Source organism: Microtus pennsylvanicus, chromosome 12 (genome assembly GCF_037038515.1).
Source record: "Microtus pennsylvanicus isolate mMicPen1 chromosome 12, mMicPen1.hap1, whole genome shotgun sequence".
Taxonomy (NCBI): domain Eukaryota; kingdom Metazoa; phylum Chordata; class Mammalia; order Rodentia; family Cricetidae; genus Microtus; species Microtus pennsylvanicus.
The window spans coordinates 14,819,694-14,891,782 of NC_134590.1; the positions used below are offsets into that span (position 1 = coordinate 14,819,694).

Sequence of the window (72,089 nt, forward strand, 5' to 3'; positions counted from 1 at the left end):
GCTGGCAATTTCCTCAGTAATCAGTGTTTGCTGCTGGGTTTTCTGAGGCTGGGCCACTGTAAGAACAGGCAGGGCCACTGGCTGAGCCCCACTGTCTAGCAAGACCATCAGTAGGCTCTGAAACCTAGCAGATCTGTTGCTGTCTGCCAGTTACAATCATCTCTGATCCAGCAGAATACAGGCTATATTCTCTCTTGTTACTGTGCTGGTGTGAAATGTCTCCACAGGCTCTCAAGTTGGAACACTTGGTCTCTAACTTGTAGCATTCATTTTGTGTCTGTGATGGGGTAGGGTTGTGAAACCTCTGGAAAATGGGCTATAAAGAATGTAGGCCGCCAGAGAATATCATGAGGATTGTATTTGGCCATCTATCTGGGCTCCTATTTCTGGTTTCTGGTCACAAGTAGCTGCTAATCCATAGAGAGAACCCTTGGCCATACCGTCCCTGCCCTGATAGATTCTGAGTCCTTGTACTGTGAGCCAAAACAACCCTCCCTCACAGTTACTTCTTCAGATATTACGCCACGCGATGCAACTCCTATGCCAAACCCAGTAGGATGGCTGTTTTTGTATCTGCATTTCAGAAGGGTTGAAGTCTGACATTCCATCAGGCTGATTAAAAGAGACCAGAGCAGGAACTGTTGTCCATAGATGTCACAACTGTAGCTCACTTGTGTGACTTGGGGAAGCATCTGAAGCTGGGCTGGGTTAGTGTTAGTGTTTGTGTTTCTAGGTGGGCATGCTAATACCCCATGCTCTGTGAAATGAACATTGAGGAGGTAGGTTCTGGTGCTGGATGGTGGAGCTCATTCAGCCAGGTTGAGGTTCTCTCTCTTAGGAATACAAAGTCCAGTCTAGAAGAGATAATAAAAATTCAGTGTAAACTCTGCAACATTTTAGGTGAACTTAGCGAGTCAGCATCACTGAAGTATGATTGATACTTAGTTAACTGCAAATATTTAAAGGGACAAATGCTTGTGTGAAGCCATCATCGCAATCAAGATGGTGGACATACAGCCATCACCTCCAAAATGGCCTCAGGGCCCTTGGTAATCCCTCCCTCCGACTTCTTGTTATTCTGTCCTCAAACAAGCCGTGATCTCTCCATCCTGTCATTATACAGTGATTTACATTCTCTCTATTTTTATATGAAAGCAATAATAAAATGTGCATTCTGTTATCTTACTTTTCATTAATTGTTCCTGGGAGTGGTAGTTGTGCTCTTTGATATGTCAATTGTCATAGTTTTCCATGCATCACAAATGCAAATATCCCATGCTCATCTCAGCAGCCCACGTATTGTACAATTTTGTTGCTTTCAATTATTTAAGACATTCCAGATGTGCGATCCAGATGTTCATTCCAGATGTTCATTCCAGATGTTCTTTCCAGATGTGCGATCCAGATGTTCAATCCAGATGTTCGATCCAGATGTGCGATCCAGATGTTCATTCCAGATGTGCGATCCAGATGTGCGATCCAGATGTTCATTCCAGATGTTGATTCCAGATGTTCATTCCAGATGTTCTTTCCAGATGTGCGATCCAGATGTTCATTCCAGATGTGCGATCCAGATGTGCGATCCAGATGTTCATTCCAGATGTGCGATCCAGATGTGCGATCCAGATGTTCATTCCAGATGTGCGATCCAGATGTGCGATCCAGATGTTCATTCCAGATGTTGATTCCAGATGTTCATTCCAGATGTTCTTTCCAGATGTGCAACCCAGATGTTCATTCCAGATGTGCGATCCAGATGTGCGATCCAGATGTTCATTCCAGATGTGCGATCCAGATGTGCGATCCAGATGTGCGATCCAGATGTTCATTCCAGATGTGCGATCCAGATGTGCGATCCAGATGTTCATTCCAGATGTGAAATCCAGATGTTCATTCCAGATGTTCATTCCAGATGTTCATTCCAGATGTGCGATCCAGATGTGCGATCCAGATGTTCGTTTTAGATGTTCGTTCCAGATGTGCGATCCAGATGTGAAATCCAGATGTTCATTCCAGATGTGAAATCCAGATGTGCATTCCAGATGTGCGATCCAGATGTGCAATCCAGATGTTCGTTCCAGATGTGTGATCCAGATGTGAAATCCAGATGTTCATTCCAGATGTGTGATCCAGATGTGAAATCCAGATGTGTGATCCAGATGTGAGATCCAGATGTGCAATCCAGATGTGAGATCCAGATATGCAATCCAGATGTGAGATCCAGATGTGCAATCCAGATGTGAGATCCAGATATGCAATCCAGATGTGAGATCCAGATATGCAATCCAGATGTGCGATCCAGGTGTGCGATCTAGATGTTCATTCCAGATGTGCAATCCATATGTTAGAACCAGATGTTCATTCCAGGTGTGCGATCCATATGTTCATTCCAGATATTCAATCCATATGTTAGAACCAGATCTTCATTCCAAATGTGCGATCCAGATGCTCATTCCAGATGTGCGCTCCGGATGTGTGATCCAAATGTATGATCCAGATGTGCGATCCAGATGTTCAGAGAGTCCAGTTTTATCCCATGCTTTTTCAGTCATAGTCCAGCTGGCCTTGGAGAGCTCCCAGTAGATCAGTTCCACTGTCTCAGTGGGTGGGTGCACCCCTCGTGGTCCCGACTTCCTTGCTCATCTTCTCCCTCCTTCTGCTCTTCATTGGGACCTTGGGAGCTCAGTCCGGAGCTCCAGTGTGGGTTAGAACTTTACCTGGTAAGCCACAGCCTCATAGCAATACACGGATTAATGGAGGTGGGTTCATTTAAGATATGACTTATCCAGAAATATGCTTAAGCTATTGGCCAAACAGTATTGCAAATAATATGGTTTCTGGGTGATTATTTTGGGGCTGAGCAGCTGGGAAATGAACAAGCGGCCTCCTACAACAAAAGGAAAAATTGAAATCTCCTTCCATTGTTGTATTGAGCCCATCCCTCCCCTTAGGCCTATTTATTTGCTATTAAATATGCACAATTTGCTTATTTTCCTGTTATATATAATATGCCCTTTCTTCTGGGCATACATGATAATCACGGGGTCATTTTGGAGTATAGATTAACTTGGTCAGGAAAACTTGGCAAAGAAATAAGAACTAGAAAGATAGATAGACCTATGATAATGACAGTTAGTGTAACTGTCAATACAGAAGGAGGAGGGGAGGCTCTAGTCAGTTCTCCTCTCTGATTTCTCCCAGATGTGAGTGCTCTCTGGAGGGACTCTACTCTGGAGGAGTGGAAACTGCACAGAGGACTCCGTGATGTGAGCTTCCACCCAGAGCAGGTGGCCCGTGATGAGGCAGCTGTTTGGGATCTGCCATTTCCAGTAAGTAATCTTTCACCCATGCAGTCGCTAAACAGTATACTCATTGGGTTCCCCGGGCTCCTGACGGAATCCCTGCTTTGGTTTGTCACTGGCTCCCTTTCTGGGGTGAGGTCTCCCCAGAAAAGTTAACAAACCTCTCTTGGTGGTTTGTTCTTATTTCACTACATGACTGCCTTCTTGTCTCTGACCACTTTTGCCTTGAGTTCATTTGTCTAAGCACCGTGGTCCCTGCACTCCCTTGGTCCCGTTTGTATGGAGCATCTGCTCTCGCCTCTTTGTTCCCAGTCTCTCCTAAGTGAAGTAAGTCCCACAAACAGCATGTAGCTGGCTCCCTTTGAGATCCAGCCATTCAGCCTGTACTTTTTAGGCTGACTGTAATCTATTGACGTTGAAGGTAATTATTGTAAGGTAAGAACACTCTATTGCTGTTTCATTCACTGTTTTCTGGCGGGTTTGTGAATACTTCGTTTCTTGTTTGTCTTCATTTGTGATCTGGTGGCTTTCTGAAATACTACATTTTCAATCATTCTTAGCTTTTGTGACTACAGTAAAGGTTCTGGTTTTGTGATCTTCTTTTATTTAAGGAAATTCAATAGTGACTGAATCCCTGTTTGTGTCTTTGGTGATGTAATCATTCCTTAATTCTCCCGAATCCTTGTGTTCCTCATCGTTACTGTGCAATCAAAGAAGATGCCACTACCTTAGACTGTCAAGTATCCTTGGATACGAATAGGCCTTCACTTTTTGTGCTAGCCTGGGAGCATGGATTGGGGGGCGGGGAGTGAGGCAGCTGGCAATTTCCTCAGTAATCAGTGTTTGCTGCTGGGTTTTCTGAGGCTGGGCCACTGTAAGAACAGGCAGGGCCACTGGCTGAGCCCCACTGTCTAGCGAGACCATCAGTAGGCTCTGAAACCTAGCAGATCTGTTGCTGTCTGCCAGTTACAATCATCTCTGATCCAGCAGAATACAGGCTATATTCTCTCTTGTTACTGTGCTGGTGTGAAATGTCTCCACAGGCTCTCAAGTTGGAACACTTGGTCTCTAACTTGTAGCATTCATTTTGTGTCTGTGATGGGGTAGGGTTGTGAAACCTCTGGAAAATGGGCTATAAAGAATGTAGGCCGCCAGAGAATATCATGAGGATTGTATTTGGCCATCTATCTGGGCTCCTATTTCTGGTTTCTGGTCACAAGTAGCTGCTAATCCATAGAGAGAACCCTTGGCCATACCGTCCCTGCCCTGATAGATTCTGAGTCCTTGTACTGTGAGCCAAAACAACCCTCCCTCACAGTTACTTCTTCAGATATTACACCAAGCGATGCAACTTCTATGCCAAACCCAGTAGGATGGCTGTTTTTGTACTCTGCATTTCAGAAGGGTTGAAGTCTGACTTTCCATCAGGCTGATTAAAAGAGACCAGAGCAGGAACTGTTGTTCATAGATGTCACAACTGTAGCTCACTTGTGTGACTTGGGGAAGCATCTGAAGCTGGGCTGGGTTAGTGTTAGTGTTTGTGTTTCTAGGTGGGCATGCTAATACCCCATGCTCTGTGAAATGAACATTGAGGAGGTAGGTTCTGGTGCTGGATGGTGGAGCTCATTCAGCCAGGTTGAGGTTCTCTCTCTTAGGAATACAAAGTCCAGTCTAGAAGAGATAATAAAAATTCAGTGTAAACTCTGCAACATTTTAAGTGAACTTAGCGAATCAGCATCACTGAAGTATGATTGATACTTAGTTAACTGCAAATATTTAAAGGGACAAATGTTTGTGTGAAGCCATCATCGCAATCAAGATGGTGGACATACAACCATCACCTCCAAAATGGCCTCAGGGCCCTTGGTAATCCCTCCCTCCAACTTCTTGTTCTTCTGTCCTCAAACAAGCCGTGATCTCTCCATCCTGTCATTATACAGTGATTTACATTCTCTCTATTTTTATATGAAAGCAATAATAAAAAGTGCATTCTGTTATCTTACTTTTCATTAATTGTTCCTGGGAGTGGTAGTTGTGCTCTTTGATATGTCAATTGTCATAGTTTCCCATGCATCACAAATGCAAATATCCCATGCTCATCTCACCAGCCCACCTACTGTACAATTTTAAGACATTTCAGATAAAGCTGAAAGATTTAAGTGCATTTTGTGTGTGTGTGTGTGTGTGTGTGTGTGTGTGAACATAAACATCTTTGCAGTAGATAACAAGGAGCAGAATGTCTGTACCATAATGTGTGTGTGTCTAAATTCAGATTCACAAACAGTTGAACCATTTGACATTCCCATAAGCAAAGTGTGAGACCTAAGCTTTCAGAAACCTGCAGATAGTTGATATAGTCAATATTTTAATTACAACCATTCTAGTAGGTGTGTGATCATGCTCCATTTTACTTTTAAGTGATGATTTATATTTGGTGTGTTTTCTTGGTTTGTTTGGTTGGTTGGTTAACCAACTAGTTGGTTGGTTTTGCCCTCATGCCCACTTGGTACAGCATGGGTAAAGACATCAGTTAGTTACTTTTTCCTTTTTATTGTGTTGTGTTACTTATTTGCTGCTTGCTTAGTGGTGTGGGAGGTCCTTCTATCTATGTGTTGTTCATGGTTAATGAATAAAGATGGGCCCTCCTTCTACACTTTAGTTTTGAGGGTTGGTTAATATCATCTGGATACAAGTAAGCTCTTTGTCACATATGATTTGCTTGTCTTTGCCTTGAAAAAACCTTTCTCCCAATCTCGGATTCATCTGTTTCCATTCTGTTGATGATGTCTTCTAGAGTTGAATGAAATTTTCAATTTATTTCTTCATGGATTGTGCATTTGGTGGCATATTTAATAAGAATGAGTCTGCCTCTCAAACCAAAATATTTTCTAAGTTTTGTAATTTTGCATTTTGCATGATGATCCACTTTAATTCATTGTGTGTGGTATAAAGCATAGCTCTTAGTTCCCCAAGAATGTAGGGCAGATTTCCAGTTGTTTCAGAGCCATGTGTTAGAAAACCTTCCCCTTGCCTGTGGTTTACTTGTCACACTACAAATATCAATTATCCATATTTGTGTGAGTTCATATCTGGCCACTTAGTTCTGTCACACTGGCCTGTTTATCTGCTTTTACATAAATGTTCTATTTTTGTTAATGTAGGTTTATAAAGTCCTTAAAATAAAGTAGTCTGGCCCTGATATTTCATCTTCCAACCTCCAAACAGTATACACCTTGTTTCTTCTAAAGGACTTCTTTAACCTTTCTCAACACTGTTTTGTAGTTTTCTGTATACAGCCTATTCATACCTTTTGTAATGTTTGCTTCTAAGTGTAATGGATATACTCCCAGAAGCCATCTGTGCTGCTTTGCCATGCCCAGTCCATTTGGTGTGTTCTCCTCTTTTGTGGAAAGCCCTGTGCCAGGGCTGGAACTAGAGAACCCACCCTCATCTGCCCAGAGTCTTCAATGACTGTGCCAATTTCCTCTGTCAAACTGATCTCGCCCACCCTGCAGTTCTCTCGGCAGCATGTTATCACCTCTTTACGGTCACAGCTTAGTGCCATTGCTTTTGTATTCTCTCTCTTACTCTCTACCAAAGCAACCAGTGACTAGGGAATCAGCGACCATAGAGTGACTATTCCTGAGACGGAGGTCTGCCAGCCAGCCAGCCAGCGCTCAACTACAGCACAGTGGACATGTTTTAAAATGCTTGTGAATAGAGAAGCAAACAAGATTAAGAAGAAATACATGTTGGATTTTCATGTATCCTATGAAAGCATAATAACTTCATTTCTCATGATCTGTTTCATTTTTCACTAGGACACATATAAGGAGCACTGGGGCCAGGCAGCATCTAACCATGGTTATCTTGAGAATGCTTTCTCAGATCACCAAGGCATCCAGCCTCTAGTGTGATAGACCCGTTGTGGGTGGCTTTTATCTTTTACGACCACACTACTTGTGACTTTTAATAGGACCCGTTTTAGGCCATGACATGTAGGTCTCTCTAAAGAAATTATGTTTTCATAAATGAGCAGACTCAGAGAAGAAAACCAGTTAGGAAGTCTTTATTTCTTAGGGAGGGAAGTCTCACATGAAGTCTTCACCATGTTTTTAAAGTAGTGTCAGTGACAAGGAGGCCAGAAAGCTCTCACCATCAACTCATTTGGTCCTCTCTTCCCTGTGAAATATAAAAAATAGCTTATGTTATTAACTGAGTAGGCAGAGAAGATAAAAATGTTTTGCTGATAGAAATGTAGAATGTCCTGAGGACGGCATCTTCTGAAGCCTTTGAAGTCTCCCAACCTTTGTTTCAGTATTTTAAAACTAAACCTGCTTTATTTTTTTTACATTTTTAAGATTTTCTTTTTTTTTCTTTTTACATTTATTTATTTATTAAAGATTTCTGTCTCTTCCCCACCACCACCTCCCATTTCCCTCCCCCTCCCCCAATCAAGTTCCCCTCCTTTGTCAGCTATCAGGGTTCCCTGCCCTGTGGAAAGTCCAAGGACCACCTCCATAAACCTGCTTTATTATATTACATTCATTTGAAAGAAAACTAATGGTATTTCTTAGGGTTCTCATCACTACGGGTTGATATTTTGGGAGAACTAGCACCATTTTATAGCCTGGTCTGAAACTATTGTTACCTGAAGGAGTTTAAACTCCCAAAGCAGCACGAGTTCTTGAAATCAACTTCGGACCCTGAAAGTCAAGAACACATAAAAATGTTCAGAGAGAGAGATGGGGAATGGTGCCAGTCACAAGGTCAGCTCAGACAATTCCTTATTTCTACCATGGCTGTACAAAAAAATGTGCTTCTCAGGAGTTCAACTGTATGTCCTAAAGATTTTCTCCTGATGTCTCAGTTACATAACACTAACTAGTGAACCCTTTTGATCCAGTTCGTGAAAATTGATTAACTTTAGCTCAGAAACAGTCTACATTATTGTATATAATCATTCTCTCTATTAGGAAATAAATCAAAATTACTGGTTCTCTTAATATAGTTTAAATTTTTAATTCTCCCTGGTACTTAGAAAAAATGTTATTATTCTAAACCTCATGATATTTCCAAAGAAAACTTAAATTTAAGTTGCAGAATTGTAGGCTATTATTTCCATTCTTTACTGCTGGATTCTCCATGCCAAGACTTTGGGGAGTAAAGCACACACCTCTTCTGCAAAACAGACTTCCCGCTCCTGGGCTTGGCAGCACTTCTCCAGGAAGCCGGAGAAATCGGCAGTGACAGCTTCATACTGCTCCTCTGTTATGCTGGGCTTTTGCTTCACAAGGTTAACGAGAAGCCTGGGGTTTAAAACAAAAGGAGATACAGGAGAGTCTGTCATACATTGGCATTTTCCCAACATGCTTTTAGTAGAATTTTTTCTGAGCCCTGGCCCCCACCCTCGGCCATCACTCCTTATTGTCATCATTGTCGGACTTTGCAATCACATTTCTCATCAGAAAGACTGAGGCTCAAAACATGCCATTGCTGGCCTCCCCTGCTGCGGGCGACAGATGAAACACCATGTCAGGTTCCTACATGCTTCTACGGGGTGAACTGTGATCGCTGTCTGGCTTACCTACTTTATCCTTTCCTTTTCCCTCTTCTACAGTGTGGTTTATCCATGCACACAAGCCCAGATGTCTAGATGCTGACACCGGCCATTGTCACACCTTAACCTAAGGATCACTGGCTGCCTACACTCCTACGTAGCATTGATTACATGTTGGACTTAGAGTCACGAAGGCAATAGGGAAGGCTTGCGGGGGAAAGCACCATTCTGATTACCTCTTGAAACACTCCTCTGGCCAGGGTGTAGAAAAATGGAACATCCCAAGGAAGGAATCCCATGTGCAAAGTCAGTGATTATGAAATTTAAATTAAAATGCATGGGCATTTGAAGAATCTAAGTTTTACTGGCTTCATCCCCATCATTACAGAATGTCTCTTGTCATGAATGAAATGTGTGTTTATTCTTTTTTTAACAATATTGTTGAGTCAGATATAGTTAACCAGCTTATAACCACATATTCCCCATAGCTGGAATGGAAGTCACAGACTCACACACAGATCTCTCCTGATTTTTCAGAATAGACCATCCATTTTCCTTCTACCCAAAATACGTCACAATTGTTATGACAGAGACAATTTTTCATAAGCAGAAAATTGGCTGCCTTAGTGGATTTCCCCAAACCAACTTCACCCACAAGATTATATGAACTCTGAAACAGAACTAATTTTAAAGAGATTCTTTAGTGCATTTATGGTCTATGAACCCGTGAAATGTCAAGCTCCATGGTGGAAAATAAAAATGTCTTACTCTTGTTTCATGGTCTGCAGGGCTTTGCCCTGAGCTTGGCACAGATCCTTGCTCAAGGTGAATTTGTCAGCAGAAAATGGTGGAGGGACGTAGCTTTCATCCCTCACCAAGCTGGTGAGGCATGGCCTCCTGTTGGAATAGGAAGAGTTGCAGCAGTGGCCGATACCGGGGTTCAAAGGATTTGCTTCGTGTCTTATACACAAGTGTCCAATGAAAAGGTCGGCCTGGTTGGGAGAAGGAAAAAGCAGAAAGCAGGGAAATGAAATGAGCTACCAAGCTGACTCCCGTTCCCAGAAATCTCATGCAGTGACACCCAATGTCCAGGAACTTACTATGTGGTAGCAGATGCTAACACATGTGATATGGATGAAAGCCACGTGACTGTCCAAAATATGCTTCTAGCTGCATACAGACTTTCAAAAAAAATATCTCTATCTGATGTGTACAAATCAATGGGTAAGTCGTTTTCTCTGTGTATCTGGTTGAGTTTTGCTTTTATTTAAATATTTATTTTATTTCTAATTATACGACTTAGGGGTGGTAAGTGCAGTTGAGTGTGGGTGCCTGTGGAAGGCAGAGGCACCAAATCTCTGGATCTGGAGGAAAAGGTGTTTGAGAGCCATTTTCAGTAGGTGCTGAGAACCAAAATTGGGTCCTCTACAAGAACAGTACACACTTTTTTGTTTTGATTTGGTTTGGTTTTTTTTCCAGACTGGGTCTCACTGTGTAGCCCTCCTGGCTGTCCTGGAACTTGCTCTGTAGACCAGGTTAGCCTCAAACTCAAAGCTCTGCCTGCCTCTGCCCCCTGAGTGCTGGGATTAAAGCAGTACACACTTTTAATTATCCAAGCTCTCTCTTCAACTTGAGTTTGGATTTTGATGCAAAGAATCACTTTCTGGAGGTAAGAATAGAACAAATCCAATCTTTGCAGTTTTTTTCTATACACACACACACACAAAACTAATAGAAAAAATGAGTAAGTGTGTGTTTAAGCTTTAACATAGATTCTTCCTATTTTACATATTTTAAGATATCTCTTAATCGCCTAGTTATAAATTTTAATCATTTTTAGCATAATTGTGTGCTTACTATTCTCAGGCTAAGCCTATGTGAATTATTCAGATTACCTAGTCTAAGACGGTCATCCTACAAAAATGGCACAATTTTTATTCTCAAATATCAAACACAAACACCTCAAGCTTAGTGGCAGAAGTCCCCTTTCAATGTGACATGAAAATGAAGGGGTTATTATCCAGAACACGGGTCTTACTCCTGTACTTTACCTTGGAAACAAACTGCCCCAAATATCACTGTGATGATAAGACTGGCCTGTAAAAGGCAGATCCCTAAGTATTGCTAAAATAACACAACTTTTTGCAATCTATTACAAGCAAAGCTTTGCCTTTCCTTTCAATATTAAAGTGAGACTTTAGAGAATAAGAAGTAATAAGTTGAATAACACATTGGCTATTATCCTTCCTATGCATAAAGCTTGGTTATATGTTCTTGAATAAAGCGACTGCACGTACTTCTACCAGGTGTTTTAGGATAGGAAGCCCCGTTAACAGCAAACCAATGAGAAACAGCATGACCACACCTGCCTCTGGCTGAGCTCACTAAAGAAACCAAGCGACGCCTTCTCCACATAGGTTTCCATGATTTCTCCTGGCATGGAAATACTCACCGCTCCCTCACCACAGGCAGACCATTTATCCTCACTGAGCTGGCAGCACGTGGAAGCAATGCCCACCATCTTCCTCGTGAGGTCTATCAGCTCCGCTGAGGTCAACTGAGGGACTTTCCTCGTGTAAGCAATGAGGAACCTGAAAGAGGGATTTTGACAGTGTCGTCACGAGTTTTTGCTCATTACTCCTCCTCAAGGACCTACTTTTGGTGTCAGAAGATATGAGGCTTGTGGCCCAGCAATGGAGAAGTCTCCCTTCTGCCAACCACCCCTCATACCCCTGACCTCCCCACACATCCCTATGGGGTGCAGATGGCGCGGTGGACTGCTTTCTTCCCAACCTCAGCACTTTGATTTCAACTGTGTGATCTTTGGTTGTTGGAACCTTGGCCGGCTGTGAGCCAAAGAACCGACACCTCTCCTGCAAAAAGCTGCAGGGTTTTGGGAACCCGCGGCCAATTCAACAGCTCAGACTGCACAGGTGCTCTTGTCAATTAAAAGGGAACAATCACGTAATTGAATTTATACTGACTTCTATCCAACTTTGGATGAAGTGAGAGTAGCAGTGGCTTAAGAATGTCAATTCATGTTCCCCTCACCTATTAATAATTTTAAATCACTGAAAACACTAGAAAAACCGTACTCATTTTGTAAGTAGTAGGGCCCCATCTTCTGGAAGGCAGCACAGCTCTGCTTAGCCAGTGCCTGGCTCTCCTGGATGTGCTTCTCAAGCTCTTCTTCCTAAAAATGCAGACAGCGTCACATGCATTTCTCTCCCCTTCCAGACACACAAGCATTAAAGATGATGGAGTGTGACCTTTTATGAGAATTAAAACAGATGAACTCTAGAGGATATAACCACTGGATAGAGGATTGCCGTTTCCGTATAAGATTTTTGTCTTCTCTGAGCTGTCAAATAATGAATATTCTCTCTATTCTACTCACCATAGAGCTTTCGACTAACGTTTTTTTTTCTTATATAAGCCATTGGTTAGTGGCTAGCATAATTACTTAGTGGTTAGATTACTAGTTTATAACTAGCTAATTGCTAGTTAATAAAGCTAACTTTATTTTAATTATTCTGATAAAATAGTTTGTGCTTTATTATTCGGTGAGGAGCATTGCCAAAGAACACTGCGGAAGCCACGCCAACTTTGAGAAGTAGATTTCCTTTCCTTCTCCTTTGACGTGGTCTCAGTGCCCCAACTCCGTTCCCCAGGCTCACAGAGCAGGTACCTTTACCTGCTGAGCCACGAGTCATCTCACCGGTTCACAAACAGTATTTTCAGTGGTTCCCCTCAGTGCAGGTTTAGAGACTATCCCCTAAGTTCTGGAGCTGGCTTACCCCATTGTTCTGGCATGCAGGTGAATCTTCAGCCTGGGAACACTTCTCCATTATCTCCTGGTATGTTTTAACAATTCTTAGGATGACTGGGACAGCAAGCATGGTGTTTCTTCTTGAATATTCATAAATAAACCTGAAATATGTAGGAAAAATATCATGTTTTTGGAACTAAGGCAAAGTTACACTGTTCATTCCCTAAGTATTCCAATATAGTAGTCAGAGCAGAGCACATTAAAAACTCAAATAGCAAGTGGAGCAGAAAAAAAACAAACATAATTTGAATTCTATGAACAGCAAAACTATCGACTGCACCAATAGTCTATAATAAAAATCACCCTGTAAAATGTCCTTTCATGAAATCATGACATTTTCCAGAAAATAGAACTGGCAATCATTAGGTTAAGTGAATAAGCCAGAGTCAGGTAAACAGTGCCTATTTTCTCACATGTATAATGTAGGTCTAAAACTATGTATGCATGTATGTGAAATGATTTTTAATTAAAGAAGAATGTTGCAAATAATGCTACTTTGTTTTGTTTTGTATCCCACTTTGGCTTTTTAGCTGTGCAATTTATAATCATTCATTCAACAGATATGTTTTCCAGACTGTCCTGGATACTAAAATTGCTCTGAACAGTGAAGAGCTAACACCATGAAAGAGAAAAATACCTCTCCTCCCCCAAGCATTTGTTATAAGGAGGCAGAAGCAACCTTAACTGGATCATCTATCTTCAGTGGAGAAAAGAAAGATGGAGGGCAGGAAGAGGGCTTGCACCCAAAGAGGCGTGGTCACTAATTTAGCTTGTGGTCAAGCACACCTCCTTTGGGTAAGTGATCCAGCGGCAGAGGAGTACGTGGAAGAAGGACAAGGCCTTGGAGGAAGATCCTGCTTAGCTGAGATTTCCACTGAAATTTCTTTGCCACTGAAGGCCTATTTCTATGAAGAAAATTGTTAGCTTTTTTAGATTTGTATGCATATATAATCCTAAGGATAGCTCTTTAGTATAAATTGTGCTCCAGAATTATAGATATTGGTAGTGTTTACTTATACCAACAAAAAAAATATCTCTAGATGTGTCTCCTAAACCTAGTCTTTGTTTTGGTTTTCACAATCTTATTTAGCAGTACAAATGATGAATAACTGATTTTGACACAACAAAAGAGCTACATCTTCTGGGAAGACTGGGGAGAAAATTGGGCCATCGTTTTCATTGCTGCATTAGAACCAGGCTCGTAAATTGAGAAAGGCCCTGGAAAATCATTAAGTTTAATGTCCTAATAGCTGCACGGAATCCTCTTCTAACAGCATCCACAGGTACATACAATAAAGGAAAAGGTATTAACTTGACTGTCTGCAAATAGAATGAGTACGTGCCTATTGATTATACTACAAAAATTACTATTGTGCAAGTATCACTAAACACATTTTCATTGTGCTTAAAAAGTCAATAAATAGCAAGCAACCTGCTACAGTGAAAGGCCTTATATCTGGCTCTAGCTATTGAGTTACATTTAGGGGAACGGTTCTTAAAAGCATGTATAGCAAGAGACTCTATTCGTGATCTTGAGCTCTTCTTGTTTTTAAATTTAATTTTCTTTACCTATTAGTTCTGGAGGAGGAACACATATGCCATAGCATGCGAGCGTTGTCAAGTAGCACTTTGGGAAATTGGTCCAATCATCCCAGTTCCCTCGGTTTAAACTCAGGTGGTCAAGCTTGTGTAGCAAGCACTTCTTACTCTCTCTGTGCCACCTTGGCAGTCTAAGCTTTCCTTAATACAGAAATATCTAGATTATCTTTATAAGTTCATGGTGGCTATCATATGAGATACTTTCTCCTTTCAGAGAAAATATAAAACAATATTTAGATTCATAAGCAAGCCAAATAATAGTGGTCATTGTGGATGTCTGGTCTCTCTACCATAGATCTCACTCTCTAGTCTCTAGCTCTGGTTGTGAACCCTTGGGTTCACTGCATCTAGACAGACAGCCTCAACGGAGCTCAAAACCTATAGCCACCATCCCCCATCCCCACACAACAAAGCTTCCAACCACACGATGGTCTTGATCATTGTGAACACACATTTACAGGGAATGTTACCTTGCCATGTACATGATTTTTTCCTCTGAAGAAAATTGACCAAAATTTCGATCTCCCAAAACCTCATTTAGGTTTGGAGACAACCCTTCAGGTTTGTCGTCATTTTCTGCATGAATTATGCAATAGCCAAGTTCCAGTGTGGGCAATTTGCAGCATTCTGCTGTTTTGCTTGACAGAATATCTTTTTGAGAGCATATATATGACATGATTTTTTCCTGAAATGGGCATAACACAATATAAGACTCAAAGATTTATCCTTTGGGGTAGACACTTGAAGCTTGAAAGGAAGTGGGAGAAGAGATAGAGAGGTGAAGGGAAAAACCAAGGGTCAATACAGGCTTTTGCCCCGTCTGTCTTTCTGTCTTTACCCCCTCTCTCTTTTCCCTTTTTATTCTGCTCAATCTTGCTTTCCCTCGTTGCTTTCCAATTTATTGCAGACCTCTTCCCATAGTTTTTATCTATGTCCTACTTTCTATTTTAGCAGACAAAAGTCTCCAAGAAAAGAAGGAAAAGTGCTGCTCAAACCAGATAACACCTTTTTATTGGTACTGAAATTTTCCAGTGGACAAAATTTGCAGGCATTCTACCCTTGCTAGCTCTCCTCTCCATGTTGGTCAGAAAGATATGCAGTGAGCCACTCTGACCTCCAGAGGGCAGTCTCTAGACAACGAACCAGCGCCTGGAGAGAAAATCTGTAACTTCACTGAGCCACCGGCCTTGTGCCCTGCCTGGCCCAGGTGGCCTTCATTTAGAATGAGCTGAAGTGAAAAGAGAAGCGACAGAAACCATATCATAGGAAGAGAGAGACTCCTACCCCATCCTGCAGGCACTCCAGCGCGTTTCCTAGACAGCACTCCTCGTGGATGTGAGCCACATCCAGGACCAGCTTCTCAATCTCAGTAAAATTCGCCTTGGGGAACTTCTGACTCATCTTAATAATGGTTCTGGGAGAGGAAGATTTTTTTTTAATCATCTTGTTTATCCATCAGAATAAAATTGCATTTTCTATAGAGTATCTGTTGAGTGAACCTCCAAGGGGGAAAGATCTGAGATGCCTTATTTTACAAGAAATATGTCTTAGATCTCAGTTTTGGCCCCACCTCTCTAGGTGGAAGCCCTGTAGATTGTGGGCTAGGTGCCCAAATGATTGGGAAGTAATTTACAGCATCGCAAAGATTTTCTAGGGACTCAAGATCCGTGGTGTCCTTGTTTGTTCTTCCCTGACCAGAGCATTCGGTGCCCTTGTAGCACACGTGGTGGCATTTGTCTATAATTTCAGCAGGCAGGAAGTGGAGGTAGAAGAATGGGGAACTCGAGTCCAGCCTCAACTACCAGATTCTGCCTCAAATAGGTATTTTTATGACAGAATAACAGATGAAGGGGCAGAAAAATTCTTGGAAAATAACACTTGCTTTTCATTTCATAGAAATAAATACTTGTGAGAAACCAGGGAGAAGTGCAGATGCACAAATCAGTGAAATGAACGAAGTGGAGAAGACTCAGTGTTGGAGACAAGCCAGCAACTCAAGGCAGAAGGACAGTTTAAAATAAAGCTGCCTCCAGCTAGGGACTCCGTTCATGCGAAGGGCGACCCGCGCCAATGTCCGGCTTCCTTGAGTCATTGCAGCGGATGAAGAGGGAGCGGGGCGGTAGCCGGGGAGCGTGCGGCTTTTATTGCTGATAGATACGTCATGCCGCTGCTGTAATTGTTTCTTCATTTCTATTTTATCCTACGGCGGATTTTTAAAGTACTTCATGAATTGACCGCTAACTTTCTAGCAGAATTGGGAGGTAATTGAAGGGTAAGTCTGGCCTCTTCCAGGAAGTGCCGGCCAGTCTTTGGAACTCACTGCAAGACTGAAAACACCTATTGAGTCTCAGCTGCGCACAATACTCATGACTCACATCATTCAGAACTCTCTTTTCACCTGCCATTGCCGGGTTCTAAAGCTGTTGCCTCAAGGAAAAATTTTAATGAGAAGCAACACTTGACAATGGAGCAGATTAGGAAGTACTTGTGAACATGAAGAATTTCTTGTTAGGCAATAAGTCTGAGGTGCCCCTCCATGAGGGTTGACCTGCTTTTTAGAAGAGCTAGGAAAATATGGTCTAAGGAGGTGATATAGTTCGATTGCGGTCGGAGACTGATGTGTCTAGAACAGGCAAACAATATAAACCTTAAAGTTCTCTCTCAAATATCATGCCAGTGAGGCTTTTGTAATCAATGGCCAACTGATCTTCTGGCTTCCTTCTGATCCTGAGATTTCATGACTGTAATCACAGTCTACCTCACCAAAGGGGACTTTACTCTGCAAGAGTGACATTGAGAAAAATGAACACAACTCTACAGCGCCTGACTGATTGCCTCTATAGAAGCTTAAACTTACGTGGCCTGGAGATTGCGGGATCCAAACTTCTTTATTACTGCACACACATGCTCATTCAGCAAGCTTCCTTCTCTTAGTTCCTTGGCAATTGATGCTCTCTAGATGCAGAAGAGGTGAAGTGTTTACAAAGAGAAAGTGCATGTATTCTTTCCAAGAATCAAAAAAGCAGTGAATTCAGGCAACACATGAAAGTGCATGGAGGAATTTTTTTCTTACTAAACTTAGAATCACCAGACATTTAAATATATTACTTCTTAACGACTTTTAGATGAATTCTTATGTATATATGGCTGAGATTTATTTAAAATACTTCAAAACAAAACATCATCGTTTTGATACTGGGACCACATGGACGGCTGTGCCTTTCCAGCCTCCAGGCAAGAAGCCTGCTGACTCCTGCTCCATTAAAAAACAATCTGTATTGAGGAAAGTCGTTTGATTCTTAGGAATCTGGGCCCAATTGGGGCTATATAACAAGACTGTCTCAAAAAGCAAAAGAAAGCAAGCAAGCAAAAACCAGAAGCTGAAATAGGCTCCCTTTCGCTGATGTATGAACAACACCACCAATGTTCAGCTTCTTTAACTCTGGTTGAACTTGTAGTGTGATGTCAGTTATCCATGGGGTTGTTGATTGTGTATGAATTTTGTTTCATGTTTTTATAAGAAGCTATAGGGAGCATGTCATTGTTCTGCCCTGCAGAAGAGACACAGCTCCATCTTCCGTGTAGATTGCTATTACTTCCACTTTCTTTAAAGATTCAGTACGTGCTGATTCATGGAGCCGCAAAGTACACACATTTTTACTTTGGCCTACACTTGTGCCTTACCATTAGGGATATTGCTTCTAACTTTAACTATAAATATAAAAGGAGATTTCATTGATAATGAGAAGGATATTCAGTAGGATAGAAAAGAATGGCACACTCTCTGAAGACGATATTCTCCACACGAGCCATATTTCCACTCTTAACTCTGATTTTCCGAGTCATAGCTAGACCTCATCTAGGTTCACAGAGCTGCACCGAGTTACCACCTTTGTCTGGAAGCATTCCTCCGGGTTCTCAGCTTTGCAGCACACTGGGACGGCCTTGTCGTACTGAGCAGCCAAGGAGAGAATGGCAGGCGCGTACAGGAAGGGGTACCTTCTTGACACTTCGTAGACGACCCTGTGGAGGTGACAGCGCGTGAAAATCTACTAACATGAATGGAAGGCAGCTGCTCTGAAGTGGGAAAGAGATAACGTCTCCAGGGGCTGGGTCTGCTTGTGGTCTGTCCCGCATTGCACAGCCTGTATTTTAACAGGAGCCCTGGCTATTATTCCCGAGTTCTACACACTCTGGAGTACCCTTGTAGATGGTAGAAACACTGACTGCCCTGTGGAGGGCCCTTACCTGTTCATGAACAGCTCCCTGTTTTCTTTATATGCCTTGCAACTCTCAGCGGCTTCTGGGAAGTTAAAGGGCAAGACAGAGGCGGAAGCCGTCTTCTTGCGGGCAAGCAGACACTGGTGTCTTCCCTCCCCGCTTTGGCTGCAGCAGTCTGCGAATCCATACTTGTCAGAGAGTTCCTTCTCGTGGCAAATTTCGTCCAGAAACACAGGCATCTGGGAAAAGAAAGTCTTGTGTTTTTGGGGTTTTTTTGTTTTTGTTTTTTTTATGAAAAGCCATGAACTCCACTGGAACAGATGTGTATCCGAAATGAAACCAGTAAATTAAGAAAGTCCCCTGAACATGTTCAAGAGGTTTCCTCTTGATCTGAAGTGATCACTTTCTTTGGTAGCTTTGAGATTGAAGGAGAACTTCTGGAAAAACTGTTTTCAGAACAACAGGGCAATTGTCCATGTGAAGTTACAATGGCTGTACGAGACCTGCTTAAAGCCAAGCTAGTCAAAACTCCCGCATGGATAGGAAGGGGCTCAGAAAGCCCCATCCTTTGCAGAGGAGTTATAGGAAGTCACTGGCTGCTGGAAGACAACAAAAGGTTTTCTATAGGGTGTGGCTCTTGGCACATGTGCCCGTGGATGGCCCTATGCCCATACACATGCTGGAAGAGACTGTGGATTTTTAAGAAAAAGAAACAAAACTGAGATAGAGACATAATAGTAGGGGCAATCTGGAGGACGCGAAAGGAGCATGAATGTGATTAAAATACTTTGGAAGAAAGTCTCAAAGAATACATTTTAAAATATGCATTTTTAGAAGATCTCTTATACAGTGCCCAGACACATAACATTTTGGCCACTTCAACTCCACTGGGACAGAGCTCTGGAAATTGTGCTCCATACTTGAATAATTCAAAAAAATATATAAAGTCCATTTTTTATACAAAAGCAAACTAAAGAATAATAACTATTTCTACACCAGGACGACTGTGTACTTAAACTCGGTTGTTCTTCTGAAGCTCTGACGTACCTGGGTACCAGACACTGATGCTCCTATGTGATTGCTGTATCTGACAACCCGAACAACCTGTTGAGCCTCACACTCACTGCGCACTGCTGAACAGTGGGAGGAGCCTGCTAAGGGCCTTATTTCTGGGGCCAGAGGTCCTCATTTAAACCAGTCCTGCCAAACTGCAATTCCCTAAAGGAATAACTCCTCTGGGCCTCAGTGTCCTATCCATGAAAACTGTCCCCAACCTTGGAGGATTATTATCGAGATTTAACTAGTTTAATTATTATTGTTATATAATATAATAATAAAATTTTACATACAATTTTGATTATATAGCAGATAGGGATTGTTATATAACTTGATGATTTAGCATTTATAAATAAGATGGGGATTCTGATGATAAGCTGCAGCCAAGTTCTCTTAGCTCACTGGACAGATGTTCTGATTGGTGGACATCATCTTCCATGTAGTGTTTCTATTAGCAACGCATTTGCAGTAATTCCTAGAAAGATGTCAGCAACACTGCGTGCCTAAGAGAAAATGACCCGCCATTCGTAGTTAACGTAAATCTCCATGACAACTCTAAATGGACTTAATGACACTCTGAATGATGTAGATATAAAAGCTCAAAGAAGAGAGTGTGTTCACAGTCACTCAGAGAACCTCACTCCGTAACCTGAGCCGAGTTGCCATGGTAATCGTGGCTCTTTTTAGCAGCCACTTGCATTGCATCAGAGCTGTTCAAGACTCCAGAACCAAACAAACCCTGCTTCCACACAGCTGGTTTTCAAATAACTAAACCACATCTTCCCGGCATCTTCTCTTCCATAGCCTCAGTGGTGGTTAGGTCACTCACCTGGTTTTCTAAACACCCTCCTTGCTGCTCTTCGCTAGTGGGTTTCTTAATCGCCTTCAACACGTCGCTCGTCATTTTGCTTATTTCCTCCATAGTGGCATCGGGAACAAACTGGGTAAAGGTGATGGTGGCACTGAAATAATAAAACCACATACAGGGGCTTAGGGACCAGACGCGGTCACACTTGTCTTCCAAGAACAGCTTTCTCTCTGGGTGGCTTACATCCTGATCTTTTTATATGGCACCCCCCCACCCCCGCTAAAGATGGATGTGAGATGGAGTTCCAGCCGCTCAGAAATGAATGTCACTTTTCTCTCTGTCACCCTCACCCATAAATAAAGTGTAACTCTTACGAGTCAAAGTAAACGGATTTCCCGAAAATGTATGTCCTCCTTTCTGGACCACTGCTCTCTGTGATGCATTGGTAACTGGGAAAACCTATAGTCCTTACAGTTTTCTTTTTCTTAATTTAAGCAAAGATTAAGTCTTTAGACCTCCAGCTACATTTGCTCCCATCATGACTGAATTCAATCCTAGTTTGCGGTAGTCTCAGTTTGACTCAAAGTGGTGTGTGTCCAGGTTTCTGCATGCAAATATCTCCAGTAACACATAGATTTAAATTTTTTACTGTAAAATTTCAAATGGGTAGAATGGAGCAAGATTTAAAGAGATAAAACGTCCTCCAAAAATAACAAAAATAACCATATTCTACTTCCTATGACTTGATACTAAACAGTTTGCAACCTAGAGAATGCTGCAGTCTCTTCCTACTGGTATTGATAAGACAGATTTCTGAGCTCATGCAGAGCTCTTACTGACTGCTGAGAAATTAATCTTTGGTTTTGAAAATCTGATTTGGTTTGCTTCATAGAATTCCAGGCAGTGGACAGGTTAATAAGCAAGGCATTGCCCCAAAACTCAACATTTTGTATATCTATTTGATATTCTGCATAAGTGAAGCCTTAAAATTGCCCAATTCTCTCTCGTAATTTTAAAACTAATATTTGGAGCCGAGTAGTGGTGGCACACACCTTTAAACCCAGCATTCAGGAAGCAGAGGCAGGCGGATCACTATGAGCCAGCCAGGTCTACAGAGTGAGTCCTTGGACAGGCTCCAAAGCTAACCCCTGTCTAGACCTGTCCCCCCCAAAAAACTAATATTCAATTATCTAAATTTGTTTTTTGGTATGACGTATCTGTAATGCAAGCAAAACTTACAGGCTAAGTAAATGCTTCTCTGTCAAGCACTGGGAAGAATCTAATGTAGAAGCTGGAAAACAAAAGAGATTTTGACAAGTGATTATCTCACCTGGGAGAGCAAGCACGGATGAATTTAAACCCCGATATCTTGATTTTACACTTGGGAAAACTCGAAGATTAAGAAACGAAGTTAACCAGACTGATCAATGCGGACGTGATACTATTTATCACCCTAACAGTACAGCATTCTTATTGGCTTATTTTAGTAGCCTTTGGACATAATTATGCTACAGTTGGTGTGTTCACAGTGATTCTTTGAATAGAGTCAAACCTTAAAGAGAATAAAAATGCTATGCTTTTAGTCAATCTCAAGGAATGAGGAGTGTGGCCTGGTTTCATGTCTTCTCATATATATGTACACATAAATAAATCAAGAATGATTGAACATGGACTACACAAAAACTAATCCTGTTAAACATTGCTGTGGTTTTTCTAAGCCTCTTGTCGAATTACATTTATGCTTCGCCCAGATCTAGCCACCAGTTAAATACTTTCCTTGTCCACAACAGCAGATATGATGCCCAAATCAAGACAGCTGAAGAGATGCAAATGTGAGAGTTTTGAAGAATTTTGTTATAGAAAAATAGCTCCTAAGTTATATAGCATCTTACCTATTCCAAACTCATTTCTATGCAGCACTTTGCAGTCGGCAAAACTTAGCAGGAAGACGACAAGAATGGACGCCCTCCACTTCATGGTTGCTGGATTGTTCGTCCTTGGCAGTGGTGGAAGCCGAACATGCGGAGCGGTCCTGCAGGCGGCCTTTTATACCCTTCTTAAGTGATGCCTGTTAACTAGTAACCATCGGCTGGCAAACACGTTACTTTACTTCCTTAGGTTGAGATGGGGCAATTTGCCAATAATTAACAGCACAGGGGTCACTTGTATCTTATGTTCAAGGACACAGACCACTTCAGAGTGGAAAAAAGAAAAAAAAAACATCTTGCAGACGCTGCAAATGTTCTTCTCCAACTAACCTGTTCAAATAGATAATGTCCGCTACACTGAAGAATAATTTTTATTTCAGTTTAAAACATTGATATAGCCATAAAGGAAAGATACAAGACTTACTATGTAACTCAAAATACATTCTTTTAAAAATAATAAAACACATATCATACGCTAGTCACTAAACATATTGCTTAATTCAGACTCTTCATTAATGAATCTATTTTTATTATAGTGCTATTATTTAACTCAACATTTGTCAATAATGTATATTTTATTTAATGTTCTGTGTATGATTTAACACAGAAAACTTACAGTATAAACCTTGATGAAACAAGTCCTATTCTAATTAATATACCAAAGAACAATGTATGTCAGAGGTAAGTCGGTCAGCTCCATCACTCACAATTCTATATTTATGTATGCCACAGGTAGTGGGTCAGCCCCATCACCTACAATTCTGTATTTATGCCATAGGTAGTGGGTCAGCCCCATCACCCACAATTCTGTATTTATGTATACCACAGGTAGTGGGTCAGCCCCATCACCACTTAGAGCTCAAGATGGTTATGGCCATACTAAATAATATGCACTGATATACTTCTGACCCTAAGTGTGCTTCTTCTCATACCTTCATCCTCTATGTCACAGAGCCTGTGGTAACTTTTAATTTCTCCAAACAGTAAAGTGACTGGAAACTCTTAAAAGTTCTCCATGATTACCTAAACTATAACTCAGGCTAACAAGTCAGAACCTGTGCAGTTAAGATCCAGGCATCAGTGCTTTCTAAGACTTTATATGTGATCAGTTTTATTGCAGTTTTTATTTTTTTAATTCATTGTTTAAACATGTATTTTATGTGCTTGAGTGTTTTTGACTGAATGTATGTCTATGCATCATGTACATGACTATAGCTTGAGGAGGTCAGAAGATGGTGTTAGATCCCCTGAAACTGGAGTTACAGACTGTTGTGAGCTGCCATGTGGGTACTAAAAATCAAACCCAGGTCCTCTGGAAGAGCAGGGTGTGCGGTAACTACTGAGTAATATGTCTAGTCCATGAGCAGTTCTTTAAAAAAAAGATGATTATAGAAACAAATGATCTGTATGAGAAAATGAATATAGTACATTCATAAAATGGAGAGAAAGGCAGCTATCGAACCAATTTTGTGGAGCAATATTTAATGCAATAGAAAGATTCTCGTAATGTATCACTAATAGAAAGCAGGAAAAACAAATACACGGTATGACATCGTTCTTAGGACATACCTGTTCTCCTTACTCTACTCAAAATAAGTAGACTAAAACACAGCAATGGAATGTCATGGCGCCTAAGCATTAGCTTTCTCGATTGCAAGTGACTAAGACCTCTCTCTCTCTCTCTCTCTCTCTCTCTCTCTCTCTCTCTCTCTCTCTCTCTGTCTCTGTGTGTGTGTGTGTGTGTGTGTGTGTATGTGTGTGTGTCTCCTCCCTCCCTTCCTCCCTCTCCTTTTCTTTTTTTCTCTTTCCTTCCTTCCTCATTGAATAAAATGGTAATAAATCAAGTCAGCTGAGTATGTTTTAGACTGTTCACAATATATCAAGTGACCTAATTCACTTTACAAAGGCTTAACTCACCAACAGCAGTTCAGATGGAGACATTCATCACACCACAGCAGTGCTGATTTTTGAGCTTCTTGTGCTGCTCCACTTACTTACGTTTTCACTTCCCACGGTCAGACCACCTTATGTTTCATCCCGAGAGGAATCTGATCTCAGACACAGGCCCAGCTTGTGAACCCTCTCAGAATGGCAGACATTCCTTGTCCAGCCTTTTGGCACAGGGAGATGGCAGTGCCCTAACACTGGATGTTACACACATGTGTGATGACAACAGTACTCTGAAGAAGAACTGAAACGCTCAGAACGTAAAGCACTGGATATAAAGAACTGAAGTATGGTTTTATGATTCAAGCTCTATACACTTGCCCTAACTCAGATAAACAATTCCAACGTGTGTCCCTGAGCATGGTGTCAAAGCAGACACAACCCTTTCTGAATGGATAATGAAGGTATTTAGCCAATGACAAGGGCTTAAAGTGGAGTATGAGTTTCTGTTTGATAACTTCCAGGATTTATATGCTTTGAGATGTTTTCCTTAGTTTGGTCGCTTGGCTGGTCAACTATTTGACTGGTTGGTTTGTGGAAAACTGGCTTTGAGTTTATGGTTTTTCTACCTCAGCTTCCAAGGTTCTGGATTACAGATGTACTCCAGCACTCCTGACCACTCTGAGATCTTCCAACCTTAACAAGTCCTATTTCAAGTTTTAGACTAGTATGTATATGATCCAAAAGGCCACTCACCCAGTTTCATCATCTTTTCAAAACGGCTAGACATATCATATGTAATAAGATCTGGTAAATATGATATTTATTTAAAATTATGAATCCTAGAGGCAGGATCGCCATTTTCAGACTGCAGTGAAGGTAAAAGCCAGTGACTGACTGCTTTGCTTTTCTTGTCTTCAGGTTGAACCCCAATATCTGTATCTGGGCTTTTATTAATCATGCTACATTGTATGGGCCATCTAGCATTGGCCTACAGGCCTAGCATATCTGATGGTCTCTTCTGTGAGGCAGGATGTTCTGAAGAGCTGAGAGGTTTAAGAGTCAGTAGCTGACTGCTTTGATTTCTTGTCTTCAGGTTGAACCCCTTTATCTGTATCTGGGTTTTTATAAGTCATGCTATACATGAAGATGCACATAAATATGCAAATAACTGCAGAAAATATGTACACATCAAGACAGGGGCATGTTACATGGGCCACAAAAGTCATTGGCATGCTCCTACACCTAAACCAGGAGGAACGGCCCAGATCAGCCCAGGGCCTGATGGGTTTGCATTGTCCTTTCATCCATCCGTGCACTCTGCCTTGTGGCGTGAAACTCTGCAGTTCCAAAGCATGTGACCGGAATGGCGACACAGGGTCACAGTTAAACTCGTGGGTATGGTGACCGGGTTTGAATTTTGCCCCTCACTTATCTGCTGCCTGACTTTGTGTGAGGTTTCTAACACCGAAAGCAAACAAGCCTAAGCCCCTGTGTGCCTTTACTCAAAGCTTAGTCACAAGTGCTGAGCTCACCCCAGATGCTTGTCCCCTGCTCTTCTTCCTAAGTCCATGGAACCACGCAAAACCAACATGGCCTGACCAACTGGACTTTGGGATAAGGAAGGTTCCAGCCTTGACTGTAGTGACTGTCAGTCAGGTGACATTAGGCAAACAACTCAACCCAGGCTTTATTTTTATTTTCAACATATTCATCTATAAAATTATGGTAAAACTAGTACCTTCTTAATAAATTAGGGTTAAACAAACTATCAAGAAGTAATAGCTCAAAATGAGCCCTGGAGTAGAACTCTATAGATGGGGGTTTATTTATCCAGTGAAAAAAAATGTGAAGTCTACATACAAGACTCGGCTCTCTGATGGGAAGAGTCAGCAATAAGAGTCAGGTGTAGGCAGACAGGAGACTGCACCCACAGTACCAGGCTGAATGATGGGTGCAGTGATATGTGGACAGAAAGAGCTCCTGGCAGCTTTGTATAGGTCAAGCAAAGTATTTTTGGAGGCAGTAACATTTCAGAGAAACCTGAGAAAAATGAGGTAAGTAGGCTCATAAAGAGGCTTACCTCTGGGAGTGTAAAAGGCAAAGAAAGGCCCATTGGTGGTGGAGAGAACGGCATGTTTAAGGAGTGGGAAGAAAGGCAGTGTCTATGAAACACAGAGTTCAGAAATGACAGAACTCAACAGGATTGTAGCACAGTGATAGACGTTCACTTAGCTTGTGTGAGACCCCAGGTTCAATTCCCCCATAACACAGAGGAAAGAAAATGATGAAACTCACCCTGCAGAGGTGAGTTTAAATTTTTTTAAACTTTATTAGTGTGTGTGTGTGTGTGTGTGTGTGTGTGTGTGTGTGTGTGTGTGTGTGTTACAGAGAAAAAGCTACCACATGGTGGCTCACAACCATCTGTAATGAGGTCTGGTGCCCTCTTCTGGCCTGCAGGCATACATGCAGACAGAATATTGTATACATAATAAATAAATAAATATTAAAAGAAAAAAGAAAAAGAGAAAGAAGGCATATGTATGACAGTGGCACACACACGTGGCAGTCAGAAGATAACTTTTTAGACTCTCTTCTCTTCTTCCGCTCTTATGTGGTACCCTGGGATTGAACTCTGGTCGCTGGACAAAGTGCCTTTGCCCTCTGAGCCATTTCACCAAACTAATAGGAAATTATTTTTGTGAGGCTGGCAGAAGCCATATCTCAGGGACCTTATCACATTTACACTTCATCCTAAGACAATGGGAGGACTACAAAGGGAAGCTGACAAAAGTCATCTTTGTGTTTTGAAAATGTCTCTACTGTTGTCAAAGAAGACAAGACCAGCTAAGAAACTACTGCTGTGTGCAGTCCAGTAAGATTCATGGGTGAGCGTATTGCTGGTGGGAATATGAAGGAGGCACAGGCAAACTCAAAAGCCATGTTCATGTATATTGAGAAGAGAGCGAGAGAATGAGAGAGAGAGAGAGAGAGAGAGAGAGAGAGAGAGAGAGAGAGAGAGAGAGAGAGAGAGAGATTTGCTTTTCACTCTCAGGAGTATAGTGGGCACAGCGCCCGGTTTTTCAGTTTGAAGAAATTGGCAGTGGGCATTGGCATATTGCTTCCTATCCCCATAACTGCAAGGGGGGGGGGGAAGGATATTGGGATAGCTCTAGCTCTCAGAGGGCGGCCATAGCAGTGGATGAGAAACTGCCGAGGAAAGCAAAACGAGAGACAGACAGCAACTGCTGCAAGGAAAGATAAAGAGGAGCTTTGAACCCCAGTTTGTATGCTGAACGCAAACAGTGCTAACCCTGGCATGTCATTGCTCAAAGTTTAGTCCTAAGTACAGAGTTCCTGACAAACATTTCCGCTGCTCTCATTCTTGCTCTGTTTACTTTGCCATAAATCCCTAAATCTTCCTAGGTGCAATATGACCTGACAAACTGAACTCTGTCATCAAAAAGATTCTAATCTTGGTTGTGCCAATTATTAGCCCAACAGAATTCAGCAAATAATTCAATATGAATGATTCTGGATTTTATCATTTATGTCACAAAAGCAATACTTCACCCTTAAGCTTAGTTTCATGTGGAGGTAGATGATGGATCCTGAATGCTGCATAGCCACAAACATTTCTAAAAAGATAAGGATAAGTATTATCACTTTTAGGACTGGTCACTTGTGTTAGAACGTACAGTTAGGTCACACATGTGAGTTGGCAGAAAATGATTCTCTCTTTTTGGATCATTTTTTGCCTTTTGTATTTGTGTGTGTGTGTGTGTGTGTGTGTGTTCTTACACTTCTAGTGTTTTACCCATCGATGCTCATAATAACGTACCACCACCCTTCAAGGTATAGCTCATATCGTGCTCTGTGAGTTATAGTTATGTATGCTATTTTACTAAAGAAGGTTCCTCGCTGACAACGTCTAACACTCTTAGATTGTTTTCTCACGGAACTTCATACGTAACCTTAAATCCCAGTCTTTCGTGAGCCATCCAGCTCTCCCTGTGGCTAACTTCTTGGGTTTACCATGGTGCTTAGCATGACATCTGAAACAGAGCATAAGCTTTAAAACTAGAAATCAAATGTCACTGAATCGAATTGTGGTGGGGATTTATGTCCTCTTGGTCCTCACGTTCTCTTTAACACAAATGAGCAGTGCACCCCTCCTGTCCTGGGAACAGAGCATATTGGAATTTTCGTGTATTATTTTATGTAATGCTAGGTCTCCACAGGCACAAGAACATATGTGAGAAGGGGGTGCCAGCCCGCACCTTGAGCAGAAGCCAACGGTTGTTATCTCCAGACCTTAAAATGAATCCTGCAAAACAGACATACTCCAACCGTAAGTAGTATTCCAGTTCACTATGGCCCCCTTTATTTTGAATATTTGGTTCCACTTATCCCCTACTCATGTAATCTGGGGAGAAGGCAGACTCATGGCAATTAGTCTCCATATTTCTGAAACTCGAAGATTAAGAGGGTGGCTCAAACTTTGCCTTGTCATCTTCTTCCCTGTTCCCTAACACTTAAATTATCTTTACTTATCCTATACATGCTTCTGGAATCCATTTATGAGGACCTCCCCATACGTTTTGAGGAACTCCCTAACATAGGATCCTAGCAAGGAACTAGAAGACTACATGGAAAGACCTTTCTGCTGTGTGATGACGTGTGAACACCATCAAACTGTTCATGACAAGTGTGTCTTGTATATTCTCTGCTGGCTTTTTCCTTGGTCTCTTCTATCCAGTACTAACTGTCACATATCTGTTCCCTTAATTGGTTTTAGTCAAGTCTCCCTCTTTTGCTTAGTCTGGGCTGATCTAAACCCCGCTCTCAAGGAGAATGCTTCGCCGTTCATATTTTCTGTCAACTTGTTTGGCTCAAAAGAAAATCAAAATGGGAAAAAGACTGCTTTCCTTCATCAAAGGCATTTTATCTTTGGATCTTTTGTGCTTAGAGGAGAAAATATTTTTTTTCTTCCTCCACACAGGAACAAAGTAAAAGAGTTCAGAGACAGATTGAGTAACCGAGCTACCTGTCAAACTTAAAAGGACAGAAATGTGTCAAGGTCAATAAAGGTGAACTCAGACATCAATATAGGTCAAGCAGAGATACAGCAATGTCAATGGAGGGCCAACTGAAGATCGGTTTCACAGAAATGTACATTGTACCAGCAGTACATTCTCTGTGTTGACTGCTATGGACAGGCTGGGTATCCGCCCTTGAAAGTAGAAAGTTGGTCCACACAGTCAAACTATAAACCACTTGGGGGAAACACCCTGTCTGGAACAATGGCTTATACATAAACATTCCTTCCTAGGTACATTTTTGAATGGAGCCCACCTTTTCCCAGCTGCTATAGCTATGAAAGGGTATAGGAACTCTCAAAAGAGAGTTGGCCTTGTTCCAGCCGTTGCTGGATACTTTTTTTTCCTGGTATCTTCCTTTTCTCATGAAATGCCTCTGGTAGGGAAAATTGTAAATGATTGAAATGTGTTTTTCTAATCTGGAGGCTTGGGGGTTACAGATCACATGTCCCTGTAGACTCAGTGTCTGGTGAAGATCCATTCCTCAAACACAGAGCAATAAATGGCAGAAAAGATGGAAACACAAATAGGACTGGGAATATTCCTTAACCTCTTTTATGAGGATACTAAGAAGCTGGCCATGACAGCCTGTCATCCCAGAAGTCAGTAGGCTGAGACAGGAGAATTGCCACGTTTGAGGCCAACCTAAGCGACATAGTGAGACCAATTCTCAAAGAAAAAGAAGAACAAAACAAAACACTAATCTATCCATAAGAACAGAGTCCCTGTGGCTTAATAATTTTTGAAATTCCTTAAAAACACTATCACCTTGGATATTAGGTCTCCACATAAGAATTTTGAAATGACGCATACTCTCAAACTGTAGCAAATAGCAAAGCTGAGTGGCAGCTTATTGGTATAAGTCATTAGAAAAGAAATTCCCCAAATAGTGCCCTCATAACAAGGGACATCTGAGCAGTTGCTCATTCTCTCTGTGTGTGAGGACGCCGTAAGAAAAGACCGTATTCCCCACAGTGCAGAAGCATCTTAACTTAGGAAACTGTCCTTCTTGACAGCTTGGGGCCAAACTCTGAGCTTTATTTTTTACAGTTTTCCAAAGATGTGGCCTAACCTTATCCCACAGCTTTGTCTTGTGCTGCTTCAACCATTAGCAAGTTTGAGATTCCTGATTTTCAACTGTGTCCCTCTTGATCACAAACTCAATTGCTCTAGTTGGAATGAATGAGAATTTCTCCTTCATCAAATAGAAGGGACTCGTCTCTATTACTTATGACACCCATACAATACAAACCTTGTGATACTGCTCCTTAATTCAACTCCTCTCTTCAGATTCTTGATACCAAATTGTTGAGGAATCAGTCCAGTATATTTAGGAAAACAGAAGTAATCTGAGTAAATACATAAAGCAATTATGGAAAAGTGATAATCTGTTGCATATGATATTTTAAATTATTGGCCAGTCTAAAGCTTACAGTCTAGGGTTGAAGAAATTCAACAAGGTTTTCATGAATGAAATAGATGAACAAAACATTTACTACCCCACCTACCCATCAACCATCAAATGTCGTATTATGGTAATTTGGTAATTCTTTCATTAGTCAAAAAATAATTCTTCCTTTCTCCAGACATTTCAAAATACTAATGCTCTTTTTAGTGTCATGCAAGTATTCCTCTATTTTCTCATCAGTTGTTCGCATCACAAATGCAATTGAGATAATTATGGATTAGGTAAACTGAGGCAAAGGTAGCACAACCATACGAAAGATTAACTATGCTTGTCACTACATTGCCAGGAGAAAGGAATTTTTCAATGTCGTTTTAATCTTGTGAGACCACCATAACACACACTCTGCCCTTGACTCCAGAATCAATAAATATCACACGACTGTACTGTCTTCTTTAGTGTCAAATACATCATATTCTTGTCCAATGATTGTATCCTCAGCCTCATGATAAATCTAGTAATGTTATGACTGATGATTTAATGACTCTGAGGAGTCTATATTGACACAAATAAATCATCCTGCCACTATATTCTTTTTTACTATGGTTTTAATTTATGTCCATAATATCATTATTTATTCTATACCACTGATTATGTCACTATAAATTCTGTTTTCTGTTAGCTGTATTAGATGTTATTGTTATGTGTCTTTGATGAAAACCATAGTGCAAGTCTCTTCTATTCAGATTTCTTTAACAGAAACATCTATCAATATATTTTTTATTCATGTTTACCTCTAAAGTCTTCGTCCACAATCATTGCATTTCTCCTCTGTGTTCAATGTCATTGATCACTACACCTCTATCTTACAGTCACTAAAAGGAAGAAGAGCTACAAGGCCTACTGTTAGGTGAGGGAAGCGATTAGATTCCTGCAAGGGTGGATACTAACTTGAGGAAACAAAATGTAAACCCCTGATGTAAACAAGACAGGGCCAAGGAAAAAGGCCCAAGAGAGTGACAGAGCAATCATCTCCAAAGCCCTGGGAAGAAATAGCCACGCCACTCCTGATGACTGGGAGACAATTGAAGTGGAGTTTGTGGAGAGATTGGAATGAATGCAGAGGGTGAACTGGGCAGATATTTGCCTCCATCTCTGCCACCGTTTTATACTAAGAGAGGCTTCTCAATTAAAACCAAGGAAAGAGACATAATGGACCTATCTGAGCAGTGTAAGCCAAAAAAAAAAAAATCAGTCAAGACAGAGCCTAAATCCATCTTGTACCCAGTGTATATGTGACTCTACACCAACCAACTCATAACGTCACTGAAAACTGTAGAGGGAAAATTTGAATTGACCTAAATAACTTCGAAAAACAAAGTTTTGACTAAAAACTATAGGTTAAAGGCAAAAGAAATTGCATGTAAACACTGTTCTCATGGGGAAGATGGATAATTCTGACATTCCTGAACATGTATCTTGGGACTGAACAAATATGTAAATCAATGACAGATAGTGGGAGACAACTCACTATCAAGAGAAGAATTGTGTGTGGATCAGCAAAATGAAAGTTGGAATGAGACCTGTGGTTCTGAAGTAGAGTTATCAGATGGAATGCATATGCACATAGATGATAGATGGATAGATAGATAGATAGATAGATAGATAGATAGATAGATAGATAGATAGATAGATAGATAGATAGATAGACGATAGATGACTAGGTGTGTTCATCCATATACGTATGTCCACATACTTAATATTTCTTAGCTCTATTCTTTACAAAGTAGTAGAAACAGTGAGCGCTCACTAGTGAGGGGCATAATCAGTACTCAGATCTTTCAAATACCATTCTCCACTGACACGAACCAGGGCTACTAGAAATGGCTTCTCGAGGACTGAGGAATGGAAAACACAGATTAATCTGTAGCATCTTGCAATGTCAGAAAGTGAAAGACACATAGAAATGAAGGACGCAGGCACCTGGAAGGGATACAATAGCCAACCTGAAAGGAGCCCGAACGTCCAAAGCTGTGATAATTTGAGTAAAAAAAAAATAACTGAATTATTGCCCCAAATCCAGAATGAATACTAAGTTCATTTTGCTATAAATAATTGAATAACTGTGAAGTAAATCTATCTTCCTGAAGAATTCTAATAAAACACATAGATGTCTCCTCCCTGCTGTGGGAACTCCTTCACCCAGTGGCCTTTAAGATACCAGCCCACTTGGGTGTGGCCTCTTATACAAAAAATGCTGACACAAAGGGTGCGCTGGTTCTTTCTCCCAGTTTCTGGATTCGGTTCCTGTTCCCCATTTTTGCAGAGCAATGTGATCTGTGAGTCTACCCCTAAATAAATAACCCTTTATTATGCTCAGTTCTGAGCTAGTGTGGGATTGTTTTACGGTGTCCATCATCACTCCTCCAGAAACTCGATACCTTTCATGCCACATTTTATGGGTGAGATGTATGACTGTCTGCTTCCCCAAAAAGACTGTGCAAAGGGAAAAGTAATAACCTCACAGTGAAGATACTTGGCAAGCACCACCTTTAAAGAGATAAGTCATCAAGTTAAATGATGTTGACATCATATCATGTCTCCAGTGTGTTATGAGACCAACTTTAACACAAGTGCATGCAAGCACACGCACACACACACACACACACATACACACATCAGTAAGCCTGCAATATTCTGGTATCCCAGCCTTCTGAATCATGAAGCAGAATGCAGTGACAAACAGCTAGATGACAAACAGATAGGGAATTATTCCCCAAAGGTTGACAAAACCAGACTGACCTGGACTCTTGGTTTCAGATGTTGACTCTAAGGGAAGCTGGAGATGTGGAGGTTCAGGAAATAGTGCATTTTGGCGTATAATTCTCTCAAAGTTTTAAGTTTCCCTTTGGTATCTAGGAGTGATTGATTATCTAGAAGGTAACCAGTGCCTTCCAGGTAGTGCATCTAAACCTCACCCCTCATTCGCCCAGTTGAAGAGCAACTCTTTACTCAAAATTGTCTGACTGTCCTTCCTGGTTTCCATCAGGCCAGGTCCTCGTCTTCATTCTGTCCTTCCAGTCTTTCTCCTACCTCTGCTACTTCCATCAGGTTGAAGGAGAGGAGCGTGTGGAATATAGAGGACTGAAAAGGGCCTTCCTCTAAATGTGGTGTCATCATCTTTTCAAGAATCATGCTTAAGATGAAACTCTAAAGGAGTATTAGGAGCCAGTTGTAGAAGAATATGCACAATTTGAAACCAAGTATGTAATAATAAACATTTCATATGGCTATAAATGAATATGTATGTAAATTCATAGGCAATGCTTGGGTAAGTCTTAAAAATTCATAGGCCAAAGTATATATGAACAATCACTTCTGGAACAGAGAAAGGAATCTAGCATGGAATGTAACTTTTAAATTTTTACATGACTCTTTCACCATCCAACTCTTTTTTTATTGATTTTATTGAGCTTTACATTTTTCTCTGCTCCCCTCCCTTTCTCTCCCCTCCCCTTCAACCCTCTCCCGTGGTTGCCATGCTCCCAATTTACTCAGGAGATCTTGTCTTTTTCTCTTTCCCATGTAGATTAGATCCATGTATGTCTCTCTTAGGGTCCTCATTGTTGCCTAGGTTCTCTGAGATTGTGATTTGTGGGCTGGTTTTCTTTGCTTTATGTTTTAAAACAACTTAGGAGTGAGGACATGTGATAATTGTCTTTCTGGGTCTGGGTTACCTCACTCAAAATGATGTTTTCTAGCTCCATCCATTTACTTGCAAATTTCAAGCTGTCTTGTGCTGCACCAGTCCCGTGTGCTTCAGAACCCCTCCAGATCACCCGGTCCTCTCTTCCAACACTGCTTCTCAGATCTTTATCCTATCATCCTGAACTGCAGTAAAATTTTCTCAGATCACTTTGTTAGTTCAAGTAGCCACCTTTAAAGTCATTCCTTTCGCCTCCACCCTCCACTCTGAGAGACCCACTGACAAGGGAAACCCACGGTTCATAAGCTCTTGGTCTCATTTAGAACTCTTATAATGTTGAAATTCATTTCTATGCTCACTGCCCATAACTTGGGAGAGTGCTGACATTTGTTGTCATCGTGTTGCCCGTAGGATCTAGCATCTCTGCTGACGAGAAAAAAAGGGAGAAAACTGAGTCCTTTCCAGAGCCTACAAGACTGCCGGGGAAGCATGCCTGTGTGTTTCCCAGTACCTATGAAGCTGTCAGGGGGAAGCGTGCCTGTGTGTTTCCCAGTACCTATGAAGCTGTCAGGGGGAAGCGTGCCTGTGTGTTTCCCAGTACCTATGAAGCTGTCATGGGGAAGCGTGCCTGTGTATTTCCCAGTACCTATGAAGCTGTCATGGGGAAGCGTGCCTGTGTGTTTCCCAGTACCTATGAAGCTGTCAGGGGGAAGCGTGCCTGTGTATTTCCCAGTACCTATGAAGCTGTCGGGGGAAGCGTGCCTGTGTATTTCCCAGTACCTATGAAGCTGTCAGGGGGAAGCGTGCCTGTGTATTTCCCAGTACCTATGAAGCTGTCATGGGGAAGCGTGCCTGTGTATTTCCCAGTACCTATGAAGCTGTCATGGGGAAGCGTGCCTGTGTATTTCCCAGTACCTATGAAGCTGTCATGGGGAAGCGTGCCTGTGTGTTTCCCAGTACCTATGAAGCTGTCGGGGGAAGCGTGCCTCTGTGTTTCCCAGTACCTATGAAGCTGTCGGGGGAAGCGTGCCTGTGTATTTCCCAGTACCTATGAAGCTGTCAGGGGGAAGCGTGCCTGTGTATTTCCCAGTACCTATGAAGCTGTTATGGGGAAGCATGCCTGTGTGTTTCCCAGTACCTATGAAGCTGTCATGGGGAAGCATGCCTGTGTGTTTCCCAGTACCTATGAAGCTGTCAGGGGGAAGCGTGCCTGTGTGTTTCCCAGTACCTATGAAGCTGTCAGGGGGAAGCGTGCCTGTGTGTTTCCCAGTACCTATGAAGCTGTCAGGGGGAAGCGTGCCTGTGTGTTTCCCAGTACCTATGAAGCTGTCAGGGGGAAGCGTGCCTGTGTATTTCCCAGTACCTATGAAGCTGTCAGGGGGAAGCGTGCCTGTGTGTTTCCCAGTACCTATGAAGCTGTCATGGGGAAGCATGCCTGTGTGTTTCCCAGTACCTATGAAGCTGTCAGGGGGAAGGGTGCCCATTATTTCCCGAAGCCGATGAAGCTGTCAGGGGGAGCACACCTTTGGAAAATACAGTCACAGACCACAGAGTACATTCTTTTCATTTTTTATTAATTGCAGTACAGAGAAAAGAAGTTAAATGTTTAAAGAAATTTTTGTTCCTTAGGGTGTTGATTTTACACCAACACAAAAGATGAGTCTTCAGGTGTATCTTCTTCTCAGGGTAGACTGGAAAGAAAAAAAGAAACTTAAGCAATCTTTGTAAAATGAAGTATATTTTCCAAATATATTTTTTAGAAATGTTGAATCTCTTAGACTCTTTTTGCAATTTCTACCGGTGCAGACAGCCTAAGCATGACCTGGACTTAGCTGAACTCTCTCACTCCGTGGGCAGATGACACACTGATGCACTGATGCGTGTTCATTATCACTGGTCTCGTGAAAGTCCTCAGGCTTCGAAGTCAGAGGTTTCACCATTTCTCAATACCTACTTATTACCTAATTTACAACAAATGAAATATGTCTTCTCAGAGTGCAACAAAGTTTCCCTTTTCTCCTAAAATGGTAATAATTTTGAAATAACCCTATATCCTAGGCCCTTTGTTTGGATACACAGATAGTATATGTTTTCATATAAAGATGAAAATAAGATATACCGTCTCATTCCATTGTTGATATAGCTTTAAAATTCTCTTCTAAAATATTACAAACAAAATGAGCAACATAGCTGTGCTCGATTATCTATATTTTTAAAGGAGGCCACTTTGAAATATGAAAAGAAATTCTGTCAAAGTTTGGCATGGGACACATGAGAGATTCGGAAGCAGATTACTTCTTACGAAACAGGAACCCCGTTAGATAGCTCTATTGGATCTACTGGTGAAATGAATTACAGAATTATTGGCTCAAAATATGCAGAATCAATAATACACAACTATTTTTACCCCCCAGAAATGCGCTTGCTTTCATATGGTTTCAGCTTTATTCTGAGGATGCCCTTGGCTGGGTTAAAGTGGGCGATTCCATGGAGTGTATCATGTAAGTCAGAGCAGAACCACGATGAACTCTTCGGGGCTGGTTTGAATTCTGGATTTTTACTCCTTTTCTCCCTTGGGTAAACTGCATTAATCTAGACCTTTGTGTATTAATTTTCTTATCTGCAAATGGAACCGAAATCGGCGGACACACGTGAGAACCTTAGAGCGGTGGCTGGTGGTAGTCTACGGAACTCTCGGCAAATGGTCCACAAATCTGGGCCATCTTAGGAAAGATGATCATGATCAGTTTTCAAAATCCCAAATATAGTTACCTGAGATGCTTGTGATGTATTTAGGCTAAGGCAGCTTGGCTTGTAGCAACAAGTTTGGGACCCTGAACACAAAGAAATGAGAGATGTTAGAAAATATCAACAGGACACTTAGATGTGCACTCCCAAGTTACTGGGAAATTCACAAGCCTTGTACCACTTACGTACAGTTGAGCTAGAATTCCTAACAGAAAGCTCACTGACATCTGTCGTATTCAAAACAATAAAGTAAACTGTCGTTGGGCCATAGGAGGAAATGTGAAATGATTTACAATGTAATTGTAAATGTTTCCCCTCATGTGTGAAATAAGTTGATTCGAAATGTAGAAATGTAACACTTCAGGCCAAGGTTGAAATGAGTTAATGATTCTGGGCTTTACAAATGTTTCTAACTATGTTCATACGTGTCGTAAATTTGGAACCCAATGGCCATGATAAGCATTCAATACACCACAGTGCGGTAGGAGATAAAAATTAAGAGCTACTTAAGTCAGCTTGTGTTACAGATCTGCAGCGAACACAATCTAGGTTGAGCCCGTTATTCAGCATGTGAGCTTCTAAGCCCCGACCGGACCAAATGCACAAGGATGGAAACTGAATATAGCAAATGCAAGACGCTCTGTTACCTCTTCAGAGAAGCAGGCCTCCTTGTCGTCAGCCTTGCAGCACTTCTCCAAGAAAGCTGAGAACTCGCCCATCACGGTCTTCAGCTGGTCACCTGTAGCCTTGGGTTTGTGTTTCACCAGCTCAGCAAGGGCGCTGCATTCGGACAGAAAGTAACAACAGCAAGGGAACGGTTACTACCACGCGGGAACACAAGACAGCAAGGATGCAAGGTCACAGTTTAAAGTTACAAATCTTGAAGCCAAGTGACTTTGGCTTTGAGGACCAAGCAGGCCATTGCAAACCTTAGTCTCGACTGTGTGTGAGGGTAGTAAGTGCCACTCTGCTAGGACTGAATCAACTGGAATAATTGGGGCAAGTCACGCCATCTTTTATGTAGTTGCAGGAGATTTCCTGAAAGACTTCTGTCTTTGCACTCCATATATGGAATTTTTCTCTCTATGTCTGCCCCATTTGGCTCATTAATAATGGGGATGCTATAAAAATGAAAAGAAGCCAAGCTGGGTCTCTGTCGTTGATATTTATAGAACAAACAGTACCGGAGAAAAAGAGCTGTGTGGGGGATGGGATTTGTTCCACGATCCGGACCACAATCACAGGTCCCCACAGGTGATGACAACCTCCCGGTACATCTCATACTGTTGGGACCTTCCCGGAGAGAATGAGGAGTCTACCCCCCTATGTGCGTTTCCAGCTGTTTCTTATCTTACCCTCAGAAGTCACACCTGTGGCTTTGTCCTGCATCTGGTATGCCTTCATCATGGAACAATTTCAGCTAATTATTCATCTCTTGAAATAAATTATCCTATGATTTCTATCACCAATTTTATGCCTGTGCAAATTCCCCAGTTGGCCATTTAGCATTATTTACTGTACCTCAACTAGAATTTTATTCTTCTGTGGTTTTTATCCACAGTATTAAAGATAATTTATATGACAATGTTTAATATAGTATTTTTTCCAATAGAAAAAAGCTTTTCAACCCAGCAATGCCAACACCTAACCACTTCTCTCTCGGGAATACAAACACTGCATCAAACTGGACCCAACCAATTGACAGTTCTCACTCTCAACACTACAAACACCTGCAATAAGAAACTATCACTCACGTTTGCTTCTTTAGCTGCTTCTCCTTGTCTGGAAGTGTGCAGATGTCGGCATGGAAGGTGAAGGATTCGGCTTTAAATTCTTTGGGGACATAGGTTTCATCAACTGGCAGAGCAGAGAAGCAAGGTCGCCTTTCCACCACAGAGCCAGTACAGCACTTGGTGACCTGCTCACTCACTGGGGTCTTCTCGTGCAGCACACACAAATGGTTCAGGATGGCAGAGAGCTAAGGAAGCACAGGCAGAGGAGCAGAACAGTCAGTAGGATTCCACAGACACCCACTTTCCGGTGCCCTGGAGGAACTGCCAAATTGATTTAGCAGCTATGAATTTGGCCTTGATTGGCACAGTGACTTATTTATCGTTGAAACCAAACATATGAGATTTATAAACATTGCCTCTCTCTTATTTAAATAAAGGTGGGCGTGTCCCAGCTACCACACACACACACACACACACACACACACACACATGCACATATTAGTACACCCTTGCTCCTAAAAGTTAGATTTGTCAATGTCTAAAGACAAAACCCCAGCACTGCTAACGTTATGTGACTTCTGTATGACTCACATAGTCTTCCACGCATGGCAGTCTGTCTGCTTCAGGGAGCGCACAGCACTTGGTGCCCACTTTTCCTAGGTTTCTTGAGACTTCCACGAGAGTTGGAGTCGACACCTGAGGTGCTTTCTGGGTGTAACGCACTAGGAGCCTGTTTAAAAAAAAATAACTTATACGGTTGCATCCAGGCAGGAAACTGGCCTGCTGTAAAATATTTCAACAAGAGAAAATTTACCTCAAATCAACTAAGATTGTTTTCCCCACTAATCGATTTTTTTCTCTTCTAGGATGATATCATAGTATTGGAGGAAGACCTTGTCCTGATAACTAACTAAGTGGCCATGAAAACTCCCTGGAGCACATGATCTTGGTCTTAGATCTGCACTAAAATCATAAGGAAGTGAGCTATATTTCTCTATCTGGTGGCATCGCTGGACTCGGTGCTGCTTGAAAGAAAACCAGCACAAACTTCCACAGGTCAGCAGTGTGATCAACTAAGCGGCGGAAAGACCGCTGGTTTAAGGGAGACAGTGAAGGATCAAATGAATGGAAACAGTGCCTGCCTGCACATCATCTAACATCTCATAAGGTCTAGTATTTAATAATGCACCATAAGCAATAAAAGTCAGCATAGGACTGGAGTCTCCTCAAGTGAAGAAAAGACGTCAACTCCGAACTCTAGAGTCAGAAGAAGCTAAAAGCCTTTAAGGAAAGATATGACCCTTCAGTGCCCTCTCTGTAGGGAAGGTTCTGTGGGGCTGGCACGTGACTCTAGCAGGCTGCTCAGTCTCTATCTTCTAGGAATACAAGGTCCCGACTACCAAAGTTCAGGTGTGACTCCCAAATTCCAGCCTTTCCCCGGGTGAACCCTTATTCACGTAACAGCCACATATTATTGAAATCTTTTGCAGTGTTTTTGCGTTCAGCATCTCTATCAGTTCTTGAGCTTCTGCTGTCCAATGTGTGCTACTTCTTGTTCTACCAAATACTGTTCTGTTGTTTGCTCACAAACTCCACCTAATCTTTGAAGGATATTCCCAGACCACTGTGTCAAGATTTGCTATGAGTTCTCAAAACACCCAATAGTCTGGTGTTTTATATTACACAGGGATCCAGTCCTCTTCATCCTGTGATATAAGCTACATCCTCTCCAAAATTTTTGATAGATAGGGATTATAAATAATGTGTTTTCATTACTAAGGTCATATTCTGGGTGACATATATTAATATAATAATATACATTAATAATATATATATTAAAGAATTACAAATTGATCGAGGAACAAAGTAGCTGATAGAACTACTCACGCATTTTGGAATCCATACTCTCCAAGCTTCTCAAACAGTTCACAGTTAGCTTTGACTAAGTTCTTAGGCTCCTCTACAAGAGGCTGGAATTCATCAAACTGCAACAAAAAAGAACTCTGTTTATAGCGCCCTTCCTGAGAGCCCAACCTAGGTCATTGGCATTTCTCCCTTCCTTCAGTCCAAAGACACATTAGGGGATCTTCCATGTCATGTCTGTCATACTACATTTAAATTGTTCTTTTTATTTGCAAGGTCGTTTGGTACAGACAGGGTAATAAGAATCTTCAGTATCTGGAAGTCAAGGGCTGTGTTTGAGTGAGATCACCTGACTCATTTATTTTTGTTGTGCAACTATTCTTCTATGTCTAAATTTCAGACTGGTTCTCTCTATGATGACATTAAGTTGTACTTAACTAGTCCTCTTCTGTTAACCAGCTAAATGGATGAAATTAAAATCACACTAGTGCTCAGCAGACGTTCAGTAGACCATGGCCATCACTTTTAGGCAATCCCTCTAGTTGGATCTCGAGGTCTCTGAGATGAAACAGTCTACTCCCAGACTCAAGTCACAGAGTGGTGCCTGGCATTCAGTAACTCCTTTGTAAACTGTGATTCTCTTCTGGCCCCAATTAGTTCAGAGACCAGTATGTGCTTACAGGAGTGCTGCCTGAAGTCCTCCACAAGAAACCTGCCAGCATAACTTCTCCTAAAACTACTCCAAAGCCTTCTCCAAAATGTTTGAAAATATCTTTAAAAAAATAAACTATACAAATTCCTTTGAGATACTAATGTTAACAGTTGACAATTTGGGGAGTTGGGTTAACGGTCTTTAAATGTAAACTAAATAAATCTCTTCTAGTTGGCATTCGAATTTACTTTCTTATTTTATCCTTAAGAGCATGAAAAGGGAAAAACTACAATAAGGACTTTGTGCGAGTAAAGATTCCTTCCTTTCTTCAGACCTTCTTTTTCTAGAGTGATTATTCCAGGTTTCCTTACATTTTACCCAAAGTGTTCATCCTATCACGATTGAGAACTTGAAGAGCTCAGGCTTGCCTCCATTTCAAGAAAACATTTGAATTGACCTTATAGGAAGCGCCGCCAGGTGCCGCTGTGTTCTGGGCTTGAGGAAACCTACCACTTTGCCATAGCAAGCATGAGGGTCAGCTTCAGCACAGCACTTTTCCAGGGTGGCTTCGTATTTCTTAGCGAGCCTCAGCAGCAAGGCAACAGAGTAGTCAGGATGCCTTCTTGCATATTCATACAAAAACCTAGTGAAGAGGAGCATAGACTGAGCTAGACACGTGAGCAAGCAGTAGCCTCACATAACTAATTTCAGTAGTGAGTCCCATTCCAGGCGCCCTGCATTGGAAGGAGCTCCGTGGCGGAAACTAAGCAAAAACTTGGGGCCAGAGATAACTCTTTCCAGGTTCAACTTTGCCACTGCAGTGTATTTTAGTGTTCTGCATGGGGACTATATCAGCACTGTTAGGGCATTAACTTTCTCCATTGTAGAATGGGAAGAAGGATAGCATCTCTCTCACAGGGTGGGTTGGGATAAATCCATGGCACACAGAGACTGGCATACATTAAATATTTGATTCATAGTTATTTTTACTGTATATCTAATTTGTTTTGAACTACGTCTCCAAAGTAGCTCAAGAAATGTGTAAATACAGACAATGCTAAAAGTTTCTTTTGCTTCTACATATGAGTGAAATCTGTTATTAAGCACATATTTAAGAAATATGCTTAAACTTATGCTTAAGTGATACATATTATTTATATATTCATGAACTATTTATAAAGAATTCTAGAAATATCCGTATGAAGTAAGGAACCTTGAAATTATGCTATATGCATGTATGATTTCATAACAATATTTTAAATTACCTAAACTACTTTTCCGGTAAATTTTAAAGGCTGAGACTGGCAAGGGAGAACAAATTTACTGAGTGCCACAGAAGTCATGGTTACTCCAAAGGAAAGCCTGGTGTGGCTTCCTAAGCCATGCAGCTCTGTTAAAACTAAGAAAGGAACTGGGTGAGGTGGCACATAACTTTATTCCCAGCACTCTGTAGGCAGAGGCAGGAGGATCTCTGTGAGTTTGAGGTTAGCCTGGTCTACATAGTGAGTTGTAGGACAGTCAGAGCCACCCAGTGAGACCCTGTCTCAGAAACAAAACGAAACACAGCAAAGCTACGAAAGGAAAGGCGTCTACTCACGTGCCCAGGAAGACGTCTTTGGCTTCAGCATAGTTCTTGCACACGTCCTTATCCTCAACGAAATCAGCAGCCAGTGGGGCCAGATCAGCAGGCATCTCATCGTGGTCCACCTCAGCAAGGCAATGGGCTTTCTGCAGCACGGGTTTGTCACAGCAAGACTGCAGTTTGCTAGAGATGGATGCTTGGTTATCACACATGTACTTGGCGAGTTCCACCTGTGAGAAAGAAAGACAACTATTTAGGAGAAATGGTCTTTGCTAAGTCTCCCCCTCACACCTCTGTTGTGTGGGGAAAGCACACGTCTCATGCTCTGGAACATACACAACCAAATGGCTTCTGTAAACACATTCTCACACACTGCGTCAGACCTGTGGCCTCAAGACACCATGACTAAAACATTCCAGTCAGATTCGAGAGAGACTGACTGACTGGTCAGGAACAAGTTATTCACTTATTAATTTCATGTTTCTATGACTAGATATTTCAGGTTCTTTTTCTGTGACTGAGATAACGATTCAGGTTCTTTTTCTTCCAGGAAATTGAAGGCAATTTACTCCTTCCAAATTATGGGTAGGCATTTTAATACTAAATAACTCACTGAAATATGTGGCATAATTAAATACCGAGCAATGGGCACAGTTACAGGCCCTGCCTGTGTACATGCAATATCTGACTTAAGATTTCCAGGGGTTATCACAGCAGAAGAAAATTCTGGCATCGGGCTATTGTTTTAATCTTTCAAAGGGGAAAGTGCAGAAGATGATGGTACAGCTTTGGAGAATGTAAGATCACAGAGAATATTTATGTACTTAACACAGACAGTAAATTAGGGGAAAGATTATGGAGGCAAAACAGCATCCTTTCTTGAAAAGCCTCTCCAATCTGTGCGATCTCCAACCCACTTCTCTCCCCAAAACATCTTATAAACTGACATTTGTCACTGCTCTCTTTCCGATTTAGTCTTCCCAGAATGCAGCTGAACAAAGAAGTTTCGGGTCAATTAATAATTCAGAAAACTGTTTTTGTTTTGGTTTGGTTTTTGGGTTTTTTTGGGGGGAGGGGAAGCATTGATTTGTTTGTTTGCTTGTTTTCCTGGAAAATGCCACAAAGTAAGGACACTTGGTAGAGTAAGGGAGAGGCCAGAGCCCAGGTCAGCCACCATCTGTGGCCACCGATGCGGCCAAGCGCATCCTCTCACTGACTCTAGCATGCAATGACTCTTTACCCTGTCATCTGCGCATTCAAGCAGGTCGCCATGGCAGCACTCCTGGGTGACTTTGGTGAGGTCTGTTGCCAGTTTGGTAATTTCTGCGAAGTCAGCCTTGGGGAATTTCTGGCTCATACGAGCTACTGCCCTAAAAAGAAAATTTCCCCATCAAAGAATTACTATCATATTATATTTGTAAGAAAGTAGTGAAAAGATATCATCTAGAACAAGGTTCAAAACTAACTGAAATGAAGATAATTATAAAAATTCACCAGTCCTTGTAATGTTAGTTCTGGCATAATAGGTTTTCTTTGGGCAGAACTATCTGCTGAAAGAATAGGCGTGGTCTGGGGAAAGCTAATGCCTCAAAAAGTTAAAATCAAAGGGGAATTTCCAAAGGGGTGGCAGTCTGAGAAGCATCAGGTTTTGAGCCCTTATCTGGCTTGATGACATCTTAGCAGTGTGACCCCAAGCAGGCTTTAACTTTTATAGTGTTACAGTACACTAAATCAAAGGATCTGGGAGGTTAAATTATGTTACAGTACGAAGGCATTTTCTCATCTGGAAATGAAGATCCATCCTCTTTTGTCTTAAGATACACCTATCAGAATTCTAAAGGTCTGTGGAGGGGGGAAATCCTTGATGTCTAGAGAATTAGAGAGCTTTTCTCATGCATCCTTCTGCCAAGGAATTGGTCCAGCAGGGAGCCTCTAAGCCTCACGGCAAAATGTAAAAAGCCAAGATCTTCATTATTATCAAAACAATTTTCAGTTCTATAATTCCAATATAGATTCCTTTGCAAAAACCAACCATCACCCATGTAGCGGTGTGTTGTTTCATGCTGGAGTTGCTATATTTATTGATTTAATTGGCTTTAAGAATTTGCATGGTAAGGATGACTTGGTGAGAATAATTCTTGCTGACAGAGTCCTGAAAACAGGGACAATGTCTGTCTTCTCCACTTCCTCTCCTATTGTGTTGCTTCCTTATTGATGAGCAGGCAAGGTGCTAGAAGGGCAATCATATTTTTCTTGGCCTATATATTAAAGGACGTTCCCAGGTTCAGCTACATAATTTTCAAAAAGCCAAGAGAGGGTGGAGCAAACACATGAGATTAGGAACAGACAATTGGAGTTGTCAGAAAGTTCTGACGGCTGAATTAAATTATCTGGACAAGAAAACACTCACTTTCAGACCGAGGGGAAATAAAATAAGTAAATTAATTACCCTGACTTTGATTGTATATCTTTAAGGTTTTAAAATGAAATTCCTAGTCTTTATAAGCAAAGCAAATGGAATTTAAATACCTGTCTTCTTTTAGACAAAAAAAAAAACCCTAAATACTTTGATGATTTAAGACAAAAAACTGAGACAAAATTGTCAAATTATTACTGTTATTCTGATTTCACTTCTATCAACTTTTCGTAAAGTACCTTATAAATGCACAGTCTTGTAGATTGAACAATTATCATTATAAAGATGTGAGCTGTGATATAAAAAAAATACGTACCATGCTTTGAAAGCTCTCTCTCCAAATTTCTCCATGCTGGAGCACTTCAGTCTCTGCTTCACAGATGAGAGCAGTGCTTTCTCCTTCAGAGCATCAAGCTACAGAAAGAAATCTAGTTGAAAAAATTTGGAAAAGACAATTTCTACACACACACACATACAACTTCAAACGTTCAGACAGCCATATGCCAAAATCATTTCTTTGGGTGAGGAGTTTAAGTCAGGCAAGAACTCTACTACTGAGATACACCTTCCATCAAAATGAAAATTTTAAAAAAATTGCACATAAATTCACAAATATTCCCTTGTGATTGCTAAGGGAAGGAAAATCAGTCTGGTCATAGCAGAGGTTTCTAGGTAGACAATGCCAGGGAGAGGTACTGAGTCCCAAGGCCTATACATACAGATCTGTATTGACTTTAATTTTAATAATTTAATAGTTTAAATAATTTAAAATTTTAATAATTTAATTTAATAATTTTTAATTTTAGTAATATCCCAGGGCATATACATATAGATCTGTATTGACTTTAATTTTGTAACTAGTTCATCTAACTCTCTACTGCATCAGCTTTTACAAAACGGGCAAGTGCCTAAGAAAAGCAAATGATTTACGTAGTAAATATTTATGGAAAAAAGGAATGGATTCCAACTTCTAGCCTCAGCAAAATTCTCTGCTTTGAATTCTCATAGTCTCATAGAACGACTAAAACAGTAAAAATAAATTAAAAAACCCTAGCCCTTGCTGTCCAATTTAACAAATGCTATGATACAACAGAAGACGCCACCATAAAGAAGATAAGTAAACACAAGAACTCCCTCTCAGACCATCACTGCTAGATCTTAAAGGAAAAAAGGTATGAGAACAAAAATCCATTGGTATCTTAAGAGAGAAAAAGGTTTTTTAATGACATAGAGAAGTTTCATCCAGAGATTCAGATGTCCCAAATCTGGCCCCCAAGATAGCCAAAAACTGAGGCTGGGAATACACCGTGGTTCTGGCCCGCCGTCTGCCCAGGGATTACCTTTGGTCCCAGGCAGGCGGCTTTGTCCGCTTCAGCACAGCACTCAGTCATGATGGCACTTTGCTTCTCAGCATAGTAAAGGAGCTCGGGGGCATAGAAATAAGGATGTCTTCTGGCAACTGCATGCAGATAGCTGAGGTAGGGAAAAGGAAGAGAGTAGGCAATCATTTCCCACAGCACATAACACTGCAGAAATGATGCCTCAGCCCAAACCCAAAGATTTGTTATGGGCCAGTTCCACTCGGTATGGCTGTGAGTGATGGCTGTCTCTGTTGTTCTTAAGTGAGGGAAGGGAGATTGAATTTGTGTATCTGTGTACAAATATTCACATGTGCATTTTTGCTAAATGGTTAAATTTGGGTGATGTAATGTTGCTGACTAAAACAAAATTGATCCAGAGGACATGAACACCACACACACACACACACACACACACCACTCTAGAATATTTTGCAACTTCTCAATCTCAGATTTTTCACACAGGTCATACATGTCTTCAAGATCAAAATATCCTTGATCTTCTTATTGTCATTGTGAATAGTTTTGTGGTGTCAAATATTAGGTTTTTAAAAATCACCTTAAGGTAAAACCTTCCCAGGCTTGATGCTGGATATTTGGGCTTTGAATGACTATTAGCACAGGTGTTCCTGGCAGAGTTGTTGCCCAGTTTTTTATTTAAAGCATGGGTCTCTGGTTACTTACTGTCCCATAAATGAAGCAGGATTTTCCTGGAAGGAGGTGCACATGACGTCAGCCTCTGGCCTCACAAATGGGGGCAGGTTGGGTTTGTCATCCTTGTGTTTCAGGAAACATTGGTTTCTCTCAGGTTCTTGTTTGCCACAGCACTCAGCCAGCTCAGCATAGTTGTCACCAAGATTTGGGATGGCACAAAGCTTATCTCCAAAAAGAGTGTGCTAAAGGGGAAAACAGAAGATGTCAAATTCCTGCCAGTACCCGACTTTCTCTATAACCAAAGAGCAGTGCAAAGAACAGAATGTACAGATAAAACATGGTTAAGAAAATAAGGACCTGTATGTAGGTATAAAGACGATATGTCCCATGTTGAAGCATCACATGATTCCTTGAAATATATACAATTTTATGCTTTTATATAGCACTTAAAATAAATGTAAGTGTGAAAAATTGTTAATGAAAGAAATCATATTTTAAAACTATAAAGCAAAAGGAAAATCATATAAAAAATCCCTTCATTGACTTTCCTTTGATTTGCCTGTTTTTGTGTAATTTTCCTAATAGTCAAATGCCACAGTGCTATGTATGGTGAATGAAACAGAGGAGCAAACAGGTAACAGCCTTAAGGGATGTTACCCTACATGACTTCTATCTGGCACCAAAAGCTAGAAGAAAAAGTCACAATGATGAAAAAAAAAATCAAGGGAAACTAGCTCTGGAAGGAGAGTGTGAATTATACTCGAGTCACGTGTTCACATGGCTTCTCATTTGACTATAGAAGAAGGAACAGAACAGGAACTTCTCTGTTCCATTTAAACAAGCCCGTTTTTAGCAGACTCCCTGTAAAACTGAGGAATAACACAATCTACTATAAGTAATTACTACATTAAAATGTAGATCTCCTCTTTGTTCTAGAAATAATGACCCCAAAGGACTTCATTTGTTAAATAATTCTTCCTTTCCTCATTAATTTTTGTTATAAAAGTCATCTAACTTCATGGAAATTTTACTGATTTAGACAGAGTTTATTAACTTAAAAAAATTGACTCAGGAATAGCAAGGTAGAACTGTACTGTTTTGTGTGAAGTACTAACCCTGCAATGAGAGAGAAAGGCTTCCAGAGGAAAAGGCCTAGAGATAGTTTTGAGAAACGGCTTGCAGCCAGAGAAGCTCAGGTCCCAGGTTTTGAAGTCCTACCCATAAAGAGCAAAACTTCTCCTAAACAACTGAAAACCACACTTTTTAGTTGTATATAAAAATTCATTCCCCTAAAATAGAAATAAAGAGCTATACTATAGTTTTATCCAAGTAACCACGTAGCATAGAAATCAGTTGATGCTTTCTGAAGATTCATATAGTACCATTATGTCAAGAAAACATTATCCCTCCTGTTCTACTGTAGCATTACCTGTAATAATCAAAATGTATAAATAGCCTAAGCAACCACGAGCAAATGGATGAAGAGAATGTGGGTAGACAGATTAAGATGTGGTCCATACACAAAGGAGTACTCTTTAGCCTTTAAAAGAGGAATGTTCTGCAACTGGTACCAACATGGGCCAATTCAGAGGACATTCTGCTAAGCGCAACAAGCCAGTCACAGAAAGACACGTTCTGAGTGATTCAGCTCATATAAGGTACCTGAGATAGTCAATTTCACAGAATTCAAAAGGGGAATTATGGCTGACAAAGAAAGGAGGAACTCAGTTATAGATCATTTGGCATAGAATCTCAGTTAAGCGAGATAAATGTTATAGATCTGCTGGATGGTGTTGTAGCTATTGTCAGCTACAGTAAAGAGGGTAAAGGGCTTTCACTACAAAACTTAAAAAATGTATAAAAAGATTTCTATTGTTGTTAGACTCTGTGAACAGAGGTCAGATTTTAGAGCTTGGAAAGAAAATGTACAAATGACAAATTGCCATTAAAAACATTATAACTGCTCACTTCAGCCTCCAAGAATTTAAGTTATGCACATACCTAGAGTGTCTCCATTTAATAATCATTGAATCATTTAATAATTTTTTATAGTTTCTTTTATATTTTGAGATTACTATATAATTGCATCATTTCCTCCTTTTCTTTTCTTCCTCTAAACATTCCCATATATGCCTCCCTTGTTCTTTTAGATCCATATCCTCATTCCTCATTAATTGTTGCTACATACATATATGTTTATATGTATACATATATATTCCTAAATACAGTCTGCTGGTCTACATAATGTTACTTGTATATATGTCTTCAGGATTGGCCATTTGTACTGAATTAACCCATTGGTGTTCTCTTCCCTGGAGAAGACAATTTCTCCTGCTCCCAGCGTTTCTTCTTTGCCTATAGCTCTTTATGTAGGGTTGAGACCTTGTGGTCTTTCCTCCACTTTGACACATCTATTGTCATTGTCATTGTTAAGCTCACATTTGGGCAGTCATGATGGTGAGACTTTTTGGGGTGTAGCTTCTGGCATTACTAGGAGACAATCTCATAGCAAAATCCCTAGTCCTCGGGCTCTTACATTCTTTCTGCCCCCTCTTCCACAATGCTCTCAGGGCCTTAGGTATGGGAGACAGTATTTGTTTTCCTTTGAAACATTCAGAATTATATAAAAGAGAAAAAGAGGTCCTCAAAATCAGCATGCACTTACAAGTGACTTGTCACAGTTTTCAGCAGACTCGTCGGCAGCACACGCCTTTGCAAAGTCGGTCACCTCATTCACTAATTTTATGTGTTCTTCATAGGGGCATTTCTGGAGATGCTGGGCAAAGGTGATCAGGACTCTGAAGAACAGACATAGAAATAAAGCTCTCATATGGAGCAGTTGACTTTCCTAAATAGCAAATTGTGAACGTGCACACCATCCATACACTGTATATCTTTCTCACAACTAGCTAGAAAACCTATTCCAGGCAGCTCTTCTCTGCGGTCTAACCAGGAAGATGTGCCTCTCCAAGCAGAAAGAATATGGATTTGTACCATGCTTATGTCTAGATGCTTATGTGTATCAGTAGATTTATGACGATAGGGCAAACAAGCAAACTATGTTCTAAATACATTTCATGGTCAAGGCTAGACATTACCCAAGTCCTGGGAGTTATTTCTTTTCTAATCCATATACCTCTGGTAATAGGAGGTATAAGATACTATTGACCTTTTAAAAATAAACTAACTTCTCATTTTTTACCATATTAAAAAAATTTTTTGAGGTTGGAGGTGTGATTTAATTATAGACCACTTGCATCATATGAGTGTAAGGCCCCGGTACTATAAAAAGGCAAATTAGTCTGCTCAAAAGATCATGGGATTGTCCTGTGTAAAGAATAATTAGCAAGTTAGCTGCCCAAGGAGCTACATCTTCGACCTTTCCAGAAAAAAAAATAAGATTCCATTCTTCACAAGTTTGATGTGAGCTCCAGAATCTTGCTCTCCAGTAAAGCAGCCATTAGCCACAAGTGGCTAGATACATTTAAGTAAAATTAAATATCATTTGAATGTATGCTTCTTGGTTAGACTTGCCATGTTTCAAGTACCCAATAACCATGTGCCCTCTGGCTGCCATATTGCCCAGCACAGGTCTTTCCAGTGAAGACATTTCTATTGGACAGTGCGACCCTACAATTTACACACTTAAGGTGAGAAAAAGCACTTTAGAACTTGAACTACTACCAGAAACATCAAATTGACTTTCAACATTTTAACTTACAGGCCTTTGAAATATTTTTCTCCCAAATCATTGTACCGATGAGCGATCTCACTCTTGTCTGTGGGAACAGGGAGAGAAAATCATATTGAGATATTGATAAAGACAACTAATATATCTAATATTATAATGCTGCTTCTCATACTTCTATCCCCAAACTTAAGCTATTTCTTTGCTTTAAGACACTGGCCTTGATAGCTATAAAAAAAAATGAAGCTGTCAATGATTCCTTCCTTCTGCATTTAAAAGAACTGTCTTTTCACCAAAATATTATTTTAAAATTTAAGTATTTATAGCTTTGCTATCAAACCTAAGATTCAATGCTTTTGTCATGTCTGTATCTACTAAGACAACCTGAAATTAAAGTAAATACAATATGGAAGCTCCAATTAGAAAATAAACAACACCCACTTTTAGCTTTTAGTATAACATGGTACAGTAAACGGGCTTTGCGATTGGGAAAAATTCTGACTTCGGCTGTATTCGATAGAACTCAAGTCACTTTGCCTAGCATTTCTTCAAAATTAAGAGAAATTTAAAAAATAAGCTTAAAAAATCCCCTCATTATTGTCAACTAAGATGTCTAAAGTATATTGATAATATAACCACACAAGGGTTCTCAGGTGCAAAATAGCATCAAAGCCTGGAGAGAAGCCCTGAAGGGAAAACTAAGCTTTAAAGCTACGGGGCTTCTTCCATCACTAAGCAAGTATGGTAAGAGTAGAGCAGGAAAGACATAAGGTTCTTACGTGCATCTCGGCGAAACAAGCCCCTGGAAAAAGCAGAGCCGGAGACAAAGAGAAGGAGGAGGAAGGTTACCCACTTCATTGTGCCAGAGGCTTGTGGGCTTGAGAGGAAAGGTGAGATGGATGGAGAGAACGGCGCTCTAATATACTTCTTTCACCAATAACGGTAGACCATTAACCAGACTCATCTCCCATCTCATTGGTTCTCACCCTATTACAAAATCAGACAATCCGTGCCAAAAAGTTGTTTGACTAGATCCCTTGCGTCTGTTTGCCATCTGGAGCTGTTTTCCCCACAAGACTTTGTCAATTCATTCAAAGTTATGTAAAACATCAAATTTTACATAAGAGTTTAAACCGTTCAAACCGATTTCCCTTACTGTGTTCCTTGTCTCCCACTTGAGCATTTTGGTCTGGGCCTTCGCATGGGAACACGACTTGTTTTAAAAGCTAAGTACTGAACTACATGCATTGCTCATTCCAAGTCTGCTTTTACTGTTGGTAATAAAAATTTTGCATGGGGGGGTGCTGATTATAAGGTTTTCATGTCTTTCTCGTCCTTTTGAAATTAAAATCTTCCATAAAGCTCATATTGCCTCAAATGTAAGCAGAGAAAAGGCTGGAGCAGTTAGAATTTCAGGGGATGCTTGGAAGTTTTGTGTCTCCACCCCAGCTCTGTCTATGTGTGAAACAGGCCTGAGGTGGATATTTCCATCTGACGTGAATCTCTTTCTTGGGTTTTATTTTTAAGAAGAGACACTAGAGGAACATGCACACAAAAGATAGTAATGATGGTGTTTGCCACAGAACACAAGAGGATGATAGCAGACCAGCTCTCTCACTCACCTCAAAGAATGAGTTAGTCAGCACTGTCATCCAAATTGCCTCCATGGAACCTACATGTACAGAGACTACTGAGTGGCCAGAAAAGCATTCTTTTTCATATCTAGTTATAACAATGAAAGAAATCTACTTTCTGTGACCTCATTTTAAGTCCTCTTCTTTAGGAAGGTGTATGAATTATATAATCAAACACAGGAGATTACAAACACAAATAATGAAGGAGAAGGAACAAGCATTTCCTTGCTTGTATTAAGACTCAAAGGTGTCCTGAAAAGCAATAACAGACTAGTCTCCAAAGACACAGATGGACAGAATGTAAAAGAATGCCTGCCTGTGGAATTCATATTCCACCAGGGGTAGGGGTTGAGCCAAAAACAAAGAAAGAAAGAAAGAAAGAAAGAAAGAAAGAAAGAAAGAAAGAAAGAAAGAAAGAAAGAAAGGAAGGAAGGAAGGAAGGAAGGAAGGAAGGAAGGAAGGAAGGAAGGAAGGAAGGAAGGAAAGAAGAAAGAGAATTTAGAAGGTAATTCTTTCTTGGACAAATTACAGTTTGTCTTTAAGCTTCCTAGAAAGACTGGTCATTTTTTATCTGAAGTCCGCAGTCAAACCTAGCTCTGTCTGGTGTGAGTCTGGAAGCATAAACAAATGAGGAGTGTGCAAGCCCTTGAATATAGTTGTATTGCTGACTCACAAATCCAGGTTTTCTTAGTCACACGAATACTATGAACATGTATTTTTCATTTGACAACTGAGTAAAAAAAATCTGTGTATCTACTTTGCATTTATATTATAGTATAATCCTAAGTACCAAAATCTAAAAAAAAAAAATCAAATCATCATAATGGAATAAGAGCTTGAGTTGATTTACTAACTGATGGGGTTTCAATAATTTTAAAATATAAATAACAACTGAATCTTTCCTTAACAGTACTGATTCGGTGTTTTACATGTGCATATCCTAACTAATCATTAGCAGCAGAGAATTAAAGTGCTTCATTCTTAACACGATTTTTATGCTTGCCAAGAAATGCTTGAAACATTGCCTTTGGTAAGGAAGAATTTATACTCTTTCTCTGAAAATCCCGGCATTAATTCTGTATGCGTATTCTGTACTGAGAGGAAGGAAGCCATATGGCTGTTATTTCTAAATGTCCTGCTCCCCAAGATTTTAAACTCTATGGTTAGTCAGTCACCAGGAGAGTTTGGCATGACCATCCATGCAAAACTGAAACTGAGTTTTGGAAACAGCCTAGAGAATCTATTTTCTGAGTAAATAAAAAATGGCTCAGATGATTCTTAAGCGTTTTTCTCGTGCTAGTGGGACAACTGTGAAAATGAAGAGCGGTTGAGAGAAGCCTTTGTTTGGAAAGTGTAATTGTGCATTCATCATTCAGAAGTGAAAAAAAAAAAGGAAAAAAGACCCCTCTCCTGTTGAAATGCAAATATGACTCAGAATGAAACCCGAGCCTCAGTCCTCTTGCCCTGGTTTTTCCATTGTCTTGTTGGATGTTTGTTGCTTTCATTCATTTTGATAGGATGGTTTCAAAGTAGATGGATTATCTCATTGGAACTGTTTTCTACTTCCTCGTCACCCCAATTCTAACCTTCAAACCAGCACTCTCTCTCTCCCTCCTGACTTCTGGAACCTCTCAGGAAGTCTTTCAAGCCAGCCTTGCCTTTTATCTGCCAGGCTGCACGTTTCATCCTGCAGGACCCTGTAGTACTTCCGGATCTCCTCTTGGAAGTAAAACGTGTCCAGGAAAATACTATAGCAATATTTAATAATGTCCTCAGAATTTTACCATAGACCTTCTAGAAGTAGTGACATTACCTGTATCCATTCTAAAATATAGAAAATTTGGCTGAATTTGGAAGAAAAAATTGGGACACAAAATCTGTCTTTTTTCTATATAAAAAAGACTCTTTTTTTTTGGTGGATATATACAGATCCTACCTAGTCTGCAGGACTAGAAATGCTTTATAAAGAATGAAGTAGGTAAAATGGAAGATCATTATGCAAAAAGTCAACAACTGAAACAAGATGAGCTATTAAATTTCCCATTCAGTTATGAAGATACATTTCCCAATAAAAGTCAAAAACTGACCAAGATATTTTAGCTAAAATAAAGTGCAAATACACATTGCGATTCAAACACTAATCATCCTCCATAATTGCCTTTTGATGCTCGCTCCCAAAATATCCACCTGAATTATTGAGAAATGAAGATTGTGCTTAAGATTTTCTTGGAGCTAAGAGTGTATGTCACAAAGCCTCACCTGAGACAGGTGGACCACATTCAGCACTACATACTGACTTTCACCTGGCCAGGGAAGAAGGCTAGAATGTAGACCTAGGTGCAAATGGACTATATGCTATGCTAACCTCTGAGGACAGACCAGCGAGGAAGTGTTTTCTGAAACTAAATGGACTCAGCAGGTTGTATTATTTCGTATTAATAATAATTGAAGAAAAAGATGAATTTGAAAGAGATTAATGTGGGAACAAAGGAGGGATTGGAGGGAAGAAAGGGCAGAAACAAAATTCTATACATATGGTATAAATATATAAAAGTAAAAAATATTCTAAGTGGCTTTTGGAGCTGTTATGGGTGTGTGTGTGTGTGTGTGTGTGTGTGTGTGTGTGTGTATCTGTCTGTCTGTCTGTGTGTATTTGATTGACACATTTTCATCTGTAAACGGGAGCTGCTTGTTTGTTTCCCAACTGCTCAGACCCGAATAATCACACAGGAATGATATTAATTACAACACTGCTTGGCCTATTAGCTCAGGCTTCTTATTAACTAACTCTTATATCTTAAATGAACATATTTCAAGGCTGTAACTTACTGGTAAGGATCCAGAGTCTGTCCCTTTCAGTAGCTATATGGTGTCTCCCTGACTCTGCCTACTTTCTCTACATCTCTGTTCAGATTTCCTGCCTGGCTTTATTCTGCCCTGCTAAGAACTGAAGCAACTTCATTATTAACCATTGGCAATAAAACATATTCACAGCACACAAAGGGGAATCCTACATCATTCATTGTATGTTGTTCTAACTTCAATAAGGACATCTTTGTATCAGTATATGGTAAAATATGAGTTTATTCTGCCTATTTGTTCTACTTCCCTTTCATCCATTTTAATGCCCCTCCCACTGGTCTCCTTTATTCCTCTAGAAGGTGTCATTTCTGCTTTTATGTCATATATACATGAATGATTTTGTACATCTGCATAAAATCTAGGAACCACAAATGAGAGAAAACACATATGTGTCTTTCCAAGACTGACTTAACATGACTGTCTCCAGTTGTGGACAAACTTTGGAAAATGTTGTAGCTTCATTCTTTTTTTTTAAATATTTATTTATTTATTTGTTGTATATACAATATTCTGTCTGTGTGTATGTCTGCAGGCCAGAAGAGGGCACCAGACCTCATTACAGATGGTTGTGAGCCACCATGTGGTTGCTGGGAATTGAACTCAGGACCTTTGGAAGAGCAAGCAATGCTCTTAACCACTGAGCCATCTCTCCAGCCCTGTAGCTTCATTCTTTATAGCTGGAGAAAAGAATCCACTCTGTGCATATCCCTTGTTTTCCTTCTCTGTCTTCTCTGTCAATGGACACCAAGCCAAGCCATGAGCTTAGAAGGCTTTTTCCTACTAGGGTCTTCTTCAATTTATTTTTTCAGTGTTTTAAATGTTTCATTGTAAAGGAACCTCACCTCCTTAACTAGGTTTATTCCTTGGTATTTTTTAAGGCAACCAAGAATGGGGCTATTTTCCCCATTTTATTTGCATGTTTTCTGTATACAGGCAAACTACCCAATGGCTGCAGATTAATTTTCTCTCCTGCACCTGGCTGAAAGTGTGGATCAGATCTAAGGATTTTTCAATGGAGTCCTCAGGTCTTTCTCCACCTAGAATCACACAGGTACAGCCAGACTTCTTTTCTTATCCATATCTTTTTTTCCCTGTTTTGTTTCATTGTTTTGGCTGAGATTCAAGCACTAGTTTGAATAGGCGCTTAAGATACTGTTGGGAAAGTGTCCATCACACTTTGAAGCAATGTTTGATAATTTAAAAAACTGTTGAGATTGATGTTTCAAATACTTCTTGGTATAAAGTGCTCTGAACACTTGTACTTCATTACTGTGTTATACTCAATGTTTTGTGAAGTGAGCTTTTATTTTTCCTTTTCTTCTTGCTTGACTAATCACAACGAATCATTGTTCATAGATAATACTTAATTTCTTTGGTTTAGATAAGTAATAATTATACTGGTGAATGCTCTAAGTTTTTCATCCATAACTTTTAGACTTATGTAGAATGTTCTTATATGGTAGGTAACCCGTTGTATGGAAAGTTGTACTGACTTAATGTAAGGCTATTCATAGATCAAGCTGCATCACGTGAGGAATGTCACCTTCTTTGATTCTATGCCTGTCTACACTCCTCAAAGCAAAAATTTGTTGCTAGAGTTGAGTGACATTAATTCACTGCATGTGTGCATACCTGCTAACCAAATGCAGCAGAACAGAATTATCTAACAGGGTAAATGCTTAGAGCTAGGTAGCTTTGTAGCTTATTCTCTGATAATGTCATCTGTGTACGTACTGGATTGTCACCACGTATTACCCTCTCACGCTCCTCCTCCTCCTACTGAAACAGTCCTGGGGATGAAATTTTGGAAGAATTTGTATTCTGATCCTAGGTCATTTTAGAAATGAACTCACGGGATAATTACTGTAGGGTTCTCCACTAATAAGAGTTTTACTATACCCCAGAGAAAAATCAAAGTAACTAAGAACTCCAGATTTAATATGATAACTAAGTCCTTCACTATATCCTAACCGTCTATGAACTATTGGGGCTGGGCAATGGTGGCGCACACCTTTAATCCCAGCACTCGGGAGGCAGAGGCAGGTGGATCTCTGTGAGTTTGAGGACAGCCTGATCTACAAGAGCTAGTTTTAGGGCAGGCTCCAAAGCTACACAGAGAAACCCTGTCTCAAAAAGAAAAAAGAAGAAAAGAAAAGAAAGAAAACTGGGAGTTGGCTCATTGGCTCATTCAGTCATCACCTCTTACATCTCACTCTTTGTTTAATGTCGTCTCTATAACGTCAGGCAGAAAAGATCCACCCCATCACTGGAAATAAGAGTTCTTTAGAGCAGCATACCCGGAAACATGACAACACGGCCTTGGTGAAGCTCAAACGCCAACCAGACTTCTCTGATTTGGGTCGTCCTGACAGTTCCCTTTTAAAATAGCTCTCTAAAGGGAAGAAAGTAACAGTAGTTATTTTGAAATATGACACAGGCTGGCTCATCTGTCCTGACATTGCCAGTCCCTTCATTTTATAGAAGACAAATTTCTCCATATGTAGTTAAGGATGAAGACAATACTTCAGATCTATCGTGTAAACTGGCTATCTGATGTCCCGGTCATGGCGGTACCTTGTCTGCCTTCTAGATGCTCTGGCTCTGTCGCTCATCTCTTTTCCCTTCCCTCCTTTTTCCCTTTATGGTTACACTTCCACACTCACTTTTTTGTTATTTACTAGGATTAGAAAATTTGAGCCGAGAAACGACAGGGTGAGAGGAGACAGCAGTTGGGAGGGAACCAGGAAATGTTCAGTAAATTACTCAGGCTTAGATGGTCTCATTTTGATGTAATTGGAATAGTTAAGATAGAGAAAATGCTTAATTCAGTGCTGATACAAGAATATTTAATTTTTGTTATAATTATTTAACCAGAAAATAAAATCAAATGAGATTGCCAAACGTATTTGTTGTAGAGTTCTAGCTCAGAAAACAACCTCATGTTCTCAATGATTGTGCCCTGCAGGAGTTGGGTAATTGTGAATGGTCAAAGGCTGTATGTTTTCCCTCAAGGTATAAAAGTTTCTACTAAGAAAAGCATTCAAAGATTTAAGAAGACATGGTTACACAGTTATTTGGGTTATTTTGATATTGTTCTTGTTACAATGAAAAATTTATTTAAAAAGAAAAAGAAAAAATGTTAAGGTGGATAGGGGCTGCACTCTGAATTTATCAGTTAAAGCCCTGCATATATAGTGGAGTCTCAGTGACAAAAAAATGTACTTTTGTGCCCTTCCTTCGTGCGAGATTGAGCCCCTGGAATTTACGTCTATGCAACTCAATTTTCCTGACTATTTTCTTCCAACATCTTAGTTACTGACTGCAGCTTAATTCAGCTCAGTTTCAGTTTCTTGCTACAGCCTTGGACCTGCAGATTTGTTAGTGTCTCCATGCCACGTAAATCAACTGAAATAAAATTATCCCTAAGGTCCTTCCACCTGAACATCTATGATGCCATGCTTCCTACGTGACAGTCTTATGGAATGAGAAGGTATCCTGAAATAGAAGAAAGGACACTTGAAATTAGGCCTTCCAAGCCAGAGAGCTAGTTCAAGCTAAGCTATATCATTGCTTTTCAAGTATTCCTCACTGTCTAAATCAGCTTAATATTTTTTAAGAAATTAAAAGATGGCTAAGTTTATCTAACCTGTATTTAAAAAACCACTTTCTTCATACTTAATGTTTTTCCAATTAAAGAAAAAGGTACCAAATGCCTACATACTCATCTGTTTTTCATAGGTCAGCAAGAAGAACATATAAAATAGAAACGCTGATAACTGCTCATAACCATTGTTGCAGAATTCAGACTTGAGTAAATACACTGCTGAGCATCTGTCCACAGTCTATGAGCTTTCCAAATGCAGTCCAAAAGGCTTCTGAGGTCACAAAACCAAACTTTTATAATCTCTTATAAAACGTAAATTGTAGCTGAATGGCGGTGGCGCATGCCTGAATCTCAATACTCAGGAGGCAGAGGCAGGAGGTTCTCTGAGTTTAAAGCCAGCCTGTTCAACAGAGAGAGTTCCAAGACAGCTGGGGCTACACAGAGAAATCCTGTCTTGAAAAATGATAGATAGATAGATAGATAGATAGATAGATAGATAGATAGATAGATAGATAGATAGATAGATAGATAGAGATTGTTTAGCTTAATTTTTTTCTTTTTTTCTTTTTCTTTTTTCTTTTGGTTTTGTCGAGACAGGGTTTCTCTGTGTAACAGTCCTAGCTGTCCTGGAACTCGCTCTTGTAAGCCAAGCAGGCCTCCAACTCACAGAAATCCACCTGCCTCTGCCTCCCAAGTACTGGGGGATTAAAGGCGTGTATCACCACTGCCCAGCCAGCTAAAATATTTTTATGTTGAAATTTTTGTGGTTCAACTTTAGAATATTTTCATTAAAGGGTAATTTATGAAGCTTTAAAACTTACTGTGTTTGTATTCTGGTCTTGTTTTTGTCGTTGTTTTGTTTCTGATTTGTTTTTTGAGAAAGGGTTTCTCTGTGTAGTCCTGGCTGTCCTGGAACTTGTTTTGTAGACCAACTGGCCTTGAACTCACAGAGATCCACCTGCCTCTGCACCACCACTGCCTTGCTAGAATGTATTGTTTTATAATCTCCCAGGGCCAGTTCATACCTAAAATTTCCCAACCTATGATTCAGCTAAAACTTAAAATTCAAGTTCTGAAATGTCTATGAACAGGATAACAATGAGAGGTGGATTATTTGCTCTCAAATCACTTGTAAATTTCTCATCTGTCACATAAGTAATTGTCTATAGTCTTTTGTAGAGAATTAAAGAGACATTCCTCTGTGACTTAATTATAGGAAGCTATATAATGTAAATGTTTGAAAGATGATTGTAAAATATTTTTGAGTATATGCTTTGAATTATGCTTTTTATGATTGAATTGAATTGACTTTCTATGATATTGACATAAAATAATATTGACTTGGATTTGGAGGGGTTTTTGCAAAACAATATCAGTGAATAATACGATAGCAAAAGTATGCATTCAAATAGAATGTGTAGCAAGTATCAGTAACTTAGGACACTGGGCCACTCCTCCCCAGGTGTGCCTGATTAATTGTTGTGTCAGCTCTGGTGTCCCTAACACCAGCAGCCTGCATAAGCTCAAATGTGTATAATAGCTATTTCAATCATTTTACTCTATCTATACTCTTTCTGCGGCCACATATGAAAAGTATGTAAGTTAGCATTTTCGGATTGCTTTAAAGGCAGATAGATGGCTGTATTGATCAGTCCAAATTTCTTTCTGCAGTTCCACGGGCAAGGGGCCAAGGTAAGCATATCAGGAATGCTGGTATTTAAGAGCAAACATTCCCTGGCATCAACAAGCTCGGTGTCCTGCTGACGGGGCACGCGGCACAATGTTTCGTTCTAATTTCAAGCGGTGTCACCCCATGCTCTACGCATGCTCAGCAGATACTGGAGGAACACTGGGACGTAGGCTGTTTTCTAGGCAGTAAGGATGCATTGAATAAGACAGAACAATGAGAAATGAATAAGACACTCTTGACCTCAGGGAGCTCACTGACCAACAGAAGAGACGGGCGCACTGCAACGTACTTATAGGGCAGCATTTCAAGGCGTGTGCGTGACGAGTACTCGGTGTAGCTAGGATAGTAAAGGAGAGGTCCTAAACCAAAGGCAACCTCACGCCTAAAAATGTGTGGGCTGCAACCTCTTCAGCTCCCTATGCAACTCAAACGACTAGAAAATTTAGAAATTCCTCTCGCTGGGTGAATTTGTGCTTGTGGAGCAACATTTTGGGAGGCGGGGGTAAAATGGAATCAGCAGGCAGAACGCTGAGGGAAGTAGGAGGTTATGAAGAGAGGTTATTTCCAAAAGTCTCACCAAATCAAAGACGTAGGCCCTACCTAGGAAATGAGTGAAACTTCCTGCAGGAACATTAATTAAAAAAAAATAAAAGGTAAAATGGGAAGCAGAAAAGAAAAGCAGAGTTTTCAATTATTTAGGTTTCCAATCCGAGTATGGGGATATGGTTATTTTGCTAGTACAAGCTCCTTCAAAGATAATATCCTTAAAGAAAGCCACAAGATCATCTGTGGAAATGGATTTATCAACGATGATGACAGATAAACTACATCACACAGATAATTAAGGATAAAACAATATTCAACCTGGGAACACCATTGGCCTGGGAGACTGAGAAGTTCTCCTGGGCTCAGACATATGAGCTAAAAAGCTTTTACTGAGCACAGATAGTGAAGGGAAAATAACCTTTAAGGTAAAAGAAAGCCAGAACAAGACTAAAATGGGGGGGGGGGGGACCTAAGAAAGGTCCACCTGGTGGTGTTGGAAGCCTGGTGTGAGATGACATGGTTGTATAGAAGATGGCTTTGTATCTAGATTAACCATAGTAAACATTTCAGCTTGTGCTCAAAAGCTGCTGAATCAGGCTTAGTTGGCTCAATGATTTAATCTGATTTATGCCTCAGAAAGATTTCCCCAGCTGCAGTGTGGGAAAAGATTAGAAAGCCAAGAAAAACGCATGTAGGAAAAGTAGCCAGAGAATTCATGTGATAATCCCAGCAGCAGAAGACAAGATCTTGAATTCTTCAATGGGGTAGAAATGGACAGCTATGGAAATATTTAATATTGGGCTTTGACCTAACAAGAAAGCCACGTCTCTACAAGATGTTAGAAAATCCCTTTGTTCTTCAGCTTTCTTGTTTTTATGTCAACAAAACCAAAAATCTGTGCCCACTAAAAGTCTATCTTCCTCCTCTGCTAGACTGTGCTTGAAGGACCCTGACTACAGAATTCCCTATCCAAGTGACCCTGAGAATCTTCTCAGGCCTGAAAGGGCCTCTTCCATCAGGGTATCCTCCTGTTACTCAGTGATTGAAAAGCATTGGCAGAAAAACCAGAGTGACGTAGTAAGATGATTGGTGTGGTCTGTACATGTTAAATTCCAGGCATATTTGAGTCTTCTAAGACCATGTATCTTTTCAATGGTTATATATTAAAGAATATAGCGGTCCCAGACACGGCCTAACCTATGAGCACTATTTGTGAGTCACGAAGAAGGGAGAAATTGCCATGTAGGTGGCACACATCTGTATTTACAGCTTCCAGGGGTCTGAAGCAGAAGGATCACAAGTTCCAATCCAACCTAGTAAGACCAATTCTCAAAATTGAAAAAAAAATCACTGAGAGAAAGAAAATGACACATAAAGAAGAAATCCATGATGCAATCTTAAGAAAGTTTCGAAATTCAAGAACAGATGACCAGGGGCATGGGAGAAAATCAAGACAGTGTTATCACAAGCAGCAAACAGAAAGGGGGGATTCAAAGAGTAAGAGGAGCTGCTCTGTGCCCCTCGCCTCCCTCCCCAGCCCTTCACTAGATTCATCATGGTCCCTTAGTCCCCCTCTGCCATCTCCCGCCTCTGACAGCTGCCTTGGAGTCCCCTCCAGAATGTGCTCCGAATATCCATGATGAACCAGTCTCTAATTTCTGTGTGCCTTTTCTCTAATACATACCCACATCAATTTCCATCTCTAAACTTCCTGGCAAATATAGTGGTGTAAAATCTGCAAACCATACCTAACCTTCCCTAAAATACAGAGGGGCAGTTACTCAGTATCCTCACACAGTGGATGGAATACCACTGAAGATGGAACATGCCTGAAGCCATGGTTCCATGGGTCCCCAAATGTCACCACGTAGGTCCTGTCCACTAGGACAGAAGGTTAGTTGTCCCTGGTAAACAGTGCCGATGGCCTGAACTTTGGCCATTAAACTTTGGAGTCTCTCTTGGGCTGTTCCAAAATTGTTTTTTCTGCCTTTATTTTAAATCACTGAGGTTGCTGCATTAATGTTTCTGTGCAATTGAAATTTACAAATTATGTTTTACATTTGGCCTATAAGGAGTTCTGCAAATGCACCAGCCAAGTCTTGGGCTCATCCCAAACTCAGGCTGACACTTGCCTAGGGTCAAGCAGCCCTTCCAAATATCCATTGATTGCCAGTTTAACTTGACCAATGAAGAGATACCTGCACATGTATCTCTGTGCACATGCAACTGTGAACAATTCCACATTATCTCATTAAAACGCAAGGAGTACTTGCACTGTTGGAGGAAAAGGGTGAAGGTAAATGGGTAGATAGGGGAGAGGCTGAGCTGTCTTACTTCACTCCTGACCAACTAAAGAGGCTAACAACATTCTGGCCATCAGGCATACTGAGGTCTCTTTAGTTCAGTGCTCTGCCCCGCTGCATCCACCACCCAAATGCTGGGGACTACACTGTGCCTTCTTTGCCCTCCCCACCCAAGTCTAAATCTCAAAACAACACCATTTGGCACACACATTCTTTGGTAGTCTACTTCACTTAGTAAGGAAAAAGTCGTGCTGCAGAAATTTAAATATGACTGTCTCCCCAGTGTCTCAGCCCCCTAAACATAAAGCCATTTCTAAGAAACAAGTTTGTGGCCCCTCGACAGATACATGCCCTTATTCCTTAATCAGTAAAATTAAAGTGGCAGTTACGACACTATACCAGCCCAGACGTGGCTCTTTGGTTCACGCTCAGTGTCGCTGAAAGCTGTAAGTACTCACGGGAAACATCACATCAGAAGTGTGCCTGCAAGAATGAGGAGGGCAGATATGGTTGACAATACTTTCCCTAAATAATAAAACTCACTTAGTCATATCTTTACATATTTACTTCTTTTAAATGTCATTGTACATGTTTCAAATGTAGTTATTTCTAATGTCCTTGGTTATCCACACACCAGGGAGGGGCTGTCTAACTTAACTGACTCTCGTGCTGAGGGATGCTCTGCTTATTCCCAAAGATTCTGAATTAAGTTGTGTGTTCTGTTAACTCAAACATGCTTTTTAATCATAACTCTAAAATCTCTAACCACCTTGACTTTTCTTCTACAAGATCCTTACTCCCAAAAATACTTATAATACTGCAATAACATTTCAATTCCCAACTAGCCTTAGGACAGTTTTCACACAATCATGAAGTGAGGCCATGCGTTGCGAAAGTAGTTTTTAGGTAGGTAAAATGAATAGGATAGACTCGAATTGATCAAAATGTGTTCAGCATAGAGCATAGTCATAGAATACCTGCAAGGCCCTGAGTTCCAACCTTAGCATCACACACACACACAAACACACACAAATATTAGTACACACACATAACTATTTTAATTCCCCATCCCGTCTCTTGCCATTTCTTCTCTATCCCACCCCATTTTTCTCTCTCTGAACTTTATGTGTTCTCTCTCCCCCACTCCCCTAAATATAGTCCACTTAGTGCTGCCCATATATGCATATGTGTGGGACCATCTATAGGATTATGGTTAGTGCTCCAGCACCTGGATGCCCAAGCCTCCCTCATCAATAGATCTTTGGGTAGAGGTGAGGCTTCATGAGCCCTCCCCCATACATGTTGTCTTGACCTTGTGCAGCCTTTGCATGCAGTTCCAGCTGCTGGGAGATCCTTTGTACAACTTCACTCACGTCTGGAAAATGCTGTTTTACTGGAAACGTCTACTCCTTTTGACTTTTAGGATCTTTCTAGCCCATCTTTCAAAATATCCCAGAGCACAGAGGGGAAGAGGTATTTGGCTTGTGATGTCATAATTCTCCATGTCACCCATCTCCGTAGCTTTGGAGTGACTTCACCTAAAGATTTTGATCCACCATATACTTTTACTTAGTTAAATGGTTCTGATCCAACCCCCTATTTATCCTTACACTGGTCCTGCTCTGATTCAAGTTCTCACTTCCAAGCCCCTCAGCTCAAAAACAATGCCCTCATCTCTAGTCCTTATCGACTCTGAAAAACCCTAAAATGCCACTTTTTAAAAACATGCCTTAATGATTCCCCATTACTCATTAAGTAAACGCCAAGTGTCTTTCCTTGGCACTCACAGTGTCTGTAATCTGATTGCACTAATTTATAAAGTCCCAGGAGGCAGCACTCGCTTGTCACTGCAGCACCCCTGCTGGCTAGCATGGGGCTGACACACCATACATGCTCCAACTGTTGCTGGAATTGATGAGGATACGGATGAGAAAGAGAGGAAGTAACGATCTCTATGGCATAATCCTTTATTTCTCTCTCATAGACAAATTCCATCATTCACCATATTGTAACTTTTTTTGCAAGTCAACAAGATGCAAAACACCCCATTAGGTAAGCAATGTATAAGGTGCTCTGAGGTGACCTCCTTTCCCTCAGTCTGTGTGTTCATTTCCAGACCACAAGCTCTGCTGACAGGATGGCTTTCCCGTGTAGTCTGTGCAAATCCTCCCATCTTTGAAACGCATCTTTAGTTCCCTCCTCCAGTCCTAGATTGTTAGTGTAATCATTTTGTTTTCACCCTTAGTTAGAGCTCTTCAATTTGTATGGTTTATTAAATTGTAACCATTTTATGTTTTTAAATATTGTCCTATTTATTCTGTTAGATTTTGCATTTGAAAGTGAATGCTTGCATCTCAAGAGCCTTCACGTTCCTTGGGAAGTACAGTAACTCCCAGTCACTCCACAGAGCATTGAGTATTGCAGCACCCAACACCCGTCTGCGCTCTATGCGCTACCGTACAGTTCGCAAGCCAGGCAAGGGGCTGGAGATTGAAACACATAGAGACAGACAGAGAGAGGCAGGGGTCATCCTTGATGCCAGAATGCCCCAAGAATGCCCCCTTTATTGTGTCCAGGGACGCCAGCCAAATTCACCAGAAACCATTCCCCTGCCATCAGGAACTCCTGAGGGTCTCGTGCTCAGAGCAGCTGTAGGTATTCAGATCAGGAGAAAACAAGAAATTCAGGATCTGGGGGTTCACAGCTCCCACAGAGTATGTGTGGTGGGAATAATGCCAGGGATTGTAATGTATTTAACAAAAACTAGTAAAATGCCTAACTGTGTCGCTCTTAACAGTACTTATGCACATCAGTGCACTCGTTACCCCTGAGGGCTTTATCTCAGGACATCATCATTGTTTTATAAAGCTAAGGCTGAGATAGAATGAGAGAGATATAGTAACATGTCTAAGACTCAAACCACTGAAAAGAACAGATTATAAATTAGGGTCCTGGGGTATAGTTCAGTGGTAGGATATTTGCCTGGCATGCACAAGGTTCTGAATTCGATTCCTGGTATTTAAAAACCAACAGTATGACCGTTCTCTGATAGTCCCTCAGAAGTATGACATCAGCAAAGTTACATCCCTGGCTGTCGATGGTGAAAATTCCCGAGGAAAGGCGATGTGTTTCTTCTTCCAGAAGGTGTGCAGATAAAGCCTGTGTCCAGTAATTTGTTTATTCTTTGTTCTCAGAGCCCCTGAATGTCATAGATGCTCTGAACCTTCTCTTGTAAAATTCCCAGGAGGAAGACAGGCAGTTGGTAGAAGATACAACAGAATCTGAAGGAGGAAAAAAAAAAAAGACACTGGTTACAGCCCAGGCAATGAAGCACTAGTGTATCTGTGACTCCACAGTATTCAACCAAAGAATGAAGTCCTGTCTTTTGAGAAACCACAAAAGGAACTGGGGGTTGTTACTTTAAGGCACAGGCCGTCAGGTGCTCCATGATCTGCTCATGTGTGGATTCTTGGGAAGCTGATCTCATGGAGTAGAACGGCAGTTACAGGAGATGGGGAGAGATACAGAAAGGCAAGGACCAGGCAAGGTAGATCAATGGTTGTTACATTAAAGTTAGATAGGAACAGGAAGATCTGCTGTGCAATAGCACAGCACATTGATGTTAAAGAAAACAGCATGGACAGATTTTTTTTTCATTCAATTAAAATATAAGCAGATCATTTTGCAGGCAAACGGATGAAGCTAGAAAACATCATTTTGAGTGAGGTAACCCAGACCCAGAAAGACAATTATCACATGTACTCACTCATAAGTGGGTTTTAAACATAAAACAAAGAAAACCAGCCCACAAATTACAATCCCAGAGAACCTAGACAACAATGAGGACCCTAAGAGAGACATACATGGATCTAATCTACATGGGAAGTAGAAAAATACAAGATCTCCTGAGTAAATTGGGAGCATGGGGACCTTGGGAGAGGGTAGAAGGGGAGGTGAGAGGCAGGGGGGGGGAGCAGAGAAAAATGTAGAGCTCAATAAAAATAAATAGAAAAAGAAAAAAGAAAATATATAATCAGATCATCTTTTCATTCCCTCTCCTCCCCTTCCCATGTCCTCCTAACGCCCACTAAATTTGCAGCCTCCTCTTCTTGACCTGCTGCTTGCTGCTATTTATACAAATAAACATATATATATATATACCTGCTTAGGATAGATTTTTCAAAGATAAAAGAGGATTTTTAAAGTTCTCGCCATAATAAATGAAAACCCTTTGAAAAGATAGGTATATTTGAACTTAAACATTATACTGTGTGTGGGGCTGAAGAGATGCTCAGCATCTAGAGCATTAACTGTTCCTGCAGAGGGGCCAAATTTGGTTCCTAGCATCCACACGAGGCAGCTCCCATAACTCCAGCTCCAATGGGATCCAAACATCTGGCCTTCATGAGCACCTATCCTCATAGCACATAACCACACATACACAAAGAATCTTAAATAATAATAATTTCAAATAAATAAATATGATTTTAAAGTTGTACAGTGCATACTCACATCAACATACCAGAGATCATCCAATTAATAAGTGTAATTTTATTTGCTAACTTGCTGTTCTGGGAATGAAACCCAGGGACTTGCGAATGCAATAAAAATGTTCTACCATTGAGCTACACTTTCATACAATTTCTACATTTTTGTGTGTTAGCCAATAATGAATTTAATTTCTTTAAAGATGCTGTGTCTACTCTTTTTTTGTCTTACTTTGAATCCAAAATAGAATCCACTCCTTTATATAACTCTACTATTTCTAGAACAGTCATGGGGAATATTGAGAGGGTGCTGTGGGTAAAGGTGCCTGCCACAAGGCCTAACAGCCTGCACTCGATCCCTGGGACTCATGTGAGGGAAGAAGTGACTCCTCAAGTTGTCTGACATCCCCCCGTGGCACACATGCCCACAAAAATACACACATGCACACACATGTGCATATGAAATACCTTTTTTGGTTTTCATAAAGAGCACTCGTGGAATACTTTGTTATAAGTGTTTAGTATATCTTTTCCTTTATTGGGTTGTCACTGCTAATAGATATACAGAAAGAATAGCCTTTCCAAATTTTAACCCCAGGTAACCAGCCCACACACGCTTGCCACATAAGAAGATGGGGTTTGAGCTTGTTGGAGCCTGTTTTCGCTCTGGTTGCGTTGAGGATTACCGTTCAAACTAAGCGAGTTAAGTGAAACATCTGTGGAATGTTGGAAGACGGTGGCCGCTCAGAAACAGAACTGTTCCCTAACTCAGCAGAGTGGTAAATACAAGGCGAGCGCAGTGAAGGGGGCGACAAGCAGGAGGAAAACAGGGTGCTCGGCGCTGGGAGGAAGGAGCTGCCTTTCTGCAGATTGAGAGACTTTCTGGGGCAGGTGCAAGGCCACCCCACAGAACTGCTGAGCACATCCTGTCTTCACCCACCTCGCTCACTCGAATGACGATGCGGCATCTCCTATACTTCCCACACATCTTCATCCTCTCTTGTCAATGATGCCTGAGACCTCTTACTCGTTTGCCTTATAAGCACGGACATAGGGTGGAGGACGGACCAAGGAGCCTGAAGAAAAGAAGCAGATGTGGGACAATAAGAAAACTGCAAGAGTGTGCATGCAGATGTGGGGAGCAGAAGCTTGGTGCCTCTGTTATGTGTGATGAACCTGGTATGCAAACCAGATTCTATTATCTCCCGTGGACCTTGAAGACATTAGAGATCCTACATTACTTTATTTGTCTATCACCGACAGTACACAATGGAGCCAACTATATTTAAACATTGTGAGAGCTCACTAAAGTATAATTAATTGATTGTACCTATTGTTCACACAGTGAAAACCAGATTAACCTGGATAGGAAATCCAATGAGCTTCCATCTTTTTTTGTAGGTCTTATGAGTCACCAGAAGATAAATCTGCAGCGTATCAATTGATTAACCTAGTTAACAAGGCAAATCACTTCATACTAACCAATAGCATGAATCTATCTTGGTGACTGTGTCTACATAACTTGACCCTAAATAGTAAATATCATGTGCAAAGAATATGATTGATAAGTACAGTTGTTTGATTTGGGCAAAGAGTTAGTTCTCCAGTTTGTGCTGTAGAGAAACAGTTTCAAGCCTTTATGGAACACACACACACACACACACACACATAGTGGATTAACTCCTTCAAGGATTTTATAAATTAAAAGCAAAGATGAAGGAGAAACACACATACACACAAAACATACATACAAGACAGAAGGATATGAGTGCCAGTTACAAGCAATATACACTTCCATTCATTCAGAGTACTTTTAAATTTTGGTATTGTATAAAAATAGTCTTTACATTTTACACTTAACAGTCACCTCTAATGGTTGCAAATGCCTCTAATGTACAAGAAGTTTCCAGCAATGGAGGTGGGTGGTCCTTGGACTTCCCACAGGGCAGGGAACCCTGCTTGCTCTTTGGGCTGATGAGAGAGGGGGACTTGATTGGGGGAGGGGGAGGGAAATGGGAGGCGGCGGCAGAGAAGAGACAGAAATCTTTAATAAATAAATAAATTTAAAAAAAAGAAGAAGTTTCCAGCAGATATTACAGAATGAATTCATTCAGTCATTCTCAACAGCAGTTTATCCACCTCCAAAGGCCGCTGACCTGAGAGTTCCGCTGTAATCCTTTATCGCAGAAAATTTGCAAAGTCCAAGCAGATGGCAAATACCCTCCACAACCCTCATTGACAAAGAGTGAACTATGTCCGTTGAAAAGTATACTCTGGGCAAATGAATTACAGAAAGTCCACACATACAAATGCCTTTCAAGGACTAGCCTGGATTAGCGAGAGGAGACCTGCTGAGTCCAGCAGTTGTGTATCAACCGGGAGATTGCACCTGGAGAGAGTCAACAAGGAGTCCCTGTCATTCTATAATGTGGGTGACAGTTTGCAGCTCTGGAAAGCTCTAGTGATAATTGCAATAAAGTGGTCTCTCACTAATACAAGACAGTGACTAATTCAGAGACTTAAGTCTCACACTTACTTCTGGATTAAGATAGCAAAGTGATCAACGCTCAGAATGCTGGGTATGAGCTTCCCTCAACCATGAATGAGCCTTTGTTATTGGACAAGGTAACTTTGTGCCCTAATTTCCTCAGCTATAAATTGAGGGCATCAATTTGTTTTGATACATCTAAAAGTACTGAAAGCGTACCAGGAGCATAATAAGTGAAACATCTCTACTTCAACAGGTTCAGAAAAGAAATGAATTTGTGTTATGAAAGAAGAAGAACATGTTAGGAAACTAAGCTGTTCATGTTCCTTTCATTATTTTACTGGAAACCTCACACAATACAATAGGAAAGGAGAAATCAGTACAAATTGCAAAATCAATTAAAATATCTTGGCTTTCTTGTGAAAACTTGAAGAATCAAATAAAAAAATCTCTTCACACTATAAGCAATTACAGAAAGAATTAGGATGTAAGAATTCATTACTTTCCTACACATCAACAATTGACAATAGAATTTTAAAATTTTAAAGATGATGCCATTTAAATTAGCTTCCACTCCAAAAGAGATATCTATAGGCACAAATCTATAATAAGAATTTTTGTTTTAATCAGGCACAGTGAATATTCCTTTAATTCCCGCACTTGGGAGGCAGAGGAAGGCAGATCTCTGTGAGTTCAAGGCCAGTCTGGCCTACATAGTGAGTTCCAGGATAGCCAAGATTATACAAAAAGACCCTGTCTCAAAAAAAAAAAAGAGAGAGAGAGAGGAAGGAAGGAGGGAAGGAAGGAAGGAAGAAAGGAAGGAAGGAAGGAAGGAAGGAAGGAAGGAAGGAAGGAGAAAAGGAAGAAAGGAGAAAAGGAAGAAAGGAGAAAGAAAATTTTTTCTTTGTAAATTTTTTTGAGAACTTCATAAATGAACACTGCATCTACATTATTCTCATCCTTCCATCCATCCTCTTACCCCTCCTGTGTCTCCTCCCAAAGTCATGGCCTCTTCTTTATTATTGGGGTGTGTGTGTGTGTGCACTGAAACCTACTGAGTTCATTTAGCATTGCCTGTATGTACGTATGTCCAGCGATTGGACAACCTATCTGGGAGTTTGTCCCTATGGGAAATTGATTCTCTCCTTCTCAACAACCACTGGCCACCTGTCATCAACGTGTGGGATCTTGCAGAATTTCTTCCATTCCTGTTGTCATGTCAACTGGTGTTGTCATCATACTGGTCTTATTCAGGTAAGTTTATTGTTGAGTTGCCATAGGTACATCTTCCGTGTTATCTCTAGGGATATCTATCCAGCAACAGGCATCCTGGTTCTCTGGCTCTTACAGGCTTTTCTTCCCCTGCATGATTTTTTCTGGG

General features: G+C 40.7%; 2 protein-coding genes and 1 long non-coding RNA gene across 3 annotated transcripts; all 3 read right to left on the reverse strand.

Moving 5' to 3' along the window:
* Positions 1-7,355: 7,355 nt before the first annotated feature.
* Positions 7,356-20,653, reverse strand: Afp (alpha fetoprotein). Its single transcript, XM_075942776.1, has 13 exons — positions 20,397-20,653; positions 18,539-18,750; positions 18,181-18,313; positions 17,148-17,245; positions 15,575-15,704; positions 14,761-14,975; positions 12,660-12,792; positions 11,958-12,055; positions 11,315-11,453; positions 9,631-9,854; positions 8,479-8,611; positions 7,954-8,008; positions 7,356-7,484 (listed from the first exon to the last, which is right to left on the reverse strand). The coding sequence occupies exons 1-12, from the start codon at positions 20,547-20,549 to the stop codon at positions 7,964-7,966; spliced, it is 1,713 nt and encodes a 570-aa protein (XP_075798891.1). The 5' UTR covers positions 20,550-20,653; the 3' UTR covers positions 7,356-7,484; positions 7,954-7,963.
* Positions 20,654-35,953: 15,300 nt separating this feature from the next.
* Alb (albumin) lies at positions 35,954-51,998 on the reverse strand. The gene is made up of 15 exons (XM_075943393.1): positions 51,874-51,998; positions 51,128-51,185; positions 50,072-50,204; positions 47,437-47,648; positions 46,735-46,867; positions 45,711-45,808; positions 44,219-44,348; positions 42,994-43,208; positions 41,907-42,039; positions 40,769-40,866; positions 39,473-39,611; positions 38,903-39,126; positions 37,796-37,928; positions 37,173-37,234; positions 35,954-36,091 (listed from the first exon to the last, which is right to left on the reverse strand). Exons 1-14 carry the CDS (start codon positions 51,950-51,952, stop codon positions 37,193-37,195), a joined length of 1,827 nt encoding a protein of 608 aa, XP_075799508.1. The 5' UTR covers positions 51,953-51,998; the 3' UTR covers positions 35,954-36,091; positions 37,173-37,192.
* Positions 51,999-65,684: 13,686 nt separating this feature from the next.
* LOC142832787 (uncharacterized) lies at positions 65,685-69,240 on the reverse strand. Its single transcript, XR_012907274.1, has 2 exons — positions 69,161-69,240; positions 65,685-67,014 (listed from the first exon to the last, which is right to left on the reverse strand). It is a non-coding gene; the product is annotated as an uncharacterized LOC142832787 (long non-coding RNA).
* Positions 69,241-72,089: the final 2,849 nt, after the last annotated feature.

Bases quoted from the DNA above. Each gene is read 5' to 3' on its own strand.
- Afp (XM_075942776.1), bottom strand. From the start codon at position 20,549: ATGTGGTTTTATTATTTCAGTGCCACCATCACCTTTACCCAGTTTGTT. The intron at 12,793-14,760 runs GTAACATTCCCT...TACATATTTCAG, and splicing joins AAAATCATGTACATGGCAAG to GTTTATTTATGAATATTCAA. The intron at 11,454-11,957 runs GTACGGTTTTTC...TCCCTCTTTCAG, and splicing joins CCCTACTACTTACAAAATGA to GTTCCTCATTGCTTACACGA.
- Alb (XM_075943393.1), bottom strand. From the start codon at position 51,952: ATGAAGTGGGTAACCTTCCTCCTCCTTCTCTTTGTCTCCGGCTCTGCT. The intron at 42,040-42,993 runs GTGAGTAGACGC...CCTCTTCACTAG, and splicing joins AAAGACGTCTTCCTGGGCAC to GTTTTTGTATGAATATGCAA. The intron at 37,929-38,902 runs GTGAGTGATAGT...GTCCGAATGCAG, and splicing joins AAGCAGCTAAAGAAGCAAAC to CGCCCTTGCTGAGCTGGTGA.